This window comes from Bos indicus, chromosome 9 (assembly GCF_029378745.1).
Source record: "Bos indicus isolate NIAB-ARS_2022 breed Sahiwal x Tharparkar chromosome 9, NIAB-ARS_B.indTharparkar_mat_pri_1.0, whole genome shotgun sequence".
Classification (NCBI taxonomy): Eukaryota; Metazoa; Chordata; class Mammalia; order Artiodactyla; family Bovidae; genus Bos; species Bos indicus.
Genome location: NC_091768.1, coordinates 19,756,440 through 19,828,528, shown reverse-complemented (window position 1 = coordinate 19,828,528; position 72,089 = coordinate 19,756,440). Strand labels below are relative to the sequence as shown.

General features: G+C 42.0%; 1 non-coding gene and 2 pseudogenes across 1 annotated transcript; all 3 read right to left on the bottom strand.

Annotated features, from left to right (window-relative positions):
• Positions 1-6,418: 6,418 nt before the first annotated feature.
• On the bottom strand, positions 6,419-6,524 carry LOC139185048 (U6 spliceosomal RNA). Its single transcript, XR_011568633.1, has one exon. It is a non-coding gene; the product is annotated as a U6 spliceosomal RNA (small nuclear RNA).
• A 9,772-nt stretch (positions 6,525-16,296) lies between these two features.
• On the bottom strand, positions 16,297-25,658 carry LOC109563473 (parafibromin-like; annotated as a pseudogene).
• A 4,814-nt stretch (positions 25,659-30,472) lies between these two features.
• Positions 30,473-68,302, bottom strand: LOC109563472 (mitochondrial import inner membrane translocase subunit TIM44 pseudogene; annotated as a pseudogene).
• Positions 68,303-72,089: the final 3,787 nt, after the last annotated feature.

The window sequence follows — 72,089 nt, the reverse complement described above, 5'->3', positions numbered from 1 at the left end:
CATTATGTAGTGACCTTCTTTGTCTCTTTTCACAGCCTTTGTTTTAAAGTCTAATTTATCTGATATGAGTATTGTGACTCCTGCTTTCTTTTGGTCCCTATTTGCATGGAAAATCTTTTTCCAGCCCTTCACTTTCAGTCTGTATGTGTCCCCTGTTTTGAGGTGGGTCTCTTGTAGACAACATATGTAGGGGTCTTGTTTTTGTATCCATTCAGCCAGTCTTTGTCTTTTGGTTGGGGCATTCAACCCATTTACGTTTAAGGTAATTACTGATAAGTATGATCCCGTTGCCATTTACTTTATTGTTTTGGGTTCGAGTTTATACACCGTTTTTGTGTTTCCTGTCTAGAGAATATCCTTTAGTATTTGTTGGAGAGCTGGTTTGGTGGTGCAGAATTCTCTCAGCTTTTGCTTGTCTGAAAAGCTTTTGATTTCTCCTTCATACTTAAATGAGATCCTTGCTGGGTACAATAATCTGGGCTGTAGGTTATTTTCTTTCATCATTTTAAGTATGTCTTGCCATTCCCTCCTGGCTTGAAGAGTTTCTATTGAAAGATCAGCTGTTATCCTTATGGGAATTCCCTTGTGTGTTATTTGTTGTTTTTCCCTTGCTGCTTTTAATATTTGTTCTTTGTGTTTGATCTTTGTTAATTTGATTAATATGTGTCTTGGGGTGTTTCTCCTTGGGTTTATCCTGTTTGGGACTCTCTGGGTTTCTTGGACTTGGGTGATTATTTCCTTCCCCAGTTTAGGGAAGTTTTCAACTATTATCTCCTCAAGTATTTTCTCATGGTCTTTCTTTTTGTCTTCTTCTTCTGGAACCCCTATGATTCGAATGTTGTAGCGTTTAATATTGTCCTGGAGGTCTCTGAGATTGTCCTCATTTCTTTTAATTCGTTTTTCTTTTATCCTCTCTGATTCATTTATTTCTACCATTCTATCTTCTAATTCACTAATCCTATCTTCTGCCTCTGTTATTCTACTATTTGTTTCCTCCAGAGTGTTTTTAATTTCATTTATTGCATTATTCATTATATATTGACTCTATTTTATTTCTTCTAGGTTCTTGTTAAACCTTTCTTGCATCTTCTCAATCCTTGTCTCCAGGCTATTTATCTGTGATTCCATTTTAATTTCAAGATTTTGGATCAATTTCACTATCATTATTTGGAGTTCTTTATCAGGTAGATTCCCTATCTCTTCCTCTTTTGTTTGGTTTGGTGGGCATTTATCCTGTTCCTTTATCTGCTGGGTATTCCTCTGTCTCTCGTCTTGTTTAAATTGCTGAGTTTGGGAGTCCTTTCTGTATTCTGGCAGTTTGTGGAGTTCTCTTTATTGTGGCGTTTCCTCGCTGTGTGTGGGTTTGTACAGGTGGCTTGTCAAGGTTTCCTGGTTAGGGAAGCTTGTGTCGGTGTTCTGGTGGGTGGAGCTGTATTTCTTCTCTTTGTTCAGTCACGCTGTGGGGAGGGAGGGAGGGATGCTGCAAACAAATGACACTGGCATGCGCTCGCAGTGCCTCAGCCACACTGGGTCTGCCCCCGCTCACAGCGCGTGTAGCCTCCCTGCCCACACTGCTCGGGCTCTAGGTTGTTCCGCCGGGAACAATCCGAGGCTGGGCCTGGGTTGCATGCACCTCCCATGTCCAAGCCGCTCAGGTTCAGGCACTCGGGTAGTCCTCAGAGGCGCAGACTCAGTTGGGCCTGCGTTTTGTGCTCTTCCCAGGTCCGAGCAGCTCAGGTGATGAGGTGTTTGGCGAGCGCCAATGCTGTGACTTATCGCCTCCCCGCCACTCGGTTATCTGGGTGTAAAACCGGCGCACCTTCTCAGGCAGATGTTGACCATCCAGACCCCCAATAAGTTTTAATTAGCAAAGAAGCCAGTTTTATAGATAATGTCTCTCTGGGGCTGCGATTGCCCCCTTCCGGCTCTGACTGCCTGTCACCGGAGGGGGAAGGTCTGCAGCCGGCTATCTCTGTTTAGTCCTTTGTTCCGTGCGCGGGCTGGTGGTGTCTTAGGTTAGGGCTGGCTTTTCGCATGGTAGATATCCCACAGTCTGGTTTGCTAGCCCAAATTATTTCGCTCAGATAGTGCTCAGGGTATTCAGGCCAGATTCTTACTCTCAGTGATGCAGCCCGCGCCGCGCCTCCCTGCCCAGCCCCTGCTTGCTAATGGCGGATGCAGGCGTCTGCGCTGTTTCTCCGCTGGGGGAGTTACCGTAGGGCTCGCAATCTGCGAGTTTTAATTGTTTATTTATTTTTTCTCCCTATTATGTTACCCTCTGTGCTTCCAAAGCTCGGCACGGATTCGGCAGTGAGAAGGTTTCCTGGTGTTTGGAAACCTCTCTTTTTAAGACTCCCTTCCCGGGACGGAACTCCGTCCCTCCCTCTTTTGTCTCTTTTATTGTCTTTAATATTTTTTCCTACCTCCTTTCGAAGAGTTGGGTTGCTTTTCTGGGTGCCTGATGTTCTCTGCCGGCATTCAGAAGTTGTTTTATGGAATTTACTCGATGTTTAAATGCTCTTTTGATGAATTTGTGGGGGAGAAAGTGTTTTCCCCGTCCTACTCCTCCGCCATCTTGGCGCCTCCCTCGAGGTATGTTCCTTCTATTCCTGCTTTCTGGAGAGTTTTTTATCATAAATGGATGTTGAATTTTGTCAAAGGCTTTCTCTGCATCTATTGAGATAATCATATGGCTTTTGTTTTTCAATTTGTTAATATGGTGTATTACATTGATCGATTTGCGGATATTGAATAATCCTTGCATCCCTGGGATAAAGCCCACTTGGTCATGGTGTATGATCTTTTTAATGTGTTGTTGGATTCTGATTGCTAGAATTTTGTTAAGGATTTTTGCATCTATGTTCATCAGTGACATTGGCCTGTAATTTTCTTTTTTTTGTGGCATCTTGGTCAGGTTTTGGTATTAGGGTGATGGTGACCTCATAAAATGAGTTTGGAAGTTTGCCTTCCTCTGCAATTTTCTGGAAGAGTTTGAGTAGGATAGGTGTTAGTTCTTCTCTAAATTTTTGGTAGAATTCATCTGTGAAGCCATCTGGACCTGGGCTTTTTTTTTTTTTGGAAGATTTCTGATTACAGTTTCAATTTCCATGCTTGTGATGGGTCTGTTAAGATTTTCTATTTCTTCCTGGTTCAGTTTTGGAAAGTTGTACTTTTCTAAGAATTTGTCCATTTCTTCCACGTTGTCCATTTTATTGGAATATAATTGCTGATAGTAGTCTCTTATGATCCTTTGTATTTCTGTGTTGTCTGTTGTGATCTCTCCATTTTCATTTCTAATTTTATTGATTTGACTTTTCTCCCTTTGTTTCTTGATGAGTCTGGCTAATGGTTTCTCAATTTTATTTATCCTTTCAAAGAACCAGCTTTTGGCTTTGTTGATTTTTGCTATGGTCTCTGTTGTTTCTTTTGCATTTATTTCTGCCCTAATTTTTAAGATTTCTTTCCTTCTACTAACCCTGGGGTTCTTCATTTCTTCCTTTTCTAGTTGCTTTAGGTGTAGAGTTAGGTTATTTATTTGACTTTTTTCTTGTTTCTTGAGGTATGCCTGTATTGCTATGAACTTTCCCCTTAGCACTGCTTTTACAGTGTCCCACAGGTTTTGGGTTGTTTTGTTTTCATTTTCATTCATTTCTATGCATATTTTGATTTCTTTTTTGATTTCTTCTATGATTTGTTGGTTATTCAGCAGTGTGTTCTTCAGCCTCCATATGTTGGAATTTTAAAAAGTTTTTCTCCTGTAATTGAGATCTAATCTTACTGTATTGTGGTCAGAAAAGATGCTTGGAATGATTTCAATTTTTTTTGAATTTACCAAGGCTAGATTTATGGCCCAGGGTGTGATCTATCCTGGAGAAGGTTCCATGTGTGCTTGAGAAAAAGGTGAAATTCATTGTTTTGGGGTGAAATGTCCTATAGATATCAATTAGGTCTAATGAGTCTATTGTATCATTTAAAGTTTGTGTTTCCTTATCCAAATTGGAAAAGAAGAAGTAAAACTCTCACTGTTTGCAGATGACATGATCCTTTACATAGAAAACCCTAAAGATTCCACCAGAAAATTACTAGAACTAATCAATGATTATAGCAAAGTTGCAGGATATAAAATCAACACACAGAAATCCCTTGCATTCCTATACACTAATAATGAGAAAACAGAAAGAGAAATTAAGGAAACAATTCCATTCACCATTGCAATGGAAAGAATAAAATACTTAGGAATATATCTACCTAAAGAAACTAAAGACCTATATATAGAAAACTATAAAACACTGGTGAAAGAAATCAAAGAGGACACTAATAGATGGAGAAATATACCATGTTCATGGATTGGAAGAATCAATATAGTGAAAATGAGTATACTACCCAAAGCAATTTATAGATTCAACGCAATCCCTATCAAGCTACCAACAGTATTCTTCACAGAGCTAGAACAAATAATTTCACAATTCGTATGGAAATACAAAAAACCTCGAATAGCCAAAGTGATCTTGAGAAAGAAGAATGGAACGGGAGGAATCAATCTACCTGACTTCAGGCTCTATTACAAAGCCACAGTTATCAAGACAGTATGGTACTGGCACAAAGACAGAAATATTGATCAATGGAACAAAATAGAAAGCCCAGAGGTAAATCCACGCACATATGGACACCTTATCTTTGACAAAGGAGGCAAGAATATACAATGGAGAAAAGACAATCTCTTTAACAAGTGGTGCTGGGAAAGCTGGTCAACCACTTGTAAAAGAATGAAACTAGAACACTTTCTAACACCATACACAAAAATAAACTCAAAATGGATTAAAGATCTCAACGTAAGACCAGAAACTATAAAACTCCTAGAGGAGAACATAGGCAAAACACTCTCCGACATACATCACAGCAGGATCCTCTATGATCCACCTCCCAGAATATTGGAAATAAAAGCAAAAATAAACAAATGGGACCTAATTAAACTTAAAAGCTTCTGCACAACAAAGGAAACTATTAGCAAGGTGAAAAGGAAGCCTTCAGAATGGGAGAAAATAATAGCAAATGAAGCAACGGACAAACAACTAATCTCAAAAATATACAAGCAGCTCCTACAGCTCAACTCCAGAAAAATAAATGACCCAATCAAAAAATGGGCCAAAGAACTAAATAGACATTTTTCCAAAGAAGACATACAGATGGCTAACAAACACATAAAAAGATGCTCAACATCACTCATTATCAGAGAAATGCAAATCAAAACCACTATGAGGTACCATTTCACGCCAGTCAGAATGGCTGCAATCCATAAGTCTACAAGCAATAAATGCTGGAGAGGGTGTGGAGAAAAGGGAACTCTCTTACACTGTTGGTGGGAATGCAAACTAGTACAGCCACTATGGAGAACAGTGTGGAGATTCCTTAAAAAACTGGAAATAGAATTGCCTTATGATCCAGCAATTCCACTGCTGGGCATACACACTGAGGAAACCAGAAGGGAAAGAGACACGTGTACCCCACTGTTCATCGCAGCACTGTTTATAATAGCCAGGACATGGAAGCAACCTAGATGCCCATCAGCAGATGAATGGATAAGAAAGCTGTGGTACATACACACAATGGAGTATTACTCAGCCATTAAAAAGAATACATTTGAATCAGTTCTAATGAGATGGATGAAACTGGAACCTATTATACAGAGTGAAGTAAGCCAGAAAGAAAAACACCAATACAGTATACTAATGCATATATATGGAATTTAGAAAGATGGTAACAATAACCCTGTGTACGAGACAGCAAAAGAGACACCGATGTATAGAAAAGTCTTATGGACTCTATGGGAGAGGGAAAGGGTGGGAAGATTTGGGAGAATGGCATTGAAACATGTATAATATCATGTATGAAACGAGTTGCCAGTCCAGATTCCATGCATGGTACTGGATGCTTGGGGCTGGTGCACTGGGACGACCCAGAGGGAGGGGAGGGGAGGGAGGAGGGAGGAGGGTTCAGGATGGGGAACACGGGTATACCTGTGGCGGATTCATTTCGATATTTGGCAAAACTAATACAATATTATAAAGTTTAAAAATAAAATCAAATTAAAAAAAAATAAAGTTTGTGTTTCCTTGTTAATTTTCTGTTTAGTTGATCTACCCATAGGTGTGAGTGGGGTATTAAAGTCTCCCACTATCATTGTGTTATTGTTAATTTCCCCTTTCATGCTTGTTAGCATTTGTCTTACATATTGCGGTGCTCCTATGTTGGGTGCATATATATTTATAATTGTTATATCTTCTTCTTGGATTGATGCTCTGATCATTATGTAGTGTCCTTCTTTGTCTCTTTTCACAGCCTTTGTTTTAAAGTCTATTTTATCTGATATGAGTATTGCTACTCCTGCTTTCTTTTGGTCTCTAGTTGCATGGAGTATAAAAATATGGAACGCTTCACTGATTTGTGTGTCATCCTTGTGCAGGGCCATGCTAATCTTTTCTGTATCGTTCCAATTTTAGTATATGTGCTGCCGAAGTGAGCACCACTCCAGTATTCATGCCTGGAGAATTTCATGGACAGAGGAGCCTGGCAGGCTACAGTCCATGGGGTCACAAAGAGTCAGACATGACTGAGTGACTAACACACACACACACATACACATGACTCACCACAGCTCTCCACAGTGAGAAAAATGAGATGAGCTTATTATTGCCCAGGGGAACAGAGGCTCTTTGAGTTTGGTTCAGTTCAGTTCAGTCGCTCAGCTGTGTCTGACTCTTTGCGATCCAATGGATTGCAGCACCCGAGGTTCCCTCAGATCAGATTAGATCAGATCAGTCGCTCAGTTGTGTCCGATTCTTCGAGACCCCATGAATCGCAGCATGCCAGGCCTCCCTGTCCAACACCAACTCCCGGAGTTCACTCAGACTCATGTCCATCGAGTCAGTGATGCCATCCAGCCATCTCATCCTCTGTTGTCCCCTTCTCCTCCTGCCCCCAATCCCTCCCAGCATCAGCGTCTTTTCCAATGAGTCAACTCTTCACATGAGGTGGCCAAAGTATGGAGTTTCAGCTTTAGCATTGTTCCTTCCAAAGAAATCCTAGGGCTGATCTCCTTCAGAATGGACTGGTTGGATCTCCTTGCAGTCCAAGGGACTCTCAAGAGTCTTCTCCAACACCACAGTTCAAAAGCATCAATTCTTTGGCGCTCAGCTTTCTTCACAGTCCAACTCTCATATCCATACATGACCACAGGAAAAACCATAGCCTTGACTAGACGGACCTTTGTTGGCAAAGTAATGTCTCTGCTTTTCAATATTCTATCTAGGTTGGTCATAACTTTCCTTCCAAGGAGTAAGCTTCTTTTAATTTCATGGCTGCAGTCACCCTCTGTAGTGATTTGGGAGCCCAGAAAAATAGAGTCTGACACTGTTTCCACTGTTTCCCCATCTATTTCCCATCAAGTGATGGGACCGGATGTCATGATCTTCGTTTTCTGAATGTTGAGCTTTAAGCCAACTTTTTCACTCTCCACTTTCACTTTCATCAAGAGGCTTTTTAGTTCCTCTTCACTTTCTGCCATGAGGGTGGTGCCATCTGCATATCTGAGGTTATTGAGATTTCTCCCGGCAATCTTGATTCCAGCTTGTGTTTCTTCCAGTCCAGCGTTTCTCATGATGTACTCTGCATATAAGTTAAATAAAGAGGGTGACAATATACAGCCTTGATGTACTCCTTTTGCTATTTGGAACCAGTCTGTTCTTCCATGTCCAGTTCTAACTGTTGCTTCCTGACCTGCATACAGATTTCTCAAGAGGCAGGTCAGGTGGTCTGGTATTCCCATCTCTAGAAGAATTTTCCACAGTTTATTGTGATCGACACAAAGGCTTTGGCATAGTCAATAAAGCAGAAATAGATGTTTTTCTGGAACTCTCTTGCTTTTTCCATGATCCAGCAGATGTTGGCAATTTGATCTTTGGTTCCTCTGCCTTTTCTAAAACCAGCTTGAACATCAGGAAGTTCACAGTTCACATATTGCTGAAGCCTGGCTTGGAGAATTTTGAGCATTACTTTACCAGCATGTGAGATGAGTGCAATTGTGCAGTAGTTTGAGCATTCTTTGGCATTGCCTTTCTTTGGGATTGGAATGAAAACTGACCTTTTCCAGTCCTGTGGCCACAGCTGAGTTTTCCAAATTTGCTGGCATATTGAGTGCAGCACTTTCACAGCACCATCTTTCAGGATTTGAAATAGCTCAACTGGAATTCCATCACCTCCACTAGCTTTGTTTGTAGTGATGCTTTCTAAGGCCCACTTGACTTCACATTCCATCACCAACTCCCAGAGGTTACTCATGTCCATTGAGTTGGTGATGCCATCCAATCATCTAATCCTCTATGAACCCCGTCTACACCTGACTTCTATCATTCCCAGCATCAGGGGCTTTTCCAATGAGTCAGTTCTTCACAACAGGTGCCCAAAGTATTGGAGCTTCAGCTTCAGCAGCAGTCCTTCCAATGAATATTCAGGACTGAGTTCCTTTAGAATTGACTGGTTGGATCTCCTTGCAGTCCAAGGAACTCTCAAGAGTCTTCTCCAACACCACACTTCAAAAGCATCAATTCTTCGGTGCTCAGCTTTCTTTATAGTCCAACACTCATATCGATACATGACTACTGGAAAAACTGTAGCTTTGACTAGATGGACCTTTGTTGTCAAAATAATATCTCTATTTATTAATATGCTGTCCAGGTTGATCATAGCTTTTCTTCCCAGGAGCAAGTGTCTTTTAATTTCATGGTTGCAGTCACCATCTGCAGTGATTTTGGAGCCCAAGAAAATAAAGCCTGTCACTGTTTCCACTGTTTTCCCATCCATTTGCCATGAAGTGATGGGACCAGATGCCATGCTTTTTGTTTTTTGAACGTTGAGTTTTAAGTCAGCTTTTTCACTCTCCTCTTTCACTTTCATCAAGAGGCTCTTCAGCTCTTCTTCACTTTCTACCATAAGGGTGGTGTCATCTGCATATCTGAAGTTGTCGATATTTCTCTCAGCAATCTTGATTCCAGCTTGTGCTTCATCCAGCTTGGCATTTCCCATGATCTAGTTTCCCTGGTGACTCACACAGTAAAGTGTCTGCCTGCAGTGTGCGAGATCTGGGTTTGATCCCTGGGTCGGGAAGATCCCCTGGAGAAGGAAATATCAACCCACTCCAGTACTCTTGCCTAGAAAATTCCATGGATGGAGATCCATGTCCACAAAGAGTCAGACATGACTGAGTGACTTCACTTTCTTTCTTCTTTCTTTCTACTCTGCCTATACTTTAAATAAGCAAGGTGACAGTATACAGCCTTGACGTATTCCTTTCCTAATTTGGAACCAGTTATTCCATGTTTGATTTTAACTGTTGCTTCTTGACCTGCATACAGATTTCTCACAAGGCAGGTAAGGTGGTCTGGTATTCCCATCTCTTGAAGAATTTTCCACAGTTCATCATGATCCACACCATCAAAGGCTGTGTGGATGAAGCGGAATTAGATGTTTTTCTGGAACTCTATTTTTTTTTCTATGATCCAACAGATGTTGTCAATATGATCTCTGAAAGATGAACACCCCAGGTGGGTAGGTGCCCAATATGCTACTAGAGAATAGGGAAGAAATAACTCCAGAAAGAATGAAGAGATGGAGCCAGAGCAAAAACAATGTGCAGTTGTGGATGTGACTGGTGATGGAAGTAAAATCCCATGCTGTAAAGAACAATATTGCATAGGAACCTGGAATGTTAGGTCCATGAATCAAGGTAAATTGGAAGTGGTCAAATAGGAGATGGCAAGAGTGAACATCAACATCTTAGGAATTAGTCAACTAAAATGAACTGTAATGGGCAAATTTAATTCAGATGACCATTAAGTGTATCTATGGGCAAGAATCCCTTAGAAGAAATGGAGTAGCCCTCATAGTCAACAAAAGAGTCCAAAATGCAGTACTTGGGTACAATCTCAAAAATGACAGAATGATCTCTGTTCGTTTCCAAGGCAAACCATTCAATAGCACAGTAATCCAAATCTATGCCCCAACCACTAATGCCAAAGAAGCTGAAGTTGAATGGTTCTTTGAAGACCTACAAGACCTTCTAGAACTAACACCAAAAGAAGATGTGCTTTTCATCATAGAGGAATGGAATGCAAAAGTAGGGAGTCAGGAGATACCTGGAGTATCAGGCAAGTTTGGCCTTGGAGTACAAAATGAAGCAGGGCAAAGGCTTAACAGAGTTTTGCCAAAAGAATACACTGGTCATAGCAAACACCCTCTTCCAACAACACAAGAGAAGACTCTACACATGGACATCACTAGATGGTCAATACCAAAATCAGATTGATTATTCTTTGCAGACAAAGATGGAGAAGCTCTATACAGTCAGCATAAACAAGACTGGGAGCTGACTGTGGCTCAGATCATGAATTCCTTATTGCAAAATTCAGACTTAAATTGAAGAAAGTAGGGGAAACCACTACACCAATCAGGTATGACCTAAATCAAATCCCTTATGATTATACAGTGGAAGTGACAAACATATTCAAGGGATTAGATCCAATAGACAGAGTGCCTGAAGAACTACGGACAGAGGTTTGTGACACTGTATAGGAGGCAGTGATCAAGACTATCCCCAAGAAAAAGAAATGCTAAAGGGCAAAATGGTTGTCTGAGGTTGTCTTACAAATAGCTGAGAAAAAAAAGAGAAGCAAAAGGCAAAGGAGAAAAGGAAAGATATACCCATCTGAATGCAGAGTTCCAAAGAATAACAAGGAGAGATAAGAAAGCCTTCCTCAGTGATCAATGCAAAGAAATAGAGGAAAACAATAGAATCGGAAAGACTAGAGATCTCTTCAAAAAAATCAGAGATTCCAAGGGAATATTTCATGCAAAGATGGGCACAGTAAAGGAGAGATACGGTATGGACCTAACAAAAGCAGAAGATATTAAGAAGAGGTGTCAAGAATACACAGAAGAACTGTACAAAAATCATCTTCACAACCCAGATAACCCTAATGGTGTGATCAATCACCTAGAGCCAGACATCCTGCAATGTGAAGTCACATGGCCTTTCAGAAGCATCACTATGGACAAACCTGTGGAAGTGATGGAATTCCAGTCGAGCTATTTCAAATCCTAAAAGCTGCTGCTGTGAAAGTGCTGCACTCAATATGCCAGCACATTTGGAAAACTCAGCAGTGGCCACAGGACTGGAAAAGGTCAGTTTTAATTCCAATCCCAAAGAAAGGCAATGTCAAAGAATGCTCAAACAGATTTGTGAAGGTCACTTGATAAAATGGCCAGCTCTTCCCAAAACCCCACAGGGAGGTTCACCAGGACATGTAGCAGCCCTGCACAGGGCTTCCCCCAGCTGCTCTCACGTGGATGGAAAAAGAGAGCAGAGGGCAGGTCGATGCTGCTAACATGAAAGAGACAAAAGAGTAAAAATGAAAAGGAGCCCAGACAGGTTGGGGACCATACAGAGAAGAGAAGAACAACCTCCCCCAAACATTTTGTAATTGAACTCCTCTGGGGGCAACAAGAGGATGTGTTACATCCACAAAATAAGAAATGGAGAGCTCTTGAAGTCGATATCTGAAAGCTGAAATGGAAAAAGTCAATAAAACTGCTAGGAGATAAACTTCAGGAAATAGACCAGGAAGTAAAACAACATGAAAACAACACCACCACCATCACAACATCCATGACAAACCCAAGAGAGCTCCGAGGGGAAAACAGGAAAGAAACCGTAGGAAAGCCGGAGGGCCAAACTGGAAGGTAAATTTCAATAACTAGAACTGCTTAAAAAGAAGAGACAACATGGAAAAGAGGAAATGACATAAAGAAGTCTTGAGACCACTACTATATTTAAAATAGATAACCAGCAAGAAGGGCTTCCCTGGTGGCACAGTGATAAAAAAAAAATCCACCTGCCAGTGCAGGAGACATAAGAGATGAGGGTTTGATCTCTGGGTCAGGACGATCCCCTGGAGGAGGGCGTAACAACCCACTCCAGTATTCTTGTCTGGAGAATCCCATAGACGGGGAGACTGGTGGGCTACAGTCCATAGGGTCTCAAAGAGTCGGACACAACTGAAGTAACTTAGCCCACAAATGTGCTGCTACTGCTAAGTCGCTTCAGTCGTGTCCGACTCTGTGCGACCCCATAGACGGCAGCCCACCAGGCTTCCCCATCCCTGGGATTCTCCAGGCAAGAACACTGGAGTGGGTTGCAACAGTCCTAAAAATTCTGTATAAGTCAGAATTTTCCCAATATCTCAATATGTAAAAAAATTTTTTTCTCAGTACTATTTCTGGACCATATATTTGGGCCAGGAGGAGCTCTAGGCCTTAAACTCTAAGATCTCAACAAGCAAATACCTGTTAAAAAGATTGGAGGACTTCCCTGGTGGTCCAGAGGTTAAGACTTGCCTTCCAATGCAGGACGTGTGGATTCAATCCCTGGCTGAGGAGCAAAGATCCCACATGCCTTGTGGCTAAAAACACCCCCACCAAAACATAAAACAGAAGCAATATTGAAACAAATTCAATAATGACTTTTAAAATAGTCCACATCAGAAAAATTATTAAAAAAAAAAAAAAAAGATTGGATTCCCAGAGGATTTGTTGCCCTAAAATATTCCTGTCCATAATTAAACACAGAAGCCAAATCACCAAAATAAGGTTACTGGACAATGGTGGCATTGAAACACTACGCGGAAACCCAGGAGGACTGCACGTAAGCAGCTCAGGAAGCCCCCAGCCACTGTCTTAGCACTGGGAATGCACAGAGGGCAAAACAGGTCCTTTCCTCACAGACCTCATGTTCTAGGAGGGGAGACGCTAAACAAGCAAACATGTTTCCCTTACCTGGTTTGTTTATTTCACAAACATATAACATGGCTGTGTGCCACATTCTGCTCCAAGGACTTTAAAGAGTAACTTAGTTAGTCCTCCCAACAGTCCCATAAAGCAGGCATGTTAACATCTCCAGGGCTTCCTCGGTGGCTCAGTGGTAAAGAATCTGCCTGCAGTGCAGGAGACACGAGTTCGATCCCTGGGTGGGGATGATCCCCTGGAGAAGGAAATAGCAACCCGGTCCAATATTCTTGCCTGAGAATTCCATGGACAAAGGAGCCTGGCGGACAGCAGTCTGTGGGGTCGCAAAGAGTCGGGACTAAACAATGACAGCAAATTAACATCTCCATTTTTCAGAAGTGGAAACTGAGGCAGAGAAAAATAAGTCCCTTGTCCAAGGTTCCACAGCTGGTAAGTCACAGGTGGAGGCTGCACACAAAGGCTGCCACCTTCCCAGCCACCGGCCTGCTCTCCCGGGACAGATCAAGGAGCTGGAGAGTCTTGTGGGGCATGGGCTGCTTTCAGCACGAGTGTTGGGGCAATACGTCTGAATGGCTCTCCATGGGCTTTGGAGCTCAAGGTTCTCTGCAAATTCTCATGGTCAAGGAGAGTCTTTTCTTACTTTCCACCCTCATGATTAATTTCAAAAGGAATAGGAAGTTTCTTGTTTAACAAGTGATGTCAGACTCCTTAAATTATTCAAGGTCACAGTTGCCAGGAGCCGTGTCCACAATCCCCTTGCCAGCAACGGTTACCCTGGTTTCTTGGGAATTTTTTTTCCCTCTCATGACTATAAATTAGATTCCACCAATGCAATTAACTTTTGCCCCATTTCATACATGTGATAACACACTTCTGCTTCATTTTCTGGTGTGAATGGTTTAGCAGAATGTGACTATTTCTATGCTTATATTCACACACACTCTTTGGATGTTTTTATAGTTGCTATTAAACATCGAATCTGTAGGACCCCAGGAAAATATCCTAGGCAATATCTACCCAGATAGATTACCCCAAGGTTTCATCTTCCCTTTACTTTGGCCTTTAACAAGGGAGTTATGGCTCAGACGGTAAAGCGTCTGTCTGCAATGCAGGAGACCCGGGTTCAATCCCTGGGTTGGGAAGATCCCCTGGAGAAGGAAATGGCAGCCCACTCCAGTATTCTTGCCTGGAAAATCTCATGGACCTCGGAGCCTGGTAGGCTACCGTCCATGGGGTCGCAAAGAGTCGGACACGACTGAGCGACTTCACTTTACTTTGGCCTTTACAGTTCATCTGTCAATGTTCTTATGATGCTTGCTGCTGCTGCTGCTACGTCGCTTTAGTCGTGTCCGACTCTGTGCGAACCCATAGACGGCAGCCCACCAGGCTCCCCTGTCCCTGGGATTCTCCAGGCAAGAACACTGGAGTGGGTTGCCATTTCCTTCTCCAATGCATGAAAGTGAAAAGTGAAAGTGAAGTCGCTCAGTCATGTCCGACTCTAGCGACCCCATGGCCTGCAGCCTAACAGGCTCTTCCGTCCATGGAATTTTCCAGGCAAGAGTACTGGAGTGGGGTGCCATTGCCTTCTTCCTTATGATGCTTACCAGTGTCTAAATCTTTATTTATATAGCTTGGTAAAGAAATTGAAGAATGAAAGTCCCCAACGTGTCCTCAGTCTTCCTGTGCTTTCTTCAATTATTTTTTTAGAATTAATTTTTATTGGAGTATACTTGATTAACAGTATTGTGTGTCAGATGTACAGCAAAGTGAATCAGTTCTGCATATACATATACCCAAAGAACTGAACAGAGTTCCCTACGCTATACAGTGTGTCCCTATTGGTTATCTATTTTAAATATGTGTGCGTGTATGCTCAGTCGCTTTGTGTCTGACTCTGCGACCCTGTGGACTATAGCCCACAAGGCTCCTCTGTCTGTGGGATTTTCCAGGCAAGAATACTGGAGTGGGTTGCCATGCCCTCTTCTTGGGGATCTTCCCAACCCGGGGATCGAAACCACATCTCTTGCATTGCAGGTGGATCCTTTACAACGAGTCACCAGGAAAGCCCCTATTTTATATATGCTTGTGTGCTAAGTTGCTCCAGTTGTGTCTGACTCTTTGGGACACTGTGGACTGTGTACATTTTATATACAGTAGTGTGTATATGTCAGTCTCAATCTCTCAATTTATGCCTTACCCCCTTTCCTCCTGGTAACAGGAGAATCTTAAAATTAAACGTATGGTGAGAGCCTTTCTTGGCAATGGCATTAGCACAGCTATGGAAGCTGGGAGCCCCAGCTAAACTTATCTTTTCACTGTTAAATGCCATACATTTTCATTAGGTGGTCAATAGAAATGATATGATTGCTCAGAAGCTCAACCCTGATATTTAAATTTCCTGTTCTTGACCTCAATGCGGGCGTATATCAGAGCCGTGGAGTGTGGTGACATTTATGACACTGCAGCTCTGCTCTGTGATTAGACACTGGTAATTCAGAGGTTAGCCTATGGGCCAGGGGTGATGCCAGCATCTTCTAAGTGGCATCGTGGTCATTGCAAAGCTTGCAATAAGAATAACAAATAATATCTGGTTTTGCAAACTGCACCTCCATTCTCTGTAGCATCACGTAAGTCGGTAGTTTGGGAGGAAGGTCTAGTCTGTGTCAGGCCCCCAACCCACGGGTGGGAGGAGGGGAGGATGAAGAAATAAAGAATCGGAGGAGGTAACGGAAAAAGATCGGAGAAGACAATGGCACCCCACTCCAGTACTCTTGCCTGGAAAATTCCGTGGACGGCAGAGCCTGGTAGGCTGCAGTCCATGGGGTCGCTAAGAGTCAGACACGACTGAGCGGCTTCTCTTTCACTTTTCACTTTCACGCATTGGAGAAGGAAATGGCAACCCACTCCAGTACTCTTGCCTGGAGAATCCCAGGGACGGGGGAGCCTTGTGGGCTTCCATTTATGGCACGCACAGAGTCGGACACGACTGAAGCGACTTAGCAGCAGCAGCAGCAGCAACGGAAAAAGATAAAAGTCACAGAAACTAGGTGTGTTCATCCGAGTTCTCCACAAAGGGTTAAATTCGGTCTGGTAAAAAGAGCAATTTGTGAACTTCATCTTATTTAAGTTTTCAGTCAGTTGATAAAAGTCGACTTCAGGACTTCCCTGTTGGTCCGGTGGTTAAGACTCCACGCTTCCCTCTGTATCCGGTGCAGGTTCTATCCCTGGTTAGGGAACAGAGATCGCACATGCCTTGCAGCATGGTCAAAAATATGCATAAATAAATAAAAATTAAAAGGTTAAAAAAAGACCCTTGACTTTATAGCCTTCAGGTCAAGGTATATCTATGTTTTTTAATCCCAAATTCCAAACAAAGGAGAGACCAACCAATTCAGAGTCTCAAGTGGCAGGTATACTTTACCGTGAAGCTGTAAAGTTTTCTCAGAACTGCAAGAAAAGTGATTTATCCCAAGGACGTTTGGGACAGCTGAGTTCCAGTACCACTGCATCCTGTTTCTGAACATTTGGATCCAGACAAACCCCGTCATCTTGAGACAGTTCTTACCTTTAGCAAATGTATCAACTAGTGAACCATCAGGCAAGAGCCACAGCCGATCTTTGAACTGCCAGGAGGGACCCTGAACCCAAAGTGCTACAGCCTGGCCCCTCTACTCCTAAGACCTGCACTTACAGGGCTGGTTACCACTCCATGAAGAGCTCAGTCACTGTCATGCCCTCTGACTGTATCTGCTCTTTCTTGCTCTGAATTACAGTTTCATTTTCTCAATGGCAGCCTTGCTTTTGCTTTTCATCAGATGGGACAAATTCCAGATCCTGTAGAAAGTCTTTTGCATTAAGCAAGGTCTTCAGTGAGATGTAGCTGGCTGAGTTAGGATGACAGGTGCACGAGATCCTTTCTTCTGGTCTGGGGGAAGTCTGGCTTGAGCACTTGGCCTCAGAGTTGACCATGGTCAGGAATCTGAGTCATGGGCAGAGGCATCCTGCTTTGTTACAGGTTTTCTGTGGTCTCCTGGGAGTGGTGGTGTGGAGTCAGTTTTGAAGCCTTCTTTTTCTTCTTCTCTGACTCCTTCCTAGTTGTATATGTTGCAGGCAGCTGGGAAATGTTACTTGGTAACACAGGATCCACAGATGCTGTATTTGGACTAGTTAACTCTTCAGGTACATTTCAGTCTTCTCTGGCCTTTACAGATGGAAGAATTGCAGAGAGATTCTTGGAAACAGTTGATTGTGCTTCGGATTCTCCTTTCTCCCCTGGTAACAAGATCTTGAGTCACAGTTAACTTTAGCATCCCACAAACACCTCTGTTTTAGGCCAGTTATATCATCATCTAGATCGATTTTCTTCTTTTTTATAATTTTATTTGTCTATTTATTTGTTTTTGGTGTGCTGCGTCTTCCTTGCTGCACAGGCTTTTTCTCTAGCTTCGGCCAGGGGGCTGCTCTCTAGTTGCAGTGGGAGGGCTTCTCATTGCAGTGGCTTCTCATGCTGCAGAGCACAGGCTCTGGGCTATGGGGCTTCAGCAGTTGCCGCACGTGGGCTCAATAGTTGTGGCCCACAGGATTAGTTTTTCCGAGGTATGTGGGATCTTCTCGGATCAGGGATTGAACTCATGTCTCCTGCATTGGTAGGCAGATTCTTTACCCCTGAGCCACCAGGAAGGCCCCTAGATCAGTCTTGATTGGAGATCTTTTCTTAGCCTTAATTTTGACTTTGAAGTAATATTTTCCACAGGCTTAGCTTTGGATAAAAACCTAACCTGTTCTGATTCTACAGTTCATACACTGGACCCATCTCATGTACCCATTTTTTTTTTAAGGGTGAGAAAAATGATTGCTTGGATTACAATGTTTTTAAATTGAAGTATGGTTGATTTACAAATATTGTGTTAGTTTCAGGTATACAGTGAAGTGACTCAGTTATATATATGGATAACTGAATATATACATTCTTTTTCAGATTCTTTTCCCTTTTAGGTTATTACAAGATATTGAGTAGAGTTCCTTGTGCTATACAGTAGGTCCTTGTGGGTTATGTTTTATATATAGTAGTGTGTATCTGTTCGGAGAAGGTGATGGCACCCCACTCCAGTACTCTTGCCTGGAAAATCCCATGGATGGAGGAGCCTGGTGGGCTTCAGTCCATGGGGTTGTGAAGAGTCGGACACGACTGAGCAACTTCACTTTCACTTTTCACTTTCATGCATTGGAGGAGGAAATGGCAACCCACTCCAGTGTTCTTGCCTGGAGAATCCCAGGGAGTGGAGAGCCTGGTGGGCTTTCGTCTATGGGGTTGCACAGAGTCGGACACTACTGACATGACTTAGCAGCAGCAGCAGTGTGTATCTGTTAATCCCAAACTCCAATTTGACCCTCTGCCCTCCCTTTCCCTTTTGGTAACCATTAGTTTGTTTTCTATGTCTGTGGGTTTCTCCCTGTTTTGTAAATAAGTTCATTTGTATCTTTTTTTGAAGATTCTACATATAAGTGATATCACATGATATTTGTCTTTCCCTGTCTGACTTGTTTCACTTAGTATGGTAATCTCTAGATCCACCCATGGAATAGCATGATTTCATTCTTTTTTTCTGTGGGTTGATCTCTATGAAGACGACACACTTTTCATCTTCAATTCATAGCTCCTTTGCTTGTGCTGAAACCTTATTTGCTACTCAAGTAACTTGAGCAGATCTCCAAAGACTTATTTCTAGGGGGCACTTGTGCCTACATTCACCAGTGTTTCACCATGTTTCATCCATGTTTCACCATGGATATCCAAGTTCATTTTCCAATCGGATTTTCTAACCACAGCAGTGTTTTCGGTGGCTGCATTAGGACACAAACAGCAAGATGAGGGGAGCGCACATTGTAAAGTGGAAATAAGATAGGATCCAGTGTGTGGGATTCTCTGGGTTGGTTTCCTTTCCAGTCTCCCAAGCCACACAATTGGTGTCGGTATTCTTGGGCTGCTAGAAGGCCTGCCAGTCACTTTGTCTGCCTCCAGTGTCCCTTCCTGGGTGTTCTACTATTGCAGAAGGCTGAGCACATGTGTATCCCGCAGTCACCGGCACTTCAATGAAGCAGCAGCACTAACAGTTGTCTGCGCCCATGATGACAGCCAGGGCTCCCAGCACTCCACACTGTGAGATAATCGTACTGGGCCCTCTCCCCCTTGATGTCTTTTGTACAGGAGCAGTGTCCAAAGTGCCTAACTGCTGTCATAATCACCTTCATTAAGAGGGCTTCTCCAAAGATTTCACACGTTGTCAGTCTACAATTGGCCTCTGGATTACCTGCTCACATTCACCCAAACTGGCTTCTCTCACAATCTTGCCCATCTTAATGAAGACAGTTAGCCCTCTAAACTTGGAGTTTGCCTCTGTGGATGTAAGCAGCTACAGATTGAAAGTATTCAGAAAAAAAAAATCCAGAAAGTTCCAAAAAGCAAAACTTGAATTTGTCACACTCTGGTAACTACTTGCATAGCATTTACATTATATTAAGTATTTCAAGTAACCTAGAGATGTTTTAAAGTATACAGAAGGATGTGTGTAGCTTAAATGCAAATAGTATGCTGTTTTACATGAGGAATTTGAGCATCCTTGGATTTTGGTATTCAGAGGGTGGGGGTCGGGGAGCTGGAACTGATCCCCCCAAATGAGAATAACTGTAGTCCTGCTCGGGTGATGAGGCGCTTTACCAGAGTTATCCTTCATTTTTCTCTTTTTCCCATCCTGTATCCAACCCAGCCAGAAATCCTTTCTGGTCCAAACCAGTCATCTCTGGGGAGGATTTCTGTAATCTTATGTGATTTTCCCATTTGTATTTCTAGTGTCCCTCCCAGACTCAACACACACATGGTTTAGTGTGTGTGTTAAACTACAGCCAGAGGATCCTTTTAAAAGGCAATGTGGATTCTGATACTCTTTTGTGACAACACTCTAAATGCACTGACCAATCCAAAGTCCTCCCTAGGGTCTCCATGCCCCACATGCTTGTTCCCCTGGGTGTCTCTCTGACACAATTCACACACTCAACTCCTCGCTCACTCTGCTTGACACACTGCCTGGTCCTCGCACATCCCCTGCCTGCATCTGCCCTTGTACAAGCCTGCCCTGGATCCCTTGCACCTGCTCTTCCCACTGCCTGGAGCTTCTGCCTCTAGACAGCCCAAGGCTGGCCCCTCAATTCACTCCCTTCTCTCCTATAGAGAGCTCTACCTGGAATGTCACTCCCATCACCTCATCCTTGTCTTTTATCATAGCATTTATGGTGATCCAGTTTCATATTATGTATTTTTATTCATTTATTTATTGCCTCTGCCTAATAAACTAGGACCCATGAGAGCAGGAGCTGTTTTGTTGTCTGCAGGATCACCACACTGAGACAATGCTTGGCATCTAATATGTGCTTCATATGTATTTGCTGAAGAAATGGCAAAGTGGAACTTAAGACAAACTGTCCTGATTTCTCTGCTTTGTTTTACCCAAGGACAATTCTGCCAAAGGTAAGGATAATCTAGTGCGCAAATAACGTGGAGGTCCATTATCAGAAATTGACTGTAATTTGGACTCAAGTCCTGTTGCGTCCCTCTGTGGCTCCCTGTTCAGTTCAGATCAGTCGCTCAGTCGTGTCCGACTCTTTGCGACCCCATGAATTGCATCACGCTGGGCCTCCCTGTCCATCACCAACTCCCAGAGTTCACCCAAACTCATGTGCATTGAATCGGTGATGCCATCCAGCCATCTCATCCTCTGTTGTCCCCTTCTCCTCCTGCCCCCAATCCCTCCCAGCATCAGGGTTTTTTCCAATGAGTCAATTCTTTGCATGAGTTGTTGTAATAACATTTTATAATAGTCTGCCAGGTGAAACTTTAAACTCTAAATGCTTTCCCTCTAGAGTCTCAGAGTAACAGTCCCAGGCCTGGGCATGCAGAGGATGTGCAGGGGGTGATTTACTGGAATGGCATATATGCCTGGGACTGGCACAGTGATGTCAATGTCATATTTGCTAAATTATGTTGCTAATGAGGGCTTTCCAGGGAGTCTCAATGACAGACTCCTCATTTACTTCCAGAGCTGCAAACTCAACTCCAACAGCCCCTGAAACAAGCTTGGCAACATAAAGGCATAAATCCCTCTTCCACTGAGCAAAGAAATTATGTCATGACTCATGTTTACCCCGTGTAATAGCAAATGAAGGTGAGCATTTATTATTTACTTACTTGGGTTCTTTCAGGTTTTTAAATCATTCTAGTTGGACTATAAAGCTTTATCAACTGTCTTAGACTGACCTACATAGCAGAGTGGAGGAATTTTTTAGTGGCAGTTAGAAAGCTTAGATTTGTTAGCGACGTGTAAACTTGTGGAAGCAGCTTGTCTCCCTTCTGTCCCTTTTTATAATGGAGGATAATATCGTTGAAAACTTCCCCAAATCCCATTTTCAGGAAATAACAAGTCTCATCAGCTTCCCCTTCTACAGCAAAAGAAACAGACAACTCAAAATATAAATAGAAAATATATTTATGGAATAAGATTTGTCTGTGTACAAATGTACAAATGTATGTGTAAAGAGTATGTGTCTCTCAAATTGTTTGTCAGTATTTGTAAGTTTCCTGCATTTCTTCATGCATCTAACACATAAATATTTATTGAGCATCTATTATGTTCCACTTCCTTTGCTAAATAGAGCCAGGGCTAAGCCATGCAGAGGACAGGTAGGGATGTACACATGCATTGCTTTTATCAATTAAGTTACAAGAATATGTTTTCTCTGACAAAAATCTGCTTGAGTTTGATAAAAGTTTGAGGGGAAGATAGAAGGGGTTATCAATATTTCAAGAAAAGTCTTATAAACCAACAACTGTAACAAATTGGATAGTTGTGTAGTATCTACATGACCACTGCAGAATCAGATGGCAGAAGTTCAGAAAATATTTGCAGCTTTTGAAACTAGTCTCTGATACTCCTCTTAATAGCATTTATTTCGTATCTGTGGTTTGTTTTGTAAATCTCTTCCTGAGGTTCTAGGGACCTACTGACCTCCCCATTGCCAGAGCTTCCAGTACCCAGAGCAGGGCCTAGCAGCTCAGGAATGATGAGGTCAAAGGTCCCATGCCTTCTGGAGGAAATGTTTACCATGCTTGTTTGGAAAGCAATTTGTAAGTATGCATTCTCCACCTCACATGACATTTGTGGAAAAACTTCAGACTTGGCCTTAAAAAAAAGGAAAAGAATTTGAAAAAGAACAGACACGTGTATCTGAACATGTATCTGAAAAGACACCAAATCACTTTGCTGTACATGTGAAATGAACACACTGTTAATCAACTATGTGTGTGTGTGTGTGTTAGTTGCTCAGTCATGTCCAACTCTTTGTAACCCCATGGATTGTAGCCCGCCAGGCTCCTCTGTCCATGGAATTCTCCAGGCAAGATACTGGAGTCGGTTGCCATTCCCTTCTCCAGGGGATCTTCCCAACCTAGGGATCAAACCCAGGCCACCTACATTGCAGGCAGGTTCTTTACCATCTGAGCCACATAATCAACTATACTCCAATATAAAATTTAAAAAATAATAAAAACAAAGATATTGATCAAGAACCTCCAATTCCCCTTTCTGTACCTTTTTCCTTCTTAAAGATACCTCCTAAGTTTCCTGGAACTTCATGTGCTTTGTCCACAGGCAAATCTGTTTCTAGGAGGTGATCTGGCTAGAGTCAGTCACACCAAAGTTCAAATGTCTGATGTGACTTTCTCCTTTTCCATAGACATTTACACTAACAAGACTCATCACTTCAGTCAAGTAGAATCATGTCTGAACTTCTTCCTTTACCACCTATTAATTGGAGATTTAGAGTGACTTTCAGCTCTGGTGTTCTGTGGTTCAACATGAAGCGGGCAGGCAGGAGGGAACATTGCAGGTAAAATTCTTTGTGGAAGACCCTGTTCTCAATTAGGGTGATTTTCCTTACAAGTATTTCCTTAAAGTAGACTTCTCAGTTGGCGCTAGTGGTAAAGAACCCGCCTACACATGCAGGAGACCTAAGAGAGGTGGGTGCCATCCCTGCGTGGGGAAGATCCCCTGGAGAAGGAAACGGCAACCCACTCCAGTATTCTTGCATGGAGAATCCCATGGACAGAGGATGGTCCATAGGGTCGCAAACAGTCAGACACAACTAAATCGACAGCCTGCATGTATCCTTACAAATAACAAAACACCTAACCACAGTTTAACCAGTAAAGTTACTTAATTACTCATGTAACAAGAAGTCTAGGGGTGGGAGTTTCAGGAGTGTGTCAGCAGTTCAGTACAGTTGGGCTACTGCTTCAGTCTCTCTGATGGGCTTGTCTTCCCATTGTGGTTCCCAAAGGTACCACGTGGCTCCAGGCATCATATCCTCACAAAAGTGTTCAAAGAAGGAAGTCGAGGGGAGGGCAAAAGGGTGGACTCATGGGCCCTTCCCCTTCTGTCTGTGAGGAAACTCTCTGAGTCCCCAGCAGGTCCTCTGGAATCACATTGGCCAAGACTGGGTCATTCTGCCACCTCTAGGGGCAAAGAATTGATAGAGATCAATCTTCAGTTATGGGCTTCTCAGGTGGCGCTAGTGGTAAAGAACATGGCTGCCAATGCAGGAGACATAATAGACTCGGGTTCCATCCCTGGGTCAGAAAGATCCCCTGTAGGAGGGCTTGGCCACCCACTCCAGCATTTCTGCCAGGAGAATCCCATGGACAGAAGAGCCTGATGGGCTACAGTCCATGGAGTCACAAAGAGTCAGACAAAACTGAAGCAACTTAGCATGCATGCACACCAATCCTGAATTATATTCTAGGGTTAGGCATACTGAAAACTGATCAAAACAGAGATATTGCTATCAAGGGAGCAAGGGAAAGTGCTGCTGGAAGGCAGTCTAGCCTGGAGGGTGTCCACCACAATCTTGCAACCACATCACCAAGGAGCTCTTCTGAGCAGGTCTATGGCCAGGCTGGAAAATAGGTGAGTCAGACACCTGGACTCTCTCTAATCCCCACAGTCTCCTTTCTTGCAAATGTTCAGGTTAAGAGGGGAGGAGGCTGTGACAGAGAACGGATTGCTGTCGTTGTTCAGTCAGTCGTGTCTGACTCTTTGCGATCCCACGAACTGCAGCACGCCAGGCTTCCCTGCCCTTCACTATCTCCTGGAGTTTGCTCAAACGCATGTCCATTGAGTCAATGATGCCATCCAACTATCTCATCCTCTGTCATTCCTTCTCCTCCTGCCTTCAATATTTCCCAGCATCATGGTCTTTTCCAGTGAGTCAGTTCTTCGCATTAGATGGCCAAAGTATTGCAGCTTCAGCTTCAGCATCAGTCCTTCCAATGAATATTCAGGGTTTATTTCCTTTAGGATTGACTGGTGTGATCTCCTTGCTGTCCAAAGGACTCTCAAGAGTCTTCTCCAGCACCATAGTTTGAAAGCATCAAACTTTTAGGCGATGTTCTAAATTAAAAGAGAAGCAAGATGTTGTAGCACTGTGCTCAACTTGCACATATAAGAACTTGCCTGTTCTTATATTTTCTCATATTTTTAGTTCTTTAACTTGAATTTATTCTGCTAAACATCTTCTTTAATCAAATCTGCAAACTTGCTAGAAAAAGCAATAGAGCTTTTTTTTTTTTTTTTTGGTGAAGCTATCCTCTCTCACTGAAATGGTCCAAAGATGATTATATTCAGTTTTATTTTCAAAATCTCCACTTACCAAAGGCTAGCATGCTAAGAAAACAGATGGTTTGATCTAAAGCTTCTTTTGTTGGAGGCAGGCTAATGTTTTAAACATCATGCCAAGATTTGAGTTGAAATTTTAAAATTGTTGTTTTCCCAGATTAAGCTTAGGACACTATCAAAATTCTTAGACAGTCTTCATGAGGGGAAAGCAAAATTTGTGCATGGGGGCCAATTTAAGAAAAATTAAAATGTTTAAAAAACACATATTTCCCAATCAAAATGAAAATAGTTTTATTGATCCCCATGGAGGGAAAAAGTCTCTTTTTTAGGACATATGGTACCTATTGCATTCAATAGGAGAATATCAATTTACAAGTTCTTCCTTTTTTATAAAACAATTTAAGAAAATATTTTTATTATTTACAGTTGTGATTTCCCTTCTTTCCCAGCTGCTAAAATATTTATATATTAGCATCACCATAAAGGAGCAAACTTAGATTCATCTTTCTAATCCTTCATCTTTTATAATTGGATAGAGTTTGAGTTCATGAAATCTGCTTATGCACATCATTTTGTGTTACCTTTTAATTCACCTGTCAAAAATATTTTTTCCCATTTACAGATAAGAAAACTGAGATTCAAAAATATAAATAATTTTCCTAAGGTCACAGAATGTTAGTGATGTAGTTAAGGCTAAAATGAGATTGTCATACCCATTGCAACTCTTACTAGTGTCTATCCTATGTCAAGCCCCATTTGACACTGGAAATAAGAAAACAGTAGTAATCAGATCTAACATGTACTGGATGCCAGGCACTGTCCTAAATATTTACATGCATTCCTTCATTTAATCCTCACAAAAACTCTATGAAGTAGGAATTCTTGAATTTCCCACTTTGCAGATGTGGAAACTGAGGTCTAGCGTCTGGGATAAGGTCATATTGCTAGAAATGGGGGCTTGTTGGCTCCTGACCATGTAACAAACACAGACCTGTCTGTGCACAGGTTACGGGAGCTGGTCACAGGTAGGGGCTGGAGCCATGACTGGCTGCCGTGATATACGGCTGCTCTTTGCACCATCGCTGCATTTTTTTTCATGACTCTCAAGTTGCCATGGTGCAAACCCGACTCAAAGAAGCTGATGCGAAAAGGATGTCTCTGATTCATAGAATCTAGGTGAGGGCTGAACAGCCAGACCACCCACCATGAGAAGGACAAGGATGCCGCCGGTCTCAGGCGCTGCTGGAACCAGGAACCTCGGTGCTCACTGAGTGTTTGTCATCTCTTGGCTTTGTTTCCTTGTGCCCCAGCTCCATTCTTTTTGCACTACCAATGGTTTTTATCAAATGGTAGGAACCCTAGTCACCAGTAGTTTACAAAATTCATCATTTGACTTTCGCTAACAGAGAAGGTCTGACTCTCTTGGGTCTAGTTGGAAAAAAATTCCACTGAAGAGCTCTGATTGGCCTGGCTTATAAAGAAGCCACCCCTGGACCGATCAAATGGAGCTAAGGAGACACATCACATAAGAACATGTAAGAACTAACATGTATTGTTGTTTTTGTTATTCAGTTGCTCAGTTGTGTCTGATTCTTTGTGACCCCATGGACTGTAGTATGGCAGGCTTCTCTGTCCTTCACTATCTCCCAGAGTTTGCTCAAACTCATGTCCTTTGGGTCAATGATGCCATCCAACCATCTCATCTTCCGTTGCCCTCTTCTCCTCCTTAATCTCTCCCAGTATCAAGGTCTTTTCCAATGGGCCGGCTCTTCGAATCAAGTGGCCAAAGTACTGAAGCTTCAGCATCAGTCCTTCCAATGAGTATTGAGGGTTGTGCAGTTTGTGCATTTCACAAAATGCCTACTTAAAGGATGTGTGGGATTGAAATCAAGCCAATACTCTGCTCACCAAGCCATGCAGCCTGGAGAAGAGATCTTCCCAGAGGCAGGGTTACCCTATATTTCTCTCAGACACTGGGACTTACCAAGCTGGGCACCCATTGGGTTGGGTCTTTATTTTTTTTAATTGAGCTATAATTGACATATATCATTATGTTAGTTTCAGGTGTAAAATGTAAGGATGTGATACTTACATATCTTGTGAAATGACACCACAATAAGTCTAGTTAATGTCTGCCATAGCTATAAATTTTTTTTCTTGTGATGAGAACTTTTAAGATCTACTCTCTTGGCAACTTCAAATATGCACCATATCAACTATAGTCACCATACTGTACATTACATTCCCTGGACTGACTTACTTTACAACTGGAAGTCTGTACCTTAAAATCCCTTCACCCATTTCAATCTCCCCCACACCCCCCACCCCAGCAACCATCAATATGTTCTCTATGGATGAGCCCTTCTGCCTTTTTTTTCACACAAAGGCATTGATTAGGTTTGCGGTTGCCCTTTGTAAAACATGACCGCTTCCAAGGAAATATTGTATTTGTAGATGGAGGAAGAAAAAGCAAGTATTAATTTCAGGACAGAGGAGATATTCAACAGGACAATGAGTGTAAAACTATTTCTATTTCATGTAAATTAAAAAAAAAAATTCCACAATTAAGTCATGAAAAAAGATGATAAATAGAGTCTATGATGTGAGCAAAACCCAACTGCCCCTTCAAGGCCTAACAGATCTTGGGGAGTGTCTTGTTACTTTTCTAGGCAAATACATGTCCTCTCTTTGAGAATTCAGAACCTCTCTTGCAATGGATTTCAATTAAACAATTTCATGGTTTTTATATGAAAAGACAGTCTGACATTTCATAGAGATGCCTATTAATCTGATGGTCTCTGCTAGCAAAGTGCTACAGAAAGCAGCTCTGGTTACATTAAAATGGTATTTTAACGCTAGGTTTGTGAAGCTGTAAAAGCTTAATTTTCAATTTTTCCATACTTTTTAAACAAACTTTAGTGATTTCTCATGGATCACAGCAAGGTTTTCTCTGGAATACAGTCATCCCACCTCTACCCAGCAATTCCAGCCAGTTCTCCAAAGCCTTGGTCCTCACGGAGGTAGTTCGACTGGGCGTGTGTCTAATGATGGATGGAACGGGCTGCCCTGGGAGCATGACCAGACTGGCCTATTCAGGGCAGGTCAGTCCCCAAACCATGAGGCCAAGGGTTCTGTGGATTTATTCTGGGATGACCAGTTCCCAACCTATTAGTAATCGTCCCAGAGACAGTCTCAGGAGGGTGAGCTTCACCATCATCATCAGGCAGAGGGCAGCAGAGGAAGAATCTGATATTTCAAGAAGACGAGCAGTTTCATCAGCTGCAGTGTCTCCCCGGCTTAAGCAGATACTGAATTTTAGACTCTCTGTGGCCACTTCCATTTTCCTTGGCCCCTTTCTGTTCCTTGTTCTTCCTCCAGTTACCCATCTTGGAGAGTCCACACTCAGGCATCTTTGAGTCACCATCCCCCCGCCCCCCATCACGAGTTCCATTCTGAGTGCATATCTGTTAAACCCAGTTTGTTCATAAGTCCAACAGAAGTTACCCCGGGTACCCAACTAGCACAATCACAATATACACATGTATACACATTACATACAGACTATAGTACTGTGCTGTAATTGATTTATAATACTTTTCACACAATACATAAAAAGCAAAAGTAAACAAAACACTTTTAATCTTATAGTACAGGACCTTGGAAAGTACAGTAGAACAGTACAACAGCTGGCACACGGCGGCTGGCATCCAGTGAACAGACAAGAAGAGCTATGGACTAGAGGAGGAAGAGGAGGTGGGAGGCGGGAGAGCTGAAGGATTGTCAGCAACGGGAGACGGAGGCAAGCTGTAGTCTCACTCACGCCTGACATTGATGGCACGTTGATGGTTCTGGTTCCTTGCTAGAGCCAGATGCACATTTGCATCTTTGATAGTTAGCAACTTAAAGGTTCATATGTAGGAGACTTACTGTGCCCACATCATCGTGCCCTTCCCTTCTGCCTCCTCTTGCCTACAGGTCTTTCTTGGTTCAATTAAGTAGTCAGAACCTAGAGAAATGAACAACCATGGAGCATCAGAGGAGGAGGAGAAAGCTGTGCCAAAGCCACCTCGGGGGAAGATGGGCAATACTCACGCTCATGAATCTCCTTCTTGCCTTCACTTCTCTTATGTCTCTATTTGCTTCTCAAGCTTCACTCATCCTCTCTTCTCTGCTTATTCCATCATCTCTCTTTCTTCACCTTCCTATGACCAGACCATCGTTACAGAGTTATTTTGTCAAGAAAGCTAACTGCCTGCTCAGTACATTTCAAATTTGATTATCATTTTCCTAATTAAAGCCGTATACCCTTCATCCAAGGACTCAAGTGATTCCTTTGGAATATGGGATTGGGGTCTGTGGCCACCATCATTCTGCTGCCTTTGCCCATGTGTGGCATTACTTTGGACCAGCAGAAGTCACATCCACCACTGCTGGGCGGGGTGAGGGGGGAGGTTTAAGGGCCTGAAAAGATAACAGCTTTAAGCAGAGGCCACACAATGCAAATGCCTGCATTAAACATGTAGATAAACAAGAAACAAATGTTCCCTGTTTTATGCCATAGAGGTTCTTGGGCTGTTTGTTACTGCAGCTAATGTTGCAGCCTAGCTGTTACAGAACAGGACCTGATGACAACCATGCAGACAGAATGACATGTTTCCTACTGAGTAACCCTCATGGAAAATTTCCATCTGCAGCATGAAACTGCAGCTTGTGACTCAGAGAGATCAAGAAGGCAGGCCAGTGACAGAGGGTACGTCTGATGCTGAATGTCTTAGTTTTACTCGTGTGTGTTAGTCGCTCAGTCGTGTCCAGCTCTTTGTGATTCCATGGACTGCAGCCTGGAAGGCTTCTTCCTCTGTCCATGGAATTCTCCAGCAAGAATACTGGAGTTGGTAGCCATTCTCTTTTTCAGGGGATCCTCCAGAACCAGGGATCAAACCTGGGTCTCCTACATTGCAGGCAGATTCTTTACCCTCTGAACCATCAGCGAGGCCCTACGCTCATCCCAATATCAGAAAAGCTCCAGGAATATCCCTGCCTTAGAACCTTAGCCCCAGAGAGAAGGAAAACTTTCTCTCCTAAGTGGCTTACAAAATCTTTATTTCTTATCCAAGGCCTGAGTATTTCCCAAGATGACTGATTCCAGGAGTTTCTTCTCTTTTCAGGAAACTTCATCCTCACCTTCACATACTGTGATCTGATCTGTGACTCCAACAAGACCATTACACAAATGTACTGGAAAGAAGAATCTAGGCTCTGCTGCAGTAAGAACCCAAGACTTCAGACGGATGGTTCAGGGATCTGAAAAGGTCTTTTGTGTGCTCTGCATGCTGGTATCAGGAAAAGCTTTTTTTTTTTTGCTCTTTTTTACTTTGGTGTTTTATTATTTCCAAATCTGGCTTATATGCAGGATAACCAGGGCACTGTTAAGGAAAAAAAAGGAGCTTAAACAGCCTGGCTGATGTGGCCAGTGGGCCCAGCCCCCACGGCTCAGCCCTGGGAGGGAGTCTCGGGGCTGGGAGCCTCTGGGCCCTGCCTGGTTTGTGCGCCTGTGGCCCAGCGGCCACCAGCCTGCTGGGGGCAGGGCAGCAGTGCAGACCATCCCCTCCTCGCCCCATTCAGCTGGGGCTGCAGCCGGCCTGGTAAGGCAGCGACAGAGCTGACGGTCCTGTCCCCAGAAATCTGGTTGCTGCAGATGGACACCAGTACCCCGCGTGTCCTGAGTGAGGGTCAGTCCGGGAGGCCTCAGTTGTGGCCACCCTGCTCATAGGAGCTGCTCTGTGCTGGAGGCTGAGATGTCCGGGAGCCACCAGGAGACAGAGGGTTTCAGCTCATCCTGGTCTGGGCAGAGCGCCCACATGTACAACATTAGCGGTACCTTGTCCAGGTCGCTCTCAACCAACTCGCCTTTGGGGTTCTTGATCACCATCACCAACTGGGCCTGGAAGGTGGTGATTAGCACAGGCCTCTGCATCCATCATCTTGCTGTGACCTTGACTGTCAGCAAGTCCTTGACCTTGACTATCAGCACTGTGGGACACCCAGCCCAAGGCGTTGTTGCTCTTGGCACACTTCATCTTCATCTCAAAGAACCAATCAAGCACCACATTGCTGTCCCTGAGGTCCTTCAGCTGCTGGGCCCACTTGGAGTCCTTGTGCAGCAACCTCCAGTGCCTCCTCGTTGGCTTCAAACACTTCCTCTTCCTTCAACTTCTCTCTGGCCGCAGGTAGGCCCAGTCTGCCAGGGATGCTCTGGTCTGTCTCCTTCTAGAGGGACTCCACACCCTGGCAGGCGGCTTTGAAGGTGGCAGTCCAGTAGAGCTTCTCCCTGCCTTTGGACAACAACTCAGCGACGGCTCAGCTGTCGTGGCTGCTTCTTCGACACCCTCCTTGATTTTCCCGCCAAGGTCACTTTGACTGACTTCATCAAGACTCTCCTTCCCGCTGCCTGTGATCTCCCCCAGCTTCTTTCCTGATCGCCTCTTTCCTTCTCAGAATTTCCGATTCGATGGTTCTGTGTCTCCTTGGCTTCCTGGCCTTGTCTCAGAACTTTTTTTTTTTTTAACTTTCTTTCATTTCTTTATTTTTGGCTAATTCCTGTGTGATATTAAGAAGCCAGCGAGAGAGAAAGCCGTTTCTGTTTCCCAAGGCACAGGATTTGGACAGGGTCCGCTCTCCGCTCGGCTGGTAGCAGCACCAGGTTCTGGCTGGACCGGAGGTGGACTCCGCTGCAGACCATCTCCGTGGGCACAGTACCAGCCTGCCTGCAGCAGCGCCGCCACCCTGCTGCAGGATCCCACGTGGGGGAAAGCTTTGACTGTGTTTTTAGAGCATTTACTTTTTAGAATTGGAGAAGGAAATGGCAACCCACTCCAGTGTTCTTGCCTGGAGAATTCCAGGGACGGAGGAGCCCGGTGGGCTGCCGTCTATGGGGTCGCACAGAGTCGGACACGACTGAAGCAACTTAGCAGCAGCAGAACTTTATTCATTCCAGACCTTTTCTCCTTTTTGTCTGGCGAAATCCTATGCCTTTAAGGGTCCAGCTCTCTGTGAAGTCTTCCCTGACTTCAGGAAGGGTGGATCTGTCCATTCTGAGAATTCCACAGCACTGCTCTCCATATCTTTATGACAAAATTACTTCCCTTACTATATTGTGATTTGCCATTTTTTTAATGTCTCTCGCCAGTTACTTAAAGATGCCTTGCCACAGGAATTGGGTATATTATTCCTGGGTCCCTCCTAGTGCCCAGCAGGAGTACATGCGACACAGGAATTATAACATGTATGTCAATCATATGGATGAGAGGCATCAAAAGGCATCGTCATTTCTCAACTCATTCTTGGGTTGTGCCTGTGTTGTTTCTGTATTGTGGGAGTATGGAATACAGTTATGTCCATATAGCCATCAGATATGAAGGCTGTGTCCACAATGGTCTATAGAGAATCTGTGAAAATAGTTCTTGGGCTGAAATATACAAAAGGCTTGAGAACTATTTATGCAGCAATCACACCCTGAAAAGGAAGTGTGAGAGCCTTATTTGCCAAATAAGGCTACCCATACCATGTGTTATAACCCCATGTTTATCCCTATACCATTGCTTTTGTATTTAAAATCAGAACTTTCAAAAACATTTTCTTTCTTTTTTTTTTAATGTGCATTAAGGGCACATAATACACGATTGTATACTTAAACTGACAGTTGTGATTTCTCAGTAGAAAATAAAGGAAATGGTCAATTTTTTTTGGTAGGGAGTTTTCAGCCCACATGATAAATCAACATTTTAAACAAATTTGTCCATCTGACTTCTCGTTTTCTGGTTTCATCTCATTGTGTGTGTGTGTGAGAGAGAGAGGGAGAGAGCAAGAGAGATGAGGATTGTAAACCTTGTTGAAAAACAACCAAAAAAGGAGTGGCAGATTCTAACTGAGTTATTATAGAATTGCATTACTACATCTCTCCCCCTATTATAGGCCATGCTATTTTGTCATTTGTCAACTCCCTGAAAATATCCTTTTTCCCCCCACAAGTCAAAAATGTCTTCTTTAGGGCATACAGGATAAGTTGTAATAACACATTTGATAGCTCTAAGTAATTCTCTGCTACCAATGTACACAGTGAATGTTATTAATGGGAGACTCTTTCCATGGGCCCTGAAAATAGCCAATAACTCAACCTGTCAGCATTTGGATAACTACAGCCTTCAATTTAACATGAAGAAATATCAGATTCAGTTTAGTAGTCTCAAAAGCAATGAATACAGATGATGAAATCTCTTCTTTCAGGCAAAGAGACTGCAAATTATACATAGACACTTATTTCTAATAATGTCATTTCAATTTGCTTCTCAGTTGCCTGATATTAGAAGCATTTATTCAGGAATTGGATGAGAATTTAATCATCATTTCAGAGCTCCAGGCCCATCTCAGGGACCAATGGAATATCATATCAGCAACTGAGCGGCAATTCTTCCTACCCCCTTCCTGCATTTCCTTATCTCCTTTTTCTTCTTACTTTCCAAGTTTTATTTCTTTGTTTAAAAATTTTTCATTGGAATATAGCTGATTTACAACATTGTGTTAATTTCAGATGTACAGCAAAGTGAATCAGTTATACATATACACACATCCTGCCCTCCTTTTTTAGATTCTTTTCCCATACAGATTATTACAGAATATTGTGTAGAGTTCCCTGTGCTATACAGTTGGTCCTTATTAGTTACCTAGAGCTCTGACAAACCTAGATAGCATATTTAAAAGCAGAGACATCACTTTGCCAACAAAGGTCCATATCGTCAAAGCTATGGTTTTTCCAGTAGTCATGTATGGATGTGAGAGTTGGACTATAAAGAAGGCTGAGCACCAAAAAATTGATGCTTTCAAATTGTGGTGCTGGAGAAGACTCTTGAGAGTCCTTTGGACAGCACGGAGATCAAATGAGTCAATCCCAAAGGAAATCAACCTTGAATATGCATTAGAAGGACGGATGCTTGAAGCTCCAATACTTTGGCCACCTGATTCAAAGAGCTGACTCATTGGAAAAAGACTCTAATGCTGGGAAAGATTGAAGGTAGGAGGAGAAGGGAGCAACAGAGGATGAGATGGTTGGATGGCATCACCGACTCAGTGGACATGAGTTTGAGCAAACTCCAAGAGATAGTGAAGGACAGGGAAGCCTGGCGTGCTGCAATCCATGGGGCCATAAAGCGTCGGACACAACTTATTGACTGAACAATAACAAGTGTGTATATGTCAATCCCAGTCTCCAAGTTTATCTCTCCTCTTCCTTACCCCCTAGTAATCATAAATTTGTTTTCTATATCTGTAACTGTACTTTGTAATGGGATTTTATTTTGCCTGTAAAGCCAGCTCTGATGTAAAAGGCAAGCTCACCCTTAGAGATGGTATATTGTAGCAAGGACCAGTGATATGTTGGTAAATGTTTATCAGTGTAGCTGATTTCCAGCCACCAGCATGTTAACACTGAGGGCAGCCCTGGGAAAAGAGGCCCCGAAGCACATTATTCTGCAGCACTTCCATCGTACAGTGACAGTGTAAGAAAGTGTCCTCAAGAGCATAGATAACAGTAAAATGTACTGACATAATCAGAGAGTGGAACGGTGTGAGCATTTATTACCTTTGTTTTTTATATAATTTATGTAATTGTATTTTTAATATAATTTTTATAATGGCTATACTGGCTGACAAAATTCCTGATAATTTAATTTTTTCTTGTGATACTATGGGCTTCCATGTGGCTTAGATGGTAAAGAATCCTCCTGCAATGCAAGAGATCTGGGTTCGATCCCTGGGTCAGGAAGATCCCCTGGAGAAGGGAATGACTACCCACTCCAGTATTCTTGCCTGGGAAATCCCATGGACAGAGGAGCCTGGCGGGCTACAGTGAATAGGGTCACAAAAGAGTCAGACATGACTGAGTAACTTTTCATGATACTACAGGAGCTAGCTTCGCTTTCATGATACTATAGGAGCTAGCTTCAGCTATCGGATAGGATGCTTTACTCAACCTGCCTTCAGAACCCACACCCTCCCCATCCAACCCTGAACCCATACGGCATCACTTCAAGCACTTCTTTGCTAGAATCTTCAATCAGGAACATTTGTTGTTTGATTGGGATGGCCAATTGTTTTGGTTAGTGGCGGAGAAGTGCAAAGATTCATAAGAAAGAGTAGATAGATCAGAAAGAAGATTGGGACATCCTTTAACTCCCCCAAACCTAGAAACTTTTACTAAGTATCTTGAGTTACAGATAGACAGCCTGCTTCAATTTTATATTCTTGAATTTGGCTCACCACCTCCCAATGTCTTATAATTCACAGTTTATACACACACACACACACACATTTTTATATTTTTATATTCTCTTGAGAAATCTGAAAGTCTGGGCCAGTATTACCATAGGACTACAACCCCCTGGGTCTGAATAGTGACCCTTGAATGGCCTTGAGCTCTCCAATTCAATCTCTTCAATTTGCCAGTCCCTGGAGAGTGACTGAGTGGTCCCATTATAACCATGGCTTCCCCCCCAACCCCTGCCACCACCCCGCATCCTGGCCATTTCTACATATCACCACACCCCAAGTCCAACTTGCTTTCAGTCATTCATTTTCTGGCCTGTATGTCTCCTTCTCAATCTTCTTGATTGTACAAACAGCATTTGAAGTCTCATTTCATACCAGAATTGTCTTGACTTTGGATGAAAGGTAATGATTCCTCTACCATTATTCTGGGCTTATTTCAGTGGTAAAGAATCCTCCTGCCAATGCAGGAGCCACAGGAGATGTCGGTTAGCAGGTTCGAATCCTGGATCAGGAAGATCCCCTGGAGTAGGAAATGGCAACCCACTCCATTATTCTTGCTGGGATCCCATAATCCCATGGACAGAGGAATCTGCCGGGCCTCAGTCCATGGGGTCGCAAAGAGTCAGACATGATTGAGCACGATGATTGAGACCATTACTCTGCTTGTTTTGCCTTCACCAACTGAAACAAATTTTTTATTTTTAAAAAACCACCAAAACACTTCTGTGCACCTTGATTTTATGAATATCTTATGAATGTACAATTTTCATTGTCCTGTTCTTTTACAAGTCCCTTTTAGACAGCCTGTTCTTGAAGGGCAGTGCTCAGGAATCATAACCATTTAGCTTTCTTTGCATCTCACTTAGTAAAGAATCATGGACAGCTTTCTAAATGTTCTTTCATAGCTTCAAGAATGGGGATATTCACGGTGAGCTTATTGATACACGCTTGTGAGTGGCAGCATATGAAACAATCACTCTATCTTAGAGCAAGTTCAGTTCAGTCCAGTTTAGTGGCTCATTCATGTCCGACTCTTTGCGACCCCATGAATTGCAGCACACCAGGCCTCCCTGTCCATCACCAACTCCTGGCGTTTACCCAAACTCATGTCCATCAAGTCGGTAATGCCATCCAGCCATCTCATCCTCTGTTGTCCCCTTCTCCTCCTGCCCCCAATCCCTCCCAGCACCAGAGTCTTTTCCAATGAGTCAACCCTTCACATGAGGTGGCCAAAGTATTGGAGTTTCAGCTTTAGCATTAGTCATTCAAAAGAACACCCAGGACTGATCTCCTTTAGAATGGACTGGTTGGATCTCCTTGCAATCCAAGGGACTCTCAAGAGTCTTCTCCAACACCACACTTCAAAAGCATCAATTCTTCGGCGCTCAGCTTTCTTCACAGTCCATCTCTCACAGCCATACATGACCACTGGAAAAACCATAGCCCTGACTAGATGGACCTTTGTTGGCAAAGTAATGTCTCTGCTTTTGAATATGCTCTCTAGGTTGGTCACAACTTTCCTTCCAAGGAGTAAGTGCTTTTTAATTTCATGGCTGCAATCACCATCTGCAGTGATTTTGGAGCCCCCCAAAATAAAGTCTGACACTGTTTCCACTGTTTCCCCATCTATTTCCCATGAAGTGATGGGACCAGATGCCATGATCTTGGTTTCTGAATGTTGAGCTTTAAGCCAACTTTTTCACTCTCCTCTTTTACTTTCATCAGGAGGCTTTTTAGTTTCTCTTCACTTTCTGCCATAAGGGTGGTGTCATCTGCATATCTGAGGTTATTGATATTTCTCCCAGCAATCTTGATTCCAGCTTGTGCTTCTTCCAGCCCAGCGTTTCTCATGATGTATTCTGCATATAAGTTAAATAAGCAGGGTGACAATATTCAGTCTTGATGTACTCCTTTTCCTATTTGGAACCAGTCTGTTGTTCCATGTCCAGTTCTAACTGTTGCTTCCTGACCTGCATAGAGGTTTCTCAAGAGGCATGTCAGGTGTGTGGATCTTAGAGCAAGGGCCCTCATTAAAGAGTAAGTCATGGTGTTAATAAGAGTGCTTTCAAATTTCTAGCAGTCTCCATGGCTTAGCAAATTATGTCTGCATCAGAGCTTATGCAGAAATTGTGCCAAGACACACTCTCAAAAATCCACAATTATTGTGTCTTTCTTTAAATGTCTTCTAAGTTATGAATATATAATGCATAAACAAGTTCTAGCTATTTTGTGCATTAAGAGTAATGAAACAATATTTCAACTGCCTTATCCTCACAAACAGAAACAACCACTAGCTTTTATTTCTAAATGTTTAATTCATCACCACAGCCACCATCATCTGGACTACAGATGGCAGACATACTTTCTGGAACTCTATTTCCAAGTAAACAGCATTTCCTTCAACGGTTCTGTAGAGAGAATACACAGTGTTTATATTCCTCTCAGCTCTTCTCTGCATTTTGCACAAGATTATAAGCACATTTGGGATGAGAACATCTCACTAAAGAACAAGTGTATTCTGTCAAATTGGGTTAGAGAGAAAAACTAAACTCAGAGGAGAGGGAAAATCCTTATAAAGAGATTCTTTTGGTTGGGTTGGGGTTTTTTGTTTAATTTGTATATCGCTTACTCAGTCTTTTGTGAGGGCACAGTTATCATTTCCAGTTCTATTTTCTTTGTTCATAAATTCCTGACCAGACATAATTCACTTAATTAACAGCTCTTTGAGTCAATCGAGTTTGCTGCCTTAGGGGACAGACACCAGAGGGCCAGAAACTCCTGAGTGAGCTGGCGAGGCTCCAGAAGTGCATAATCACACACTTGGGCTGTTTCTGAAGAAACAGAACAGACCCGAATGCAAAATGACAGCAGCAGAGCCCGCGGCCGCTGTGTACAGGAGGTGAGTCTCCCTCTGTCTTCCATGTTGGAAAAGCCTGCTTTCCATGTACGTGTGAACCCCAGTGATACACACAGATACAGTGAGCTCAAAAATCAGAGCAGGCAGATGTCAGTAGCCAGTTCACTGGAATGTCTGGAACCAATAATTTCAACCACTTGACACAAGCATTTGATCACTGCACGTATGAAACATACAATCAAAAATAAAAAAATAGAATAGATAAAATGAAATGAGTGGAAACCATCACATTACTGGGTTCACTGTGCTTTCAGGGATTTACACCTGTTTACAGCATGAGTACTAAGTTTTTATTTCTGAGGTCTGCTGGTAACAGTGTTGATTTCTGGGCTGCAAGATAACTGGGGCAAAGGTTGTTTGGGATCCTATTGAATGATCTGGCTGTGTGCTTTTAGAAAGCAATTCCGTATTTCATATGGTGGACATTAAAGTGGGACAGGTGCCTTGGGGCCTGAAATGTTTATGACTGCTAATTACTGATTTTTTTTTGTAGAAAAAATATATATGAAATTTTATTACCAGTACCATTTGAATATAAATATAACAAAAACATATTTACTAATCTATAAACCACTTGATTTCAAGCAGTATTCTATACACAAAGTTATTATATCAATTATTATAATAGTTCAAAGTAAACTTGAACAATCTAATGTTTAACTTTAATAATTACTAATATTTAGTTGTACTTAACTGTAGCATATCTAAATGCTTATTTGGAAGTAGTAATAGATCAGAGGTCTTCTGATTCCCTTTTATTTTTGATTTATTCATTTTTAATCCGAGGATAATTGCTGTACAATATGGTGTTGGTTTCCGCCATGCATCAGCATGAATCAGCCATAGGTATGTATATGTTTCCTGCCTCTTGAACCTCCCTCCCAACTCCCACCCCACCCCACCCCTTTGATCAGCATTTTATGTCCTTCTCTATATTTCTTTACTCCTAGGTTGATCTGATATTTGACCAATAAGGAGTACCCAGAGGGAAAATTAATACTTTTTACAGGTAGATAGCACCATATCACCTGTGGTAAACGGTTGAATGTTGCTGTATGTTACCTTTTCTTGTGTTCCCTCCCATAGAGCATCCTGATTAGACAGGTCAAGCTCCACTTCTGAGTCAGAGAATCTTACAAACCAACTTCATTTATTTAAGCAACTGCTCTAGGAAAAGCAAAATGCTAAGCAGTGAAAGCAACCTACAAAACTTTGAGTAGTAAAAGGAAAAAAGTGAAAGTGAAAGCAAAAGTCGTTCAGTTGTGTCTGACTCTTTGTGACCCCGTGGACTGTAGTCCATGGAATTCTCCAGGTCAGAATACAGGAGTGGGTAGCCTTGCCCTTCTCCAGGGATCTTCCCAAACCAGAGATCAAACCCAGGTCTCCCGCATTGCAGGCAGATTCTTTACCAACTGAGCCACAAGGGAAGCAAAGGAAAAAAGAGTGTAGAAATACAGATTATACACTGTGATTATGCAAAGAACTAACTGTGGCTTCATCACTTCATGGGAAACAGATGGGGAAACAGTGGAAACAGTGTCAGACTTTATTTCTGGGGGCTCCAAAATCACTGAAGATGGTGACTGCAGCCATGAAATTAAAAGATGCTTACCTCTTGGAAGGAAAGTTATGACCAACCTAGATAGCATATTCAAAAGCAGAGACATTACTTTGCCAACAAAGGTCCATCTAGTCAAGGCTATGGTTTTTCCTGTGGTCATGTATGGATATGAGAGTTGGACTGTGAAGAAGGCTGAGTGTCAAAGAATTGATGCTTTTGAATTGTGGTGTTGCAGAAGACTCTTGAGAGTCCCTTGGACTGCAAGGAGATCCAACCAGTCCATTCTGAAGGAGATCAGCCCTGGGATTTCTTTGGAGGGAATGATGCTGAAGCTGAAACTCCAGTACTTTGGCCACCTCATGCGAAGAGTTGACTCATTGGAAAAGAGTCTGATGCTGGGAGGGATTGGGGGCAGGAGGAGAAGGGGACGACAGAGGCTGAGATGGCTGAATGGCATCACTGACTCGATGGACGTGAGTCTGAGTGAACTCTGGGAGTTGGTGATGGACAGGGAGGCCTGGCATCCTTCGATTCAGGCTACAGTCCATGGGGTCGCAAAGAGTCGGACACGACTGAGCGACTGAACTGAACTGTGGCTGAGTAGTCCTGGCCTCAGAGCAGGGCTAGAAGCACAGTCCTTTTTTTGGCCCACTTGTTGTTTTTCTTTTTAAAAACTGATTCAAGAACAATAAAACTGCAATAGGCAGCCGGGTCCACCTGCCATGTGATGCTGACCCCCCTCATCAGCACTTCTAATTTCCAGAGGCTGGAGTCCGAGGCAGCCTCAGCAAGTACACAGATTAATATATTTGCCCAAAATGGAAGAGTTTTTGAGCTGGCAGTTGTTGATAAAGATGTTTCATCCCTGGTTTTGTTCTTTACATAAGGTCTTTGCACCGAGACGGTGAAATTCTTGTCACTTTTATGTAGGTTGTTGTTTTGGTACAAATGAAGACATGGAAGAGGGTGGTGATCATTCCTAAACTATTGAAACAAAGGAAGGTGGATTTTATTATTCCAAGGGCCCTGGGAATTGAATGTCTTCAGAAACATTCGAGAAAGAAGGAAGCTAAATGTTAAAAGGCCTTGAGTGAGTGAGTGAAGTCGCTCAGTCGTGTCCGACTCTTTGCGACCCCATGGACTGTAGCCTGCCAGGCTCCTCCATCCATGGGATTCTCCAGGCAAGAATACTGGAGTGGGTTGCCATTTCCTTCTCCAGGAGATCTTCCTGACCCAGGGATTGAACCCGGGTCTCCCACATTGTAGGCAGATGTTTTACCATCTTAAGGCCTTAGTGTTGATTAAAAAGTGAGATCAGAAACAAACAAAAAATAAATAAAATGGATTCAGTATTTTACAATTAGGAGATTATACACAGTGACACACAAACTTTTATGTTTTTGTATTCTCTTGAAAAATCAGAAAGTCTGGGCCTGTGTTAGCACGGGGCCACAATCCCTTGGGTCTGATTACTGATCCTTAGATGGCCTTGAGCTTTCCAGTTCAAGACAGTCTCACCAGTCCCTAGGGAGTGAGTGACTGGTCTCATTACAACCATACCCCCCTCCCCCCATGTATCCTTCCTGCCTGGACAAGAAGACATTTGGGTCTCTGTCATAGAATTCCTCATGAGAACTCGGTCACTTTAGTCATGTCTGACTCTTTGGGACCCCATAGACTATAGCCTGCCAGGTTCCTCTATCCATGGGATTATCCTAGCAAAAATACTGGAGTAGGTTGCCATTTCCTACCCCAGGGTATTAAACCCATGTCACCTGCATTGGCAGACAAATTCTTTACCACTGAGCCACCATAGAAGTTCCATAACGTTGCTCATAGAAATTGTTTCAGATCCTCTACTAAAACTCCGTGACTGTGAACAAATCACGTATCCTCTCTGTCCTCTGTCTCCTCATCTCTGAAACAGGGATGATAATACCTGTAACAGTACACCTATCTCATAGTGTTGAAGTGTAGATCATACAGCCTGCAAAAGAGCTTCTCATGTGTTAGTTACTGCTGTTCATTTATTATTAAATAATTTTGTAATTATATGAGTGTTAATGATTGATCTAAAACCATTAAATCAGGAGTCAAATAAGTTTCTAATTCTGATTTTTTTCTTCATTGTATATATAATGTCATCAGCAACACATTAAGAGTAACCAATGAACTGTAATTTAGAGATGTAATTTGCTGATGGGGTCAAAAGCAGGTTTACTATAAAACTGACAAAATGTCAGAGCCCCTCATTTTTAATGGACCATTTCCAAGGCCTGGGAGAGAACCTAGAAATGAGTTCACCTAGTCATGTGCTTTTCTAAAATATGTCAAAGTAAGATAGTTTCACTGTAAGTTTCAAAGTAAGATAGTTAAGACAATTGTCTCTTTCCACTCATTTTTCCTTTGTCATACTTGCCCTGTGATATCAGGGATTTTAGAGTGGCCTGGCTTTTGGGAGATACAGATAAAGGGAGCTGAGCAAAGGAAGCATATATTTTTGGTTTAATGGAGTATATTTATGTAGCTTATGGTCTCTTCTGGCATTGTTACTTATTGCTAGGTATCCAGGTATAAAGATGACTTCCAGGAAAACCACCGTTGTCCACCAGGCTGACTCACCTAACTGTAACACAAAGTGTAGGGTCAGAGATGAGGCTGCAACATGAAAGTGTTCTAACCACTCAGCCCTAGATACGGGGGCCATGTGGGAGAAACAAGGTTTGGAATGTATGGACCGAAGCTAGTCTGCAGAAATCTCTTTTAATTATCAGACCCGTAAATCAAAATTGTTAGTGGAAAATTTGGTTCACTACAATACCTACCCAAATGGGAGTGTTGTCAGGGAGAGAGAAAATAATTCAGAATATACAATTTTAAATACTCTATACGTTTCTTTTTTTGTGGGAATCATGCAAATATAAGTTTATAAGAATTCTTATGTTTATAGAGCAAAACTGTGGCAGTACCACGTGCATCTGAAATGTCTGTGTGGCATTCTGTGCTTTCTGCAATGCATTAACTTGTTACTCAACAAGCTTTACTGTTATTGTTACTCAACATCTTGTCCTGACAGTAGTTCCAGAAGAAACAACCTATAACATTGCCATTGGCATAGTGAGTCTGCACACAAATGGTCTAAAAGCAGTAAGACGACCCGAAGGATAGAGGGTCTCAGTGATAAAAGTTCCTACACATATACATCAACAAGTTAATATATGTAAAATAGAAATTGTGTGATAGATAACCAGTAAGGACCTACTGTTCCCTGCTGTACAGGGAACTATAATAAATATTTTGTAATAACCTAAGGGAAAAGAAGCTGAAAAAGAATAGATATATATGTATAACTGAACCACTTTGCTGTATACGTGAAGCTAACCTGACACTGCAAATCAACCATACCTCAATTTTTTTTTAAGTTGTTTGATCACCAATTTATATGGCTCTATACAAGGTAGGAGCAATTAAAATGTATTTGAAACGCACTTTTGCAAACCTTAAATTCAGATTGTGTACACTGCTATGAGTTATGGACTATGCCAAAATTTAAATAAAATGAAATTAAGTATCCTACTGCAAGCCAAAAACCTATTCTGAAAGAAAGAAGACTGTACGGGCCTCAAAATGGCCAAATTCTCCTACTGGGTCTGAAGGAAATGGAAATCTCTTGGAAGCAACATTGTGAAAAGATAGATATATTTACTAGAATGCGAATACTTTCAGAAGGAAGAGCAGTGAAAGAAAAGAAAAGTTAAGAAGGGAGAAAGTGTGTATGTTAGTCCTTTTCTCCCAGTTCGTCCCACCCTCCCCGTGCCGCCTATGTCTAGTCCGTTCTCTATATCTGCATCACTATCCTGCCCTGTGAATAGGTTCATCTGTACCATTTTTCTAGATTCTACATATATGCATTAACATATGATACTTGCTTTTCTCTTTCTGACTTAATTCACTCCATACGACAGACTCTAGGTCCATCCACATCTCCATCATATGACCCAGTTTTGTTGAGTTTTGTTTTTTATGGCTGAGTAATATTCCATCGTATATATGAACCACATTTTCTTTATCCATTCATCCGTTGACGGATGTATAGGCTGCTTCCATGTCCTGGGGTACATATGTATACATATAGCTGATTCACGTCATTGTATAGCTGAAGCTAACATTGTAAAGCAATGTTGCAAAGCAATTGTACACGATGAAAAACATTTTTAAAATAAATTTTAAAAAAAAGAGGAGAGAAATTATAAGTCCACCAGAGCATTCAAGACAGTCAGCAACCACTTATCTTGAGGAAGAAGTTGATTTTGTTAGGAACCATGTCTCTTTCCTCATGTTGTTACAGAAAGCAATAAAATGTTCAACATTGTTAATGACAGCAGGTTTTCAGAATTGTGATCCTTATAATATGTAGAGAGAAATGAACAGAATGCAAAATAAACAAAAAGTCTTAAATAGATATTTTGAGAAGAAAAAAATGTAACTGGTTAAATTATTTTGAGATCCGGACTAGGCTAGCCCAACACTAAACTGCATGAATCGTTTTAAACTGTTTTCAGTGAGACAGACACAACCGACACGAGACAAGTGCTCAGTCGGAATGACCATATTGAGAATTCTCAAGTCCTGGAGATGACACCGAATCCAAGGAGGCTGTGTTTACTTGTTTTATATGCAAGTGAAGCCAAACAAAGCACACTGAATCAGGATTTTAAGACCAAAGACAACTTACTATTATTCCTGGAGTAGTTACAGTTGTTCAATTTTAAGTGAGAGTTTTGTCCTTCAGGGTCATAATGAAAGCGAAATTCTTAAATAAAACAAATTTAGTGGGAATTATGTAGTTATTGAATTTAATCCATTGTTGTGTCAGGACTTGGAAAAAATGTCAAAGTGAAAAAAAACAAATGTGACTTACTTATACAAACATTTAAAAAAAATTTGAAATAATGGGAGAATCCGTACAAAATGAAGTGGCAAACCAAACACCACCTACCACTCCATTACTGTAGATTCTACCCTGGTCACTTGGCAATAACAATGCACACTTTTTACAAAAGGAAATCCTATGAGCAGTTTTAAGCTATTTTTTTTTTTCCCTTTGGCCAAATGAAAATCATCTATTTGTAAGTTTCTTAAATCAATAAAATATGTTCTGGACAATTGCAACCTGTCATTGAAAACCATTTGCCATCAGTTGTGTGGCAACATAGCAGTTACGAGAGACGAGAACCAAGATCTGTGTGAATGTGTAACACGTGTTGCTCCATCTCTGCATCTCATCAGACGGAAAGTTGCTTCTTAGGACCAGAAGTTATTAATTACTTTGGTATTTTATAATAGTTTTGTTTTCTTTTCAGATCCATCTGATTGATGGAACAAATGAAACACATATGCTATCCCGGATTACTTTTGAAGAGTAAGTATAACAAGATGGCCCATCTCTAATAACACTGGGGCTAGGAATATAGATGAGGCAAGATTGGCCTGTTTATGTTTGGGGCTGGAGAATGGGTTCACTATACTGTCTATTTATTTTTATATATGTTAAAAATTAAAAAAGGTTAACATTTTTTGGTTTGGTGGTAAAAGGGAAAAGCTGATTTTCTGTTCATTCAAGTTATGTACAGACCCAGATTTATTCATTAACTCACTTCCTCTAGCAGAAGCTACAAAATTTGAGGGGAAAACTTCCTTATGTCATTTCTCCCTTTTCTATAGATTTCATGCTCAAAAGCTGATGGGCTATAAGAAAAGCAATAAAGACGAACAACAAAATAAATAGACATACATGGGGGCACTGAGAAGCAAATTGTAGCGAAAAATTTTCAGAGCATGATAACAGCAATAATTCATTACAAGATAAACTTCTAATAGAAGTAATAAACAGGGTATTTGATTGTTTGCTGTTCCATCCAATTAGTGGAAAAGAATTTTATGAACAATGAAGAAATATTTATAAGATTTGTTTCTTGGACAGGAAATACTAATATCAACGAAGATAATCTGAAATTCATAGCACATTTTCATCATTACAGAAAGCTTCCTTGTCCCAATTTTCAGTCAACCTCCCCACCTCCAGTGCCATAATAAACAACCATCAGTATTCTCATTTCTGACTTACAGCTTAGTTTTGACTGTTCCAGTGTTTAATATAAACAGCATAATATACTGTTCACTCTTCTGTGAATGTCTTCTTTCAGTCAAGGTATTATTTGGAAGATTAATCTCTGTTTTATACATATCACAAGAGGGGCCATGGTGAAAGCAGCTTCCCAATGACTCCCTTTCCTGTTATCTTATCCTTGTATAATGGAAAATTGCTACCCCTGCCATCACGTGACTAGGTCTATATACTACCCCATGAAACGGACTGCTTTTATGACTTGATTGACCAATAAAATGTGATGGAAGTGATATTCTTTGACTTCTGAATCCAAGCCTTAATAGAGCTTATAGCTTCTACTTTATGTCTTGGAAGAAAGGTGTGAACGTGCGAGCTCCGTCATGTCCAACTCTTCACGTCTCCATGGACTGTAGCCTGCCAGGCTCCTCTGTCCATGGGATTCCCAGGTGAGAATACTGGAGTAGGTAGCCGTTTCTTTCTCCAGCAGCCATATAAGGAAGTTCAGGCTATCCTGCTGAAGAGACAGGCCACATTTATAGGGAGTACCCCTGGAGGATGGGAAGACCACCTGGATAAAGGGCCACATGGAGGCAGGTGTCCAGCCCACTGCCAGCATCAAGCCACCAGGAGGTGAGTGAGGCTCTCTTGGTTCCATCCAGGCAACTGAATATAAATGCAAGAATCAGCCCAGGCAGAAATGCCACTCTTAACCTACAGAAATAATACACCATAGTTGTTTTAAGTCACTATATGTTGAAGTGATTTGTTACACAGTCCCAGATAACTGATATACAGTGGTTTGTTCCTTTTCATTGGTCAGTAGAATTTCATTGAATGGGTATGCCATCATATAATTCAACAATTTATTTCCTTAGTAGTTTTTTCTCCCCTAGTTTTGACAATTATGGAACAGTTGCTATGAAAATCCTTATACAGTTTTTTTTTTTTTTTTAAGTGGACCATTTTTAAAGTCTTCATTGAATTTGTTACAATATTGCTTCCAAATATTTTTGTTTTGCTTTCTTGGCCCCGAGGCACGTGGGATCTAGTTCCCTGACCAGAGATCAAAAATGCATTCTCTGCATTGGAAGGTGAAGTCTTAACCACTGGATCTCCAGGGAAGTCCTTTGTACAGCGTTGTTGTATTTTTTTTTTTTTTACTGAGTGTATTTTTATTTCCCTAGGAGTTGAATTGTTAAATTATATTTTAAATATATGTTAAAACTACCAGATCGGTTCCCAAAGTACTTGTCTTTATACATTTCCAGCAATAGTGCATGAGAGTTGCATTTGTAACCTTCCCCAATACTTAGTATTGTCTGTGTATTCTATTTCTAATTTGAGCTATTCCAGTTACTGTAAATTATGCTTTTAATCCGCATTTCACTGATGTTTAGCATCAGTGTGTATTGGCCACTTTTATAATTACAATCATATAATTTCTTTTGTGAAGTATGTTTCGGTTTTTGCAATTTTTTTTAACAAGATTGCTCAATTTTCTATTAGTTAGTAGTTGGAATTATTTATATATACTGGGTATGAGTCTTTTATGAGATATTGGTATTGGAAATATTTTCTTTCAGCTGTAGCTACTTTTTCTTTTATCATCTTAATGAAATCTTTTGATGCATGGAAATTTTGTATTTTGATGGACTATATTTTATAATTACTATTTTTCATCTACAAAACATGTGCCATCTGTGTCACAAAGATCTATGTTTCCTCTAGAAGTTTTTAAGTTTTGTGTGTGTGTTCTTGAAACCCTATTCTTTTTTTAAAGAATTCTTTCCCATTATGGTACATCACAGTACAATTTGATCTTGTTTATCCATCCTATATATCCCAGTTTGCATCTGCTAATCCCAAACTCTCAATTCAACCTTCTCCCAGCCCACCCACCCAAGCTTTTCTTTTCTGTTCTCTATGAGTCTGTTTCTGTTTTACAGATAGGTTCATTTGTGTCGTATTTTAGATCCACATAGAAGTGATATCATACGGTGTTTGTCTTAGAGATCTCTTTCTGATTTACTCCACTTAGTGTGGTAATCTCTAGTTGCATCCACGTTGCTGCAAAATGGCATTATTTCATTCTTCTTTATGGCCAAGTGGTTGAGTTTCAACTTTTAGCTATATGTAGCATTTATATTGGAGAAGGCAATAGCACCCCACTCCAGTGCGACCCCATAGATGGCAGCCCACCAGGCTCCCCCGTCCCTGGGATTCTCCAGGCAAGAACGCTGGAGTGGGTTGCCATTTCCTTCTCCAATGCATGAAAGTGAAAAGTGAAAGTGAAGTCGCTCAGTCGTGTCCGACTCTAGCGACCCCATGGACTGCAGCCTACCAGGCTCCTCCATCCATGGGATTTTCCAGGCAAGAGTACTGGAGTGGGGTGCCATCGCCTTCTCCGGATCATGTCCTAGGTGGGGTCCTAATCAGACCCCACCCCCTGATACCACCCCTTAGGTGTTCTATGTATAAATTTGGAGGGACACACACATTCAGACCATAGCAAGTGACCCCTTGCATACTAGAAGCTATCTGAGCAGCAATCAGATGTAACGAGCTCGAGGAATTGAGGGTTTTAAATTACGAATTTTATGTGTTTTAAACACCGAGCTTTGGGGAAATAAAAGAAACATGAGATAATCCTTCTTTCCCCCATCTTAGTCACAAATCAACCTGTCCTCACTATAGATGGGAACTTTTTATAGCATATTAGCCTTGGGGTTTAGTATAATGGTTTAGTTTGATTAATGAATGAATTAGCCTGGAAAAAAATATCGAGGTTGAAGGCATTATTTATTGCCAGATATATTCTGTTTTATAAACAGAAATGCAAGTGAACTTTTTGTTCCCCAGACCTGGGGTGCTGGGGAATCATTCATCACAGCTGTCTTCCTTACAGCTATGAGTTCCCAACAAATGCTAGCATTCCAGGTCTGCATCGTCCAAAAGCCCATCCCCCAGATAAGAAGAACACTGCTCACACTGATTACAAGCTCAACATATCTGTATGTAGCTCATCTCCTGGGAAAGAAATGTTTTCTAAATGGTTAGTACAATTTTCTTTATTGCTAGCCACTAGGCTTCTGTCTTATCTTAACAAAAGACAGAAAAAGGAAGTTCAAAGATAAGCCATTTTTCACGTAAAGAACAGCCTAGAAGCATTTACAAATGAGAGCAATTTAGACCATATCCCTTCCCATGATTTACAACAAAAATCTGGAAGACCTGGGTTACTGCCTCCACAGCTGCTCCCTGCTTCTTCTTCTTTTTTTTTTTATTTCCCAGATGAAGGAATCAATAAACTCAAATGGAATTCAAATGAAATTAATATCATTGCCTGAATCACTCAATTCACATAGCTTCCTGAGGACTTCAAGTTAAACGGTAGCCTTTTGTCCTAGAAAAGAAAGTTAATCAAACTGTCTTGCAGCTCCTCAGCAAACTGTGTGATTTGTTCCTAGAGCATGTCTTACACGGAAGTAAAAACAGTTTGCCAGTTACCAAGCTCATAGCATTCAGCAAAACTCTCCAGTAATCCCACATTTAAAAATATATGTCTTTCCTTCAGCAATCTTTTAAACCAGTGCTTCGGTCCTTCCAAAGTAACCATAACTTTACCCCTTTTCACTTCACATTGGCTCAGCATGATTAATGACACTTCAAATATAAAGAGGTATTGTTTATCATCTCAGCAGAGACCACCCACCACTGTAGTGAATCTGTTAGTTCTTCTCCCGGTGTGCTGTGAGGTTAAAATGCCCAAGACTTAATGAAGCAAGTGGTATTATTGTATTAGCCCTTGAAGTCTGAACAGAGATATTTTCTTTCTAGGGCAACTCTAACAACTCATAATTAAATGTCAGAATACTAATAAAACACCAGAAAATTATTTTAAAACAAAAAGAGGAAAAATTTGGATGTCAACCTTTAGCAGATAAGAAACTAGGTCCATGTGGATGTTTGGAAAGGTTTATAAAAGTTTTTTCAAGCAAAGCTGAACATCCAGCACATACACTACCTTACTGAGCATTTGGCTTCTGTCTAGTTGAGATCTTAAGTGCAACTTCTCTCAGTTTTCCCAGGGAAACGACTTACCTTAGTTGCAGGCTGAGTATAAGTGAAACAGGCTGGGACGTGGAACCTGGAATCCTTTGCTGCAATGCTTGCACCAGGACACACAAAATAGAAACTCTAAAGAATTAAAAATGAATGCATGTGCAGTTGGGGCAAATTATGGGCAAGATACAGAATGATCAACACTCCCACCACCACCCCTGCCACCCACGGCCATTTCTGAAGAGCCGGGAGCAGAAATAGTTTGACGCAAAAGCCAGGGACTGCGCATGCGCCCTGCACGCAACACCGCTAAAGGGGAGTCAGACCACCTAAGCCACCCCTCTACCCTACCCCTGGACACATCCTTACCCTCGCCTCATATAAGAAGCAAGCTCTCCCTCTTCTCGGGGAGTGAGCAAGGGAAACTTGTTTACTCTGGCTTCCTCCTGCTATAACAGGAGCCCCAATAAAGCCTTGCCTGAATTTCTTGTTTGGTCTGGAATCAATTTCTATTGATTGGGGAAGGCCAAGAACGCTGGTGGGTCTTACAGGAAGGAATGGGGCTTGTTCATGAATCTGTGTTTTCTCTCCTTCATGTAGCCCCAGAGAAGTCAGGACATATGCTGATGTTTATCACCCAACCAACACATCCCCAGGGTCAGCACAGACACTCCCAACTGGGAGACTCATTTACGTGTGGTATGTGTGGCTACAGTCATAGAGAGGGCTTGGTAAGAGGGTTATACCTTTTCTGAAAGGGTTGGAAAATAAGTATGAGAGGAAAGAACAGCACAAAGTGCTCTTCCACCCTTGATCCCAGATCTCAGATAAAGGCTGAGACTGTGGAAGGAAGAGAGAGCAGGGTGAGGGATCTTTCAGGTCTCTGGTCACAGCCTGAAGCTGTGGACCACTTCTTTCTTTCTTTTGCATCCATACATTTATTAAAATTATGGCAAGTTTAAGTTAGACTTTGTTCCATTTTTTGCTTTTTCTAATTTTTAAATATTTTTAACTGGAGGATAATTGCTTTACAATGTGTTAGTTTCTGCCATAGAACAGCGTGAATTAGCCATAAGTATAAGGAGACGACATAGGACAAGATGGTTGGGAGGCATCACCGACTCAATGGACATGAGTTTGAGCAAGTTCCGGAAGATGGTGAAGGACAGGGAAGCCTGGTGTGCGGCAGTCCATGGGGTCACAAGGAGTTGGACACAATTGAGCGGCTGATCAACAACAATACATATATCCCCCGCTCTTTTTTACTTTTATTACATGTATTTATTATTGATTGGGGGATAATTGCTTTGCAGTATTGAGTGGGTTGCTGCCATACATCACCATGAATCAGCCACAGGTATACATATTTCCCCTCCCTCTTGAGCCTCCCCCCCATCTCCCCATCCCACCCCTCCAGACCATCACAGAGCACCAACCTGAGCTCTCTGCGCCATACAGCAGCTTCCCACTAGCTATCTGTTTTGCACATGGTGGTGTATATATTTCAATGGTACTCTCTCAATTCATCCCACCCTCTCTTTCCCCTGCTGTGTCCATAACTCCATTCTCTACATCTGCATCTCTAGTCTGGCTGTGGGACCACATCTGTGTTCTTTAGCTTCATGATCTCATTTCATGTTGATGCGGGGTCCTGTCAAGTAGCATCTCAATGGCCTCACACAATATCAGTCCTCAAAGGCTGAGTAGCCTTCACTTACCTTCTGCAACCCTTTGGAAGAGGTCTGTTGAGTCAGAATTTTCTCTGGGGTGTCCATCGGACTAAACCAGCCCTGAAGAGCAAAACAAATACAACACAGGGAGACCATCAAAGAGAACCAAAATAGAAAGCACGTATAGGAATGAAAGATAGCAGAGAAATACAAGTCAATGACCCAAAATTGATGGGCTTACAAGTCTCAGATGAGCTGTTTATAGAGAAAACTAGCCCATGCTTATTTTTAGAAATTCAAAATGAACACAAAGTGTCTTAAAATACATAGTTTTTAAGTTTTATATTAAGGATCTATTACAAATAAATGGATTTATAATTAGTGTGAAAGCAAAGACTTAGTATTCACTATGAATTTTATTGCTCCATAGGAGGCTCAACTCTTGAGTTCCAAACATATACCAAAATATGTACTATTTTGTTATTAAAAATAACATTGTTCATCCTATTTACATGATTCACATAACTGCTAAAGGCCATTTGCTGCTGGGTGTGCTCTGGGGATGGAGAAGGCAATGGCACCCCACTCCAGTACTCTTGCCTGGAAACTCCCACGGATGGAGGAGCCTGGTAGGCTACAGTCCATGGGGTCGCTAAGGGTTGGACACGACTGAGCGACTTCACTTTCACTTTTCACTTTCATGCATTGGAGAAGGAAATGGCAGCCCACTCCAGTGTTCTTGCCTGGAGAATCCCAGGGACGGCGGAGCCTGGAGGGCTGCCGTCTATTGGGTCGCACAGAGTCAGACACGACTGAAGCGACTTAGCAGCAGCAGCAGCAGTGCTCTGGGGAGAGCTTCCCAGGTGACGCTAGTGGTAAAGAACCCTCCTGCCAATGCAGGAGACATAAGAGACATGGGTTCAATCTCTGGGCCAGGAAGATCCTCTGGAGAAGGGAAGGGCAACCCACTCCAGTATTCTTGCCTGGAAAATCCCATGGACAGAGGAGCCTGGCGGGCTACAGTCCATGAGGCCCCAAAGAGTCAGACACGACTGAAGCAACTTAGCGCTCACGCACATGCTCTGGGTATTGAGCATAGATTCATGCCATCTGAGTCTAACCTATTTTCTCTAGAGAGATCTGCTTATTTTTTATTCCTTTCAATTTATACCATAATTTATGATTTAGGCTATGAAGACTTCCTACTTTGCTAGTTATTGCCAACATTCACCTGTCACCTGAAAGTTTGACGGCCTTCTGCTAAGGGGAAGGTATACCAGGAAGGCAGGCTCATTTTGACATCCAGCATTGGAAAGATATATTTCTGCATGAAAATCAAATCACGCTTCAAAACCCGTAAGAGTTTTTGTACAACTCACATAGTCTTGTTCATGTTGTCATTCATTATCAGAAGAATGGAGACCTGACCATATAACTTGTTGCATTTCACTCAGATTTTGGAACGTTTAAAGAATTATTAATTTTTTGAGATGTTAAGTGAGAAAAATGTAGCTCTTTAACATAAAAATGTATGTCAGGACTTTTTAGGCTTGAATGATAAAAACAGTGTGAAAGTTATAGAAATCATAATTGATGATAGTTTTTAATTATATAAGGTAATATCCTTATTATAGAAAATATAAACAGTATAGAGAATATAAAAATTACCTTAATATCATAGCTGAGGTTTACAACTTCAAATGTTGTAGTATTGTCTTCTCATTATATTTGTAGCATTAGATAGTCTTTTTAAATTGTGATCATAGTATTTGTACAACTTTGTAGATTCATTGTAGATCCACAACATTACATATTAAGTATTCTTCTAAAACATGACTATGAATCGTTAGATAATAATCTATCATGTGTTTGTACTATTATCAGAAACAATCTCCTAATAATATTCCAAGGAAAAAATGAAAAATATAAACTTTTCTATATCTCATTCTAAGAAAATGTTTCACATAATTATGTGAAATAGGAGTGAAGTGATATATTAATATTTGGTATATGTTTGGTTGGGCTTCCCTGGCAGTTAAGACAATAAAGAATCCACTTACAAAGCAGGAGACCCAGATTCAATCTCTGGGTGGGGAAGATCCTTTGGAGATGGGAAAGGCTACTCACTACAATATTCTTGCCTGGAAAATTCCATAGACAGAGGAGCTTGGCGGGCTACAGTCCATAGGGTGCAAAGAATCGGACACGATTGAGCGACTAACGTAGACACACAGACACACACACACATGTTTAGCTGTAATTCTTAATAATATTTAGTATTATCTCTGTGTTTGTGCAATTTCCTTATTTGAACATATTGCACTAAAATTTATATTATCTTCCAGGATTTGCTCCAAGTGCTTTCCACAACATGTAAATTTTATTGTACAGTTGGTATGTATTTTTTCATTTATATATATATATTTACATGTATATGTGTTTTATATGTTGCATATGTAATGTATGTTACATGTGTATATATATATATATATACTTATTATATATATATATATATATATATATATATATATATATACACTGAGGGGGGCATAGAGACTGGTGAAGCAACACTTTAAATGCTTTGTTTTCCTCTTTGTTGTTGTTTTGTTTTTGTCTTTTCAAAGGAAGAAGATCCACCATTTCCAGGCTGCCTTGCACTTTTCTGCCTACAGAAATCTTGGTCACCTTGATGTAGGTGTCTTCCTTTAGGAAGGGAAGTCACTTGAGTGATGTCCCCTTGATGATGTAAATATAGATGATTCTCATTACTCATGGTAGTTCTACAAAGTCACTCCAAAAACAGACTTAGTGAATATTGAACAACTGCTCCTAAGGTAAATATAGAGTTAGGTTCCTAAGAGCCTCTGGTCACAACATTTTCATTAACTGATCACTGCATATCTTTCTTTTATGTACATTTCTATTTAAAGACAGGTTATTAAACATACATTGTTAATCTATTAACACTGAACTCACAGCTGACATCACTTTAACTGATGCCTGAAGGAAGCTTATCTAACACACATATCTTGTCCATGACACATAGCACAGCCTTCTAGTATTTAGGTACGCTAGTCAGCACTTTAGCACTACACTTGGGGCATTTTAATCACCAAAAAAATGCACAAAAATGCAATATATATATATATATATATATATGACCAAATAGACCACACAAAAGTGATTTTACCTGCCAATGCAGGAGACAAAAGAGACATGAGTTTGATCTCTGGGTTGGGAAGATACCCTGAAGGAGGAAATGGTAACCCACTCCAGTATTCTTGCCTGGAAAATTCCATGGACAGAGAAGCCTGGTGGGCTACAATTCATGGGGTTGCAAAGAGTCAGACACAACCGAGCACACACAGACGGAGAAAGGAACTGAAACAGGAGAGGAAAATAGGTATTAGGAAAAATGTTTTCCACTAACATAAGGAAAGGGTGCAATAAAATACTCTGTGGCCAGACCACATCTGATTAGAAATAATACACTAAACTTCCGTGGTGGTCCAATGGTTAAGAATCTGCCTGCCAGCGCAAGAGACATAGGTTAGATCCTTGGGGTGGGAAGATCCCACATGCCGCTGAGTGGCTGGGTCCGTGCACCCCAGCTCCTGAGCCTGTGCTCTGGAGCCACAACTACTGAGATTCGCCTAGAATCTGTGCTCCACAACAAGAAAAATCACCACAATAAGAGGCCAGTGTGTTGCCACTAGATAAAGCCTGCCCAGAGCAACAAAAACCCAGTGAGGCCAAAAATAAATAAAGACTAAAAAGAAGAAGAAGAAGAAATAATACCCCTTAGGATACAGATCTAGTGTCTGGAGAAATTGGCAAATTTCTTTGGTGAAAAGAACTTCCTGAGGACAAAAGAATGAAGTCCCTTCTTTCCCTGTTGTGGTCCAGCATTATTGAACTTTACCTTGAGGATGGCCAATCATTCTGGTTGAGCTTTGCTGCCAGGAAAGTTGGGAAGGACTCTTGAAAGAAAACTAATCATAGTGTCCCCCAGACTGGAAATCTGTGCTCAATATAGAAATCCTAGTTTGGCATAGAAGAGGAGTTGATCTGAAAAGAGTAGCAGGGACTAGCACCTTCTGACCTGAATCACCCTGGTATTGGGGCATTCTTTGGGAACAATGATAGCTCAGTTGGTAAAGAACCTGCCTGCAATGCAGGAGACCTGGGTTCGATCTCTGGGTTGGGAAGATCCCCTGGAGAAGGGAAAGACTACCCAGTCCAGTATTCTGACCTGGAGAATTCCATGGACTGTATCATCCATGGGGTTGCAAAGAGTCAGACACAACTGAGTGACTTGCACTTTCACTTTGGGAACAATGACAAAGTGAATATAAAGAACAGGGTCTTAGCAGTGGTACCCAAGATTAGGACAAAGTATGGTATTTTTTTCCCCGAAGTATGGCACATAAGGAATGGTATTATTCTCCCTGAATTGCTTATTATAATTTTTGTAGTTTTTTAAAAATTCTTTAATCTTTTTATTTTTATCTTTTGATTGTGCTGAGTCCCTGCTGCTGCACACGGGCTGTCATTGGTTGCTGTGTATGTGCATGAAAGTCGCTCAGTCGTGTCTGACTCTTTGTGTCCCCATGGATGATATAGTCCATGGAATTCTCCAGGCCAGAATCCTGGAGTGGGTAGGCTATCCCTTCTCCAATGGGTCTTCCCAACCCAGGGATCAAGCCCAGGTCTCCTGCATTGCAGGTGGATTCTTTCCCATCTGAGCCACAAGGGAAGCCCAAGAATACTGAAGTGGGTAGGCTATCCCTTCTCCAGGGGTTCTTCCCTACCCAGGAATCGAACCGGGGTCTCCTGCATTGTAGGCAGATTCTCTACCAACTGAGCTATTTCTGTGAGCAGGGGCTATTCTTCATTGTGGTGTGTGGGATTCTCATTGTGTTGGCTTCTCTTGTTGTGGGGCACAGGCTTTCAACACGTGATTCAATAGCTGCAGTACAGGGGCTCAGTAGTTACAGCTCACAGGCTCTAGAGCAGGGGCTCAGTAGTTGTGGCACACAGGCTTAGTTGCTCTGAGGCACGTGGGATCTTCCTGGACCAGAGTTCGAACCCATGTTGCCTACACTGGCAGAAAGATTCTAATCCACTGTACTGCCAGGGAAGTCCCTCTTGGTAGGTTTTTTAAAAGCACCAGAATTCATTGAATTCTCCTGGTTTTATTCCTAAATTTCTGGCCAAGATTTCCTGCTCTGATTAACCAGGATTTTGTAATATTCTTGGGAATAGCCACAGCAATTGGTGCAGATTTTTTCTCTCCTTCTGGTGGGGGAGGGTGTTGCTGCTGCTGCTGCTAAGTCACTTCAGTCGTGTCCAACTCTGTGCGACCCCATAGACAGCAGCCCACCAGGCTCCCCTGTCCCTGGGATTCTCCAGGCAAGAACACTGGAGTGGGTTGCCATTTCCTTCTCCAATGCATGAAAGTGAAAAGTGAAAGTGAAGTCGCTCAGTAGTGTCCGACTCTTCGAGATCCCATGGATGGGGCTCCTTTGTTCATGGGATTTTCCAGGCAAGAGTACTGGAGTGGGATGCCACCCCCTTCTCCGGGGGAGGGTGTTAGGTTTTTCTTTTTGCAAAAGAATCCATCACCTTTTCTATCTTGTCTTTCTTTTTTCTGCCACATTTAATTCCTTGAGTTCCTGGAACAGGGTCTTGTGTCCACTTCTTGGTGATCTCTTTGCATCATGCACAACTCTCAAAATTAGATCTTTAGAGCCCAACCTCTTCTTTGAGCTCCTGACTCCAGAGAAAACAGCTGAGTTTGCATCTTAGCCTGAATATTTAAGAGAGCTTTTAAATCAGAACTATCCAAAATAAAGATTGCTTTCTATAGTCTCTGCTCACACTTGGTTTTCCTCCTATCTTTCCCATCTTGCTTTTAAATGATAGTCTATTTGTTTATTTTTGGCTTCCCTGGGTCTTTACTGCTGCACACAGACTCTTGCTTTCTCTAGCTGTGGCAAGCAAGCAGGGGCTAGTCTCTAGCTGTGATGCGTGGGCTTCTCATTGTAGTGGCTTCTCTTGTTGCAGAGCACGGGCTCTAGGGTATGCAGGTTTCAGAAGTTGTGCCGTGCGGGCTTAGTTGCTCTGTGACATGTGGGATCTTAGTTCCTGAACCAGGGATTGAACCCAGTGTCCGCTGCATTGCAGGCAGATTCTTAACCACTGGAGCACCAGGGAAGTCCTATCTTTCCTGTCTTAGTAAAGGGCATCACCATTCATCCAACTGCTCAAAAGGAAAAAAACTAGGAGTCATCCTTGATTCCTTTCTTTCCATCATCTCTCATATCCAAACCAGTGTGTTGATGGGATGATCCCAATATTTTCCCAATGATCATTTTGCTTTTACTCTCTGTCTCTGTCTCCTTCTACCAAACATACAAAAATGATTTTTTTAATTGGGCTTTATCACAACTCTGTTTAAAATCTTCTAGTGACACAAATACACCACTCCAAGAATCACCGTCTCTGCAAGGCATTTCCTCACCGCCTTTTCAAAGGATGCTTGACTTCTCCAGCCACGCTCCATCACATGATCACATTACTCTCTTTATCATACTCCAGTCAGTATTATTTTATTTATTCTCCTGTTAATTGCGTGTTGTTTGTACCCTCATGCCCCTCCCCCCTGAACATAAAGATAGGGTAGCTTGAGTCTCTTATTTAGGGAGTATCACAATGTCTCCAAGCTTGATGCTTGGGGGATAGTTGGTTTTCAAGAGAAAGTTGTTGAATGAGTGAAAACCTTTTTTAAAAAGCCCTATACATAAAAACAGAGTTTAGAGCAAAGTCACTCTCGTTGAATGGGAGGAGCTGGGGGAGGGACTGAGTGGTGATGGTGGTTTTACTTACTTGGCCCTATTCCAGCTGCTCCTGAGGCTCCTTGAAGAACAGAGTGCAAATCGGGGGCCATGTAGGGAGGAAAGGAGCCATCAAGTGGAAACTGTCCTAGTCAACAATTTTTAAAGGAGTTTTAAAACCCTGCTGAAATAAATCAGCAAAAAGAGTAGCACCTAACTCCAGTGTTTATTCATGGCTCCAAACATTACTTTGTAAAATACCTTTCTGTCATGGATAGAGCAGCCTCAAATAATAAAAAGCAAGCCCCCCAAAATCCCTTTGCTGTAGCCAAAACATCTTTGGTAGATAGTTCTACATAAGCGGAATTGCTTCAGGCAGCCAGCAGCCCATCACTAATCCTTAACCAATCAGAAGACAGTCTCCAAAAAGTGTTAGTCAATAGCATTGGGAAAGCAATGTTATGAGCATGGCACTATCTTCTGGGATCAAGTTAATTTATTGTATCATTGACATTTTCAACAATTTACCACCTAAGAAGTTCTCTGGTTAAGAAAATTGCATGTAATAAATTTCTTATCTGAACATTAACAAAGAGATTATATAATGAATTAAAAATAAGATGTATAATTTTAAGAAAAGTTAGTTTCTCCTATCAACTAAAAATAAATAACATTTTAAAACATATTGATTTGTACATAGTGTTACATTTCCCAAGGTATTTATGCCTTGATCTTACCTTAAATAAATGTATGATATTCTGATATTCTCAAGGGAATATGTCTCCTTTGAGAAAAACCTCTACACTCATCTAAGCCATGATGGCATGAATCCCTGACAGATGGCTAGTCTCCCTCACAAACCCCAAAACTCTAATCAATTTCTGCCTTAATGAAAGAACTAACTACTTTAGATTGCAGACCTCCTGGTTGCTCCTGAGAAACTGATATTTAAGGGGAGAAATAAAAGATTTTTAAGGTATTTCATGGCTTTTAATTTATGTAAAAACTTCATTTAAAAATTATGTTCACAGAAACAGACTGACAGAGAAAAAATTAGTGGTTACCTAGGATAGAGGGAAGTGGGAGGGCAAGATAAGGGTAGGGTATTAAGAGGTACAAACTACTCTGTATAAAATAAATGAGCTAAAGGATATATACTACAGTGCAGGGAATATAGCCAGTATTTAATAAAAACTTTAAATGGAGTACAACCTATAAACTTTTTGAATAACTATATTGTACATCTGAAACCAAAGCAGTGTTATAAATCAACTCTACTTCAGTTCTAAAATTATGTTTATATCCAAAAGACATTTTACTTATGTACTGTAAATGCAAGAATAAACAGGTATTGGAAAATGGACTTATGTCTTGTAAGCACAGGCACAATACAAACATTAATTTGTTGACAGTTGAAAGTAGGGAAAGAGAAGGAAGGGAGAAAACGGTGAACCCTTGGTATTAGGACTTTTCAGGACAAGATTCAGGAAAAGCCATCTCAAACAGGTGTTTAATCCTTCAGTTCAGTTCAGTTCAGTCGCTCAGTCGTGTCCAACTCTTCGTGACCCCATGAATCGCAGCACGCCAGGCCTCCCTGTCCATCACCAACTCCCGGAGTTCACCCAGACTCACGTCCATCGAGTCAGTGATGCCATCCAGCCATCTCATCCTCTGTCATCCTCTTCTCCTCCTGCCCCCAATCCCTCCCAGCATCAGACTCTTTTCCAATGAGTCAACTCTTCACATGAGGTGGCCAAAGTACTGGAGTTTCAGCTTTAGCATCAGTCCTTCCAAAGAACACCCAGGACTGATCTCCTTCAGAATGGACTGGTTGGATCTCCTTGCAGTCCAAGGGACTCTCAAGAGTCTTCTCCAACACCACAGTTCAAAAGCATCAATTCTTTGGCACTCAGTCTTCTTCACAGTCCAACTCTCACATCCATACATGACTACCGGAAAAACCATAGCCTTGACTAGATGGACCTTTGTTGGCAAAGTTATGTCTCTGCTTTTGAATATGCTATCTAGGTTGGTCATAACTTTTCTTCCAAGGAGTAAGCGTCTTTTAATTTCATGGCTGCAATCACCATCTGCAGTGATTTTGGAGCCCCCCCAAAATAGTCTGACACTGTTTCCACTGTTTCCCCATCTATTTCCCATGAAGTGATGGGACCAGATGCCATGATCTTAGTTTTCTGAATGTTGAGCTTTAAGCCAATTTTTTCACTCTCCTTAAAGTTTAGAGGCATTTATTGGCTCTCAGAACGGAAACATTCAAGAGCAGAACGGAAACATCTAAGAGCAGAGCTGGGTCCAAGCACAGCTGGAATTGGGGGCACAGAGCTGTCACTGGTTCAGGTGTTCCACGTCTCTCAGCTTTTCTTGCACGGTGGCAACCTAAGGATGTTGGGCTCCGCTGGGCAGAGCGAGGGCAGCTTCCAGCGGGCACTGTTGACACCACTGGCTGCGTCAGTGGAAAAGAGCACGTGCTTCTCCCTGACCCGGGCTGGCAAAAGCGTCAGAGGATCTGATTGGCTTTCCCTAAGCCTATCGCTGCATCCCGGGGAGTATGCATCCCGAGGAGTAGTCCCCGTTAGAGAGGCCTGGGAAGAGATGGGAGACCCCAGCCCCAAGCAGGTCAAAGTTAGAGGACCAGGACTTAGCCCGTGGGGCAGGCGTGGGGGCTGGAGGTGTGTGTGGGGCGGGGTGGGGTGGGGGGGGAGGGCGTGGAGCCGGTGCAGCTATTGTCAGCTGGAGCAAGGCTGTGTGAACTTGATTCTTCCGTGGGTAAGTTTCTTTACCTGCACCTCATGTGCTCATGGAGAAAAATTCCCATTTCATAGTGTTGAAAGGATCACATAAGATAACGTTTAAGTAAAGCGACTCAAAGCATTTTGAAGACAAATTCTTTTCTCTCCTTCATAAAGATTTTACTTTTTATTTTAACTTTTAAATATGATTTTTAAAGGTCACTTTCCATGTACAGTTATAACAAAGTATTGGCTTTATATTTCCCAGGTTGTACAATATATCCTCGTGCCTATCTTAAACACAGTAGTTTGTATCTGCCCCTCCTCCCCCGCCCCTATATTGCCCCTGCCCCTCTCCCCATTGTTGGTAACCTCGTTTGTTGTTTACATCTGTAAGTCTGCTTCTTTTTTGTTAAATTCACATATAAATTATTCTTAATCTGTTTCCTTTCTGGACAGTGCGAGTTCCTGCTTTGCACAGGCAGCAACGACCATCGTCACCAGTAGGTGGCAGTCGTGTGCTGGAAGGTAATGAACTGGTTTTCAGGGAAAAAGAACTGGCTGAAATGCTGATAAGCAGTTGGAGGACTCACAGTGGGGACTGTGAATCCAATTGCTGCTGCCCTGAAACCAGCCGTTGTGACCTTGATCAAGGTCTGCATTGCTCTCTGGCCTGGATCAACTCGAATGAAATTTGGAGGCTAATTCTCCATTTGGCTTTAAACATTTTTGTTTGTTTCTGTAAAGAGTAAATCTTGTATTTCACAGCAATAATCTCAGAAGCCAAAAACTGCTCAACAGTCTTGGTTGTTAGTATATATTGTCTAAAAATATGATGATGTGAAGCATAATCCATTCATTTTTTTGTGAAGTCTTTGCTACCTTGGGAGGCCTAAAACAGTTCATGTAATTCTGTACGGTAACTAATGGGCCCGCAGAGATGCTCTTGAGTTATACCCAGCTCGGAAAATCCACCTAGGAGGCCTGCAATTCAGAAACCTCGCTATTAAAAAAAGTCACACTGAGCAGGCTTCAAAAGTATTTTCCAGTCATGTAATTATGCTTTAATGGCAGGTTCTTAAAATGACTTGGGAAAGAAGAAGGAGTTCAGAAAATTTCAGGTCTGAAATATGTTGGAAGTATCTGGGGCAGCAGGAGAAATCGGGAAATGGTGACATTTAATTGGGTTTAAGAACGAAAATGACAACCCTCCACTTTTGCTTGAATCAAACCTTATAACAAGGTTGAAATAAGATGATGTGATAAAAATGAGCATTTACCTGGTATATATATTGGAGGAGGATATTGCATTTTTAACACAGACCGTTTTTTTACTACAAGGAGTTATGTGCTGGGTCCATGTTAGTATAAAAATCCTTGCAAAAGGGAGACCCAATTGAAATTCTAAGAGTGTTCACACCTTTCTGCATTCCATGGAGATGTGGAACAGCCTCGACTGAACACTTGACCTTTATTTCTCTGCATGCTTCTTTTTCAGGATAAAGCCTCTTGCATTCTTAAACCTGGCGGGTGGGGGTGAGGATTCGTTGGTGAGATGTGGATCAGACGTGTTCTCAGGTTTCCTCCGTTCTTTATGAAACCAGACTGTGTTTGCAGTGCCTTAATCAAGGGGAGAGAGAATTAACTAAGGTATCATTAACCAAAATTTCAGAAATGAAGACCTGATTGAAACGGAAAGGTGTTTATTTGGGGTTTTTTAGGACTGTATCCCAGAAGACACAGAAACAAGAAGCAGGACCTCCCTTGGTGGTCCAGTGGGTAAGACTCCACGCTCAATGCAGCATGCCCAGGGTTCGATCGCCGATTCGGAAAGTAGTTCCCACAAGCCACAACTAAGATTTCACATGCTGCAACTAAGACCTGGCACAGCCGAAAAAGTAAATAAAAGAAACTCATGAATATATTTTAAAAGATTCAAGACACGTTTGGGTTGTGTTCTGCTGACCATGGAGTGGGGGAGGCTTATACTGCAAGGCTATGGTTACGTGAGTTGTTTATCAAGAATTATCATTGGAGGTGGCAAGAAGTAAGGGTGCTTGTTAGGGATTTGTTGGGGTCTGAAATTTTACAAGGGGAGATTTTAAGACCATAAGGTTACAGTTGGCGGGTTTTGTTCTGACTATGGTTGGGGATTTGTTGGGGTCTGAAATTATTTACAAGGGGAGATTTTAAGACCATAAGGTTACAGTTGGCGGGTTTTGTTCTGACTATGGTTGGGGATTTGTTGGGGTCTGAAATTATTTACAAGGGGAGATTTTAAGACCATAAGGTTACAGTTGGCGGGTTTTGTTCTGACTATGGTTGGGGATTTGTTGGGGTCTGAAATTATTTACAAGGGGAGATTTTAAGACCATAAGGTTACAGTTGGCGGGTTTTGTTCTGACTATGGTTGCTGGTATCCTCGGGTCTGGTTTACTTCAAAGAAAGTGCAAGTTCCCATTCGTTGCAGAGACGTGTCTGACCAAGTCCTTAATGGCCACCCGACTCCAGTTCTGTCTGCCTGAACGGAGGTCACTCCGTTGGCATTACAGTTTGCCATCAGCATTTATTTTATTTGTTGCTGTAGAAGTATCTGAAAGAATGAGAGTTGTTTTGCGTTAACCTCTCCATTTTTCCTCCCCCCACTTAAACAAGAGACTAGGACTTGACAGTCTCTTGCTTCTGGGTACTTATTGTGAGGTGGAACAGAAAGCCCAGGTTACTTTCTGGACCCACGAGGGCTGAAGACACAGCATGCTGGGCCCCATTCCCAGGGTTTCTGATTCAACAAGTCTGGGGTGGAGTCCAGGAATTGGCATTTCTAACCATGAGCCTCCCTTGAATATTAGATGCTGCAGGCCAGGACCACATGTTGAGAGCTACTGTGTTAAGGTAATCTCTCTCCCCTGAAGCCCATTTTCTTTCTGAAGCCTGAAACTTGAGTTTCTTTAGAGTATAGTGCTAGGGAGCTGACTGTGGCTCAGATCATGAACTCCTTATTGCCAAATTCAGACTTAAATTGAAGAAAGTAGGGAAAACCACTAGACCATTCAGGTATGACCTAAATCAAATCCCTTATGATTATACAGTGGAAGTGAGAAATACATTTAAGGGATTAGATCCAATAGACAGAGAACCTGAAGAACTATGGAAAGAGGTTAGTGACATTGTACAGGAGGCAGTGATCAAGACCATTCTCAAGAAAAAGAAATGCAAAAAGGCAAATGGCTGTCTGAGGAGGCCTGGCAAATAGCTGAGAAAAGAAGAGAAGCTAAAGGCAAAGGAGAAAAGGAAACATATACCATCTGAATGCAGAGTTCCAAAGAATAGCAAGGACTGATAAGAAAGCCTTTCTCAGCGATCAGTGCAAAGAAATAGAGGAAAACAATAGAATGGGAAAGACTAGAGATCTCACAGGAATTTTATGCAAAGATGAGCACAATAAAGGACAGAAATGGTAGGGACCTAACAGAAGCAGAAGATATTAAGAAGAGGTGGCAAGAATACACAGAAGAACTGTACAAAAAAGATCTTCATGACGCAGATAACCACGATGGTGTGATCACTCACCTAGAGCCAGACATCCTGGAATTCGAAGTCAAGTGGACCTTAGAAAGCATCACTACGAACAAAGCTAGTGGAGGTGATGGAATTCCAGTTGAGCTATTTCAAATCCTGAAAGATGATGCTGTGAAAGTGCTTCACTCAATATGCCTGCAAATTTGGAAAACTCAGCCGTGGCCACAGGACTGGAAAATGTCAGTTTTCATTCCAATCCCAAAGAAAGGGAGTGCCAAAAAGTTTCAAACTACTGCAGAATTGCACTCATCTCACATGATAGCCAAGTACAATGCTCAAAATTCTCCAAGCCAGGCTTCAACAGTACTTGAACCATGAACTTTCAGATGTTCAAGCTGGATTTAGAAAAGGCAGAGGAACCAGAGATCAAATTGCCAACATCTGCTAGATCATCGAAAAAGCAAGAGAGTTCCAGAAAAACATCTATTTCTGCTTTATTGACTATGCCAAAGCCTTTGACTGTATGGATCAGAATAAACTGTGGAAAATTCTGAAAGAGATGGGAATACCAGACCACCTGACCTGCCTCTTGAGAAATCTGTATGCAGGTCAGGAAGCAACAGTTAGAACTGGACATGGAACAACAGACTGGTTCCAAATAGGAAAAGGAGTATGTCAAGGCTGTACATTGTCACTCTGCTTATTTAATTTATATGCAGAGTACATCATGAGAAATGCCAGGCTGGATAAAGCACAAGCTGGAATCAAGATTGCCAGGAGAAACACCAATAACCTCAGATATGTAGATGACACCATCCTTATGGCAGAAAGCGAAGAAGAACTAAAGATCCTCTTGATGAAAGTGAAAGAGGAGAGTGAAAAAGTTGGCTTAAAACTCAGAAAACTAAGATCATGGCATCCAGTCCCATCACTTCATGGGAAATAGATGGGGAAACAGTGGAAACAGTGTCAGACTTTATTTTTGGGGGGGCTCCAAAATCACTGCAGATGGTGACTGCAGCCATGAAATTTAAAGACTCCTTGGAAGGAAAGCTATGACCAACCTAGACAGCATATTAAAAAACAGAGACATTACTTTGCTGACAAAGGTCCATCTAGTCAAAGCTTTGGTTTTTCCAGTAGTCATGTATGGATGTGAGAGTTGGACTATAAAGAAGGCTGAGCGCTGAAGAATTGATGCTTTTGAACTGTGGTGTTGGAGATGACTCTTGAGTCCCTTGGACTGCAAGGAAATCCATCCAGTCTATCCTAAAGGAAATCAGTCCTGAATATTCATTGAAAGGACTGATGCTGAAGCTGAAACTCCAATACTTTGGCCATCTGATGTGAAGAACTGACTCATTGGAAAAGACTCTGATGATGCGAAGGATTGAAGGCAGGAGGAGAAGGGGACGACAGAGGATGAGATGGTTGGATGGCATCACCGACTCCATGGACATGAGTTTGAGTAGGCTCCAGGAGTTAGTGATGGACAGGGAAGCCTGGCATGCTGCAGTCCACAGGGTCACAGAGAGTCAGACACGACTGAGCGACTGAACTGAATAGTGCTAGGGGCTGTGCATGTATGTGAAGGTGTCTGTTGAGAGAACATGGATCTTCTTGGAACTGAGGGACAGGACATTCTCAAAGCTCAGGAAAAACATGAGGGTCTGCAGATCCTGAACCCCTTGAAGATCAGTGCCATTCCCTTAGCCTAGCTCCAGGACTGGCCTGAGCTCAATGAGGATGGGGCTTGATGAGAAGCTCCTTTGTCCAGAACCAGGTGAGCCAATTTCCTGGATAAACCTTGGACAGTGATGATCCAGAGCACCCATGACACACTGAGAAACTTTATTGCCTGGGTACCAAATAACCCTGGGAGAAAGAGGACACATAGCTGAATTTCTTGCCAGTTTGTCACCAAGCCCAAGCTCATATTGCTCCCCTCACAACTGGCCAATACATCAAGAAGCACAGTGTTGGGACAAAGAATAGCAACTTTATTGGGAAAGCCAGCAGACTGAGAACACGGTGGACTAGTGTCCCAAGGATGGAGAAAGCAATGGCACCCCGACTCCAGTACTCTTGCCTGGAAAATCCCATGGACAGAGGAGCCTGGTCGGCTGCAGTCCATGGGGTCGCTAGGAGTCGGACACGACTGAGCGACTTCACTTTCACTTTCATGCATTGGAGAAGGAAATGGCAGCCCACTCCAGTGTTCTTGCCTGGAGAATCCCAGGGACGGGAGAGCCTGGTGGGCTGCCATCTCTGGAGTCACACAGAGTCGGACACGACTGAAGCGGTTTAGCAAAAGCAGCAGCAGTGTCCCAAGGAACCACTTGAGTCAGAATTCACACTTCTTTTATACTAAAGGGGAGAGGGTATGGTTGATTGTTGCAGAGTTCTTGACCCTGGAATCCTTTGTTCTTGCAGCTGTCCATGTAGGTCTGGTCACAATGTTCCTATAAACCTCTAACAAGACAAACATTATTCTCTGCTCTGCAACTTTTCTTTTCTGTATGCATGGAAAAAAGTTATACCTTTCTATCACGTATATATCAGGATATAGGCCACATACTTTTCCAGAAGGTACAGAGTCAGCATGACTAAGCACAGGCAACAGAGCATAAGGGTCAGAGCTAAAGGAATAGATCCAATAGGAAGACAGGTTTGTTCTACTCTTACAAATTTGGTGGTATAAGGAATGGCAGTCAGATTTAATTTGATTTGAAGAAAGCAATTAGCTATTTCTTACTTACCCAACTTTGAGTCAATGTCACACCCAGTACACGAATTTCTGACTTATGACACATAATCCACATTAGTATTTGAAACCCCAAAGTAAGTTCTGCCCCTGCCACGCTCTGGATCCACTTGGGAAGAAATAAGGCAGGTTGGGACCTGGGACCCTTTGCTGCAGTGCTTACTCCTGGACAAACCTCTCCTCCAGCAACAAAATACAGAGAACCTACATGGGACTAAAAACAAGCATGTGCATACGCAAATTGGAGCAAATTATGGACAAAACGTTCAAAAAAAAAATTCAATTGCCATTTCTGAAGAGCTGGGAGCAAAAACACGGTATTGGGAGCAAAAGCAGGGTACTGAGCATGCCCCCTGCAAACACAACCAGCAGAGGAGTGGGCAAAACACCTGTTACCTCTCTGGCCCGACTCCTGGACTTATCCCTACCCTGACCCCATATAAGAAACAAGCTTGTCCCCCTTGGGGGGCAAGCTAGCAAGGGAACTTGTTGTTTGATCTCGCTCTCCTCTGCAGCGGTCACAATAAAGCCTTGACTGGGCTCTAGTCAATTTATTTTGATCTAGGGAGGCCAAGAACCCTGGTCCGTATCAGGAAGAACTGGGCTTCTTTCAACAGCTGTGCAAATCTTGCCCTGCCCAACACTGGGAGCTGAAATCCAGTCAGGCTGTGAAAAATAGATGACTTTTCCTAATTTTCCAAAGTGCACACACAATTTTTGCATGATATTACATCATGAATATGTCAGGCGAGTGTATTCTTCTAGGTTCTTGTCTCGTCACAACAATGATTCGGAGCTATGGATATTAAAGCCCTTGGTGTGTCACAACTCTCGGGTTTGAACAAACTGTGTCATAGCTCTTAGACAAATCAGTGTTACAGCTCTATTTTATTTAGAAGATAGCAGGAGAATACATCCTCGAAGAAGAGAAGAGAGTGGAGGAGAGCGTGGCGGGGAGGGGGATGAGGGTAGAGAGAGAGAGAGAGAGCATACGCACACACGGGGGAGGAAGAGAGAGCGCTTAGCTCCTTCTTTAATATGTTTTCTTCCCCCTGGGCCTGCCCTATGCAAATTGGGCTCAGGCAGGAGTGCTGTTCTACCTGAAGTTCTCAGTCAGGTCCTCGGACCTTTCTTTGACCTTCCTTTGTTCTATTTTCGCGGGCTTTTCCCTTCCTTGTCTTTTAGCCATCGCCATTTTGGACTCCTTTTCCCTATTCTATCTACCTAACAAATATATTACACTTTAGGCATTTTCCTGTTGACTTTCACGTGGGTTCTACCTTTCACCACCCCAACAAATATCCCTGTGCATTTCTCCTCCTAATATAGATATTTTCAAGTTAGATCTTTAGAAATGGAATTACTCAACTACCTGACATTTTCACTTGACTTTTCTCACAGAAATTCTGCCAATTAGAGATGTATGTGATATTAGAAGCAGTTTGGTTTAAAAAAAAATGCAAAGACTTCTGAGAGTGTTCGGACCTCACCCATGAGTACAGATCAGCCCATACAGGTTGCTTTTCTTTAATTTCTAGTTGAAAAAAATTTTTTCTAGTTGAAGTATATTGTCCTGAGCAAATGAAAGAAAAATTAGAAGGCAATGAGTGGAGAATTACTAAAATAGGTACATTTGGAGTAGGGATTAGGGGGCAATGCCTAGTGAGTTAAATTACACAAAGGCACTGATTTCCTAAGGGTTGAACACAGGGACATAAGAAGTTAAAAATTTTGAGGATTAGCTTGTATCTCAAAATTACAGACTAGTCCGTTTCCATTTCCCACTAAGAGAGAGGAAAAAACATCCACATTGTTTTCCTTGGAACCCAGTGCTCAGGTAATGTGAGTTACACCTCATTATAAATTAAAAAGACTTTGGGGGTCACATGGCAATTTAAATATCTTTGCAGTATTGTTTCTATGGAGAAGGCAATGGCACCCCACTCCAGTACTCTTGCCTGGAAAATCCCACGGGCGGAGGAGCCTGGTAGGCTGCAGTCCATAGAGAATGGATTACTCTTTCCAAGCAATTGATTTCAGTGTATGCTTTTGGTACCTGACCACTTAATAGGAAGGTAAATTATGTGGTTATAAAGCTCAATCTTGAAGGACCCTGGCTTTTGGACTTCAGTAAGTACAACTAAAATAGCTGAACCAGGAAGAAACCATGCTCCAAAGTCTCTAAGAGAGGTTTCAAATGTTATTTACTGCAATTCTTGTGCTGGTGTGGTTTGTGGTCATTTTAAAAGCTAGGCTTTTAATGAACTTATTTGCAAAACAGAATTAGACTCACAGACACAGAAAACAAACTTATGTTTATCAAAGGGAGTGTGGGGGGGATAAATTACCTTCAGCATTTACATGTACACGCTACTATATATAAAAGAGGTAAACATCAAGCACCTGCTGTATAGCACAGGGAACTATACTCAATCTGTTGTAATAACCTAAATTGGAAAAGAACCTGAAATCACATATATACATAGATAACTGAATCCCTTTTGCTATACACCTGAAACGAACATAACATTGTAAAGTAACTGTACTTATAAAATAAATAAAAACTAGGCTGTAACACCATGACGTATGCTGTCTTCTTTCCCCTGTAAAACAAGGTGAACCCGCAGGGCAGCTCTGTGGAAAACGGCTTAAGAAACAGCCATTCCGGGACCCCTCTGGAGCGGCGGGAGGGGCTTGCACCGCCAGCTGCAGGAAACTTAAATTCCTGACCTCGTTTTTGAAGATATTCAAGGAGAAAGCAGGGCCACTCATACCCTGTCTAGCCCAGCTACTGTTCCTTTTATCATTTCAAGTTAGCCACATTTGTTTGAGCAGCAGGTAAAGCGCCTTTCAAAAGGCTGTCATCTCCAAGGGAAGTCATCTGTTTTACATTAATTGTCCATTAGTCTCCAAGCCTCCATCCATTAAAATCCTCAGCTGCTCATTGCAGATATTGTGCCCAAGTCCTGCTGTCAGCTTTCAAAGCAGAGCTGTTTTTTCCACATCTGACTTAATTGCTGTAAGTGCCTTTTCCTTTGAGAGACCTTGGAGCTCACCAATTAATGCTAACTTTCCTTCCTTGCTAGGTTGAACAGATAAACCTCGGTGAGGACAGTTGGGCTGCTATTTACTCTAATTTGCTAGCTATGTTTCTGCCTTAAGCTCACAACTAGTATTTTTATATCTGTACTGCTGTTTCCCTGATTACTTATGAATATGTTTTGAATGGACTTAGTTTTCTAGAGCAAAACTGGTCCATACACTTACAATCCATCCACGCTATTGTGATAAGGGGTGTAAATTGTGTTTTCTCCTGATTACTTTAAACATGTAATTTTTTAATGCACTCTGAAGAACAGCTTGGATGAAACTGACATTGTTGATGGAAAAATTAAGCTTTCATCCTTTCAAATTACAACTCAAGAGGCAGCAGCACAATAATTTAATTACTGAAGCTGCTTTATTATAACTGACTCACCTACCTCTAGCCTCATGGCTGCTGTTTTGAAAAAACATATTTAAAAGGAGGAAGAGCAGAAATCATTAGATGACCAGTTTTAAAGCGGCTTTTAGAAATTTTTGATAGGAATGGAGGAAAATGAGAGTATGCGAGACAGAAAAGTAGATTAACATACAGAAGTACTAGAAAAACAACAGTTTTGATTTATCTTTTAAAAATCATATCATATTCCCACTTATTATTGCGTTTTATACATTTAATTAACATTTAAAATAGCCAGCCCATCAATATAAATTCCTTTCAAGATATCATGGTAATCTATCTACGAAGTCAGATTTTAAATAATGACTCTTGTCATTAACCGATTTTATTACAGGCTTTTTGGGGGCCTTCCATTTTCCGTGCCTGAATAATGCCACGGACAGAGAAGCCTGGCGGGCTACAGACCATAGGGTGGCAAAGAGTTGGTTGGCTATGACTGAGCACACACAGGTTTTTTAAAACTTTATCAGGATTTTGTTACTGTTCAGTCACTAAGTCAAATCCAACGCTTTGTCACCCCGTGAACTGCAGCACGCCAGGCCTCCCTGTCCCTCACTATCTCAGGATTTAATTTCAATCTTATAATTGGATTTGCTAATAAACATCCCTGTTAATATCTGGTAAGTACTCATGTACTGAGTTGCTGTACTTTATTTACACAATACCAGAAAGAAGAAAGAAGAGGAAGAGGAGCAAGATGGGGAAGGGGAAAGAGACAGGGTGCGGGAGAGGAGTAGTGGTGGAGAGAAAGAGGTCAATGCATCCGGACTGATGCGTTTTCTACCCCTTGAAGACTGTTGAAAAAAATATCCCCTTTTGCCCTCAGTGAACCATTTAGCATAAAAATAAGCATCTAAAACAAGTGAAATCTACCTGAGAGGCCCTCCACCTTCCTTGCAAGGGGCCTAACCTGGTAGCAATCCCTCCCACAAGCTATCCTCTCCGCTAATCCATCTGGGGTGATGGGGAGGGGCAAGCCTGTGTCACATCTCAGATAGCCTTGGTTAGTACTAAGTATCAGCAAAGCCAGCTACTAAGGTCGAGGGTTTTGGCCTTTTCAGAGGGTTCTCACTCAGTCAACGTTTCTGAAAGCAGACTGGTATACACAGCCTGGTGAGCAGAGTTATATCTTTCTAAATCAAGATCTTTGTTTTCTTCCTGGGTTACCTCCTCTGATTCATTCTACAAGTTTTGTTTCTGTATCATGGGTACAATGGATGGCCACATTCATCCATCTTTACAGAAAGAAATCTTTCAGTTCAGTTCAGTCGCTCAGTCGTGTCCAACTCTTTGCGACCGCATGGACTGCAGCACACCAGGCCTCCCTGTCCATCACCAACTCCCAGAGTTTACTCAAACTCATCTCCATTGAATCAGTGATGCCATCCAACCATCTCATCCTCTGTCTCCCCTTCTCCTCACACTTTCCATCCATCCCAGCATCAGAGTCTTTTCAAATGAGTCAGTTCGTTGCATCAGG